This window comes from Ammospiza nelsoni, chromosome 28, assembly GCF_027579445.1.
Source record: "Ammospiza nelsoni isolate bAmmNel1 chromosome 28, bAmmNel1.pri, whole genome shotgun sequence".
Lineage (NCBI taxonomy): Eukaryota > Metazoa > Chordata > Aves > Passeriformes > Passerellidae > Ammospiza > Ammospiza nelsoni.
This window is the reverse complement of record NC_080660.1, coordinates 3,618,773-3,682,271: the sequence shown is the minus strand read 5'-3', so window position 1 is coordinate 3,682,271 and position 63,499 is coordinate 3,618,773. Positions and strand designations below refer to the sequence as shown.

The 63,499-nt window shown below is 63.0% G+C and overlaps 9 protein-coding genes across 18 annotated transcripts; 5 read left to right on the top strand and 4 right to left on the bottom strand.

The window, feature by feature from the left end:
* Positions 1 to 605: 605 nt before the first annotated feature.
* ZBTB7B (zinc finger and BTB domain containing 7B) lies at positions 606 to 5,337 on the bottom strand. The gene is made up of 2 exons (XM_059490252.1): positions 4,319 to 5,337; positions 606 to 1,973 (listed from the first exon to the last, which is right to left on the bottom strand). Exons 1-2 carry the CDS (start codon positions 5,320 to 5,322, stop codon positions 1,553 to 1,555), a joined length of 1,425 nt encoding a protein of 474 aa, XP_059346235.1. The 5' UTR covers positions 5,323 to 5,337; the 3' UTR covers positions 606 to 1,552.
* A 10,999-nt stretch (positions 5,338 to 16,336) lies between these two features.
* Positions 16,337 to 19,523, bottom strand: LOC132084908 (mothers against decapentaplegic homolog 6-like). Its single transcript, XM_059490189.1, has 4 exons — positions 19,461 to 19,523; positions 18,732 to 19,145; positions 18,490 to 18,588; positions 16,337 to 17,872 (listed from the first exon to the last, which is right to left on the bottom strand). The coding sequence occupies exons 2-4, from the start codon at positions 19,123 to 19,125 to the stop codon at positions 17,346 to 17,348; spliced, it is 1,020 nt and encodes a 339-aa protein (XP_059346172.1). The 5' UTR covers positions 19,126 to 19,145; positions 19,461 to 19,523; the 3' UTR covers positions 16,337 to 17,345.
* A 1,673-nt stretch (positions 19,524 to 21,196) lies between these two features.
* On the bottom strand, positions 21,197 to 24,292 carry FLAD1 (flavin adenine dinucleotide synthetase 1). The gene is made up of 7 exons (XM_059490417.1): positions 24,114 to 24,292; positions 23,259 to 24,018; positions 22,723 to 22,870; positions 22,432 to 22,530; positions 22,161 to 22,350; positions 21,693 to 21,766; positions 21,197 to 21,611 (listed from the first exon to the last, which is right to left on the bottom strand). The coding sequence occupies exons 1-7, from the start codon at positions 24,264 to 24,266 to the stop codon at positions 21,476 to 21,478; spliced, it is 1,560 nt and encodes a 519-aa protein (XP_059346400.1). The 5' UTR covers positions 24,267 to 24,292; the 3' UTR covers positions 21,197 to 21,475.
* A 271-nt stretch (positions 24,293 to 24,563) lies between these two features.
* CKS1B (CDC28 protein kinase regulatory subunit 1B) lies at positions 24,564 to 25,415 on the bottom strand. The gene is made up of 3 exons (XM_059490434.1): positions 25,311 to 25,415; positions 24,881 to 25,008; positions 24,564 to 24,814 (listed from the first exon to the last, which is right to left on the bottom strand). Exons 1-3 carry the CDS (start codon positions 25,367 to 25,369, stop codon positions 24,762 to 24,764), a joined length of 240 nt encoding a protein of 79 aa, XP_059346417.1. The 5' UTR covers positions 25,370 to 25,415; the 3' UTR covers positions 24,564 to 24,761.
* A 199-nt stretch (positions 25,416 to 25,614) lies between these two features.
* SHC1 (SHC adaptor protein 1) lies at positions 25,615 to 36,830 on the top strand. Of its 9 annotated transcripts, none has more exons than XM_059490440.1 (14): positions 25,671 to 25,715; positions 27,437 to 27,518; positions 31,707 to 31,868; positions 32,059 to 32,129; positions 32,418 to 32,481; positions 32,780 to 32,899; positions 33,313 to 33,366; positions 33,452 to 33,503; positions 33,684 to 33,810; positions 34,287 to 34,455; positions 34,640 to 34,697; positions 34,808 to 34,972; positions 35,498 to 35,760; positions 35,991 to 36,830. In XM_059490440.1, the coding sequence occupies exons 2-14, from the start codon at positions 27,507 to 27,509 to the stop codon at positions 36,117 to 36,119; spliced, it is 1,446 nt and encodes a 481-aa protein (XP_059346423.1). In that variant the 5' UTR covers positions 25,671 to 25,715; positions 27,437 to 27,506; the 3' UTR covers positions 36,120 to 36,830. The 9 variants fall into 9 exon arrangements, with proteins under 9 accessions (XP_059346425.1, XP_059346427.1, XP_059346424.1 ...); XM_059490439.1 differs by having other exon boundaries at positions 34,805 to 34,972; XM_059490435.1 differs by having other exon boundaries at positions 25,695 to 25,715; positions 27,437 to 27,786; positions 30,990 to 31,868; positions 34,805 to 34,972.
* Positions 36,831 to 37,082: 252 nt separating this feature from the next.
* PYGO2 (pygopus family PHD finger 2) lies at positions 37,083 to 38,971 on the top strand. Its single transcript, XM_059490250.1, has 3 exons — positions 37,083 to 37,241; positions 37,333 to 37,382; positions 37,458 to 38,971. The coding sequence occupies exons 1-3, from the start codon at positions 37,118 to 37,120 to the stop codon at positions 38,529 to 38,531; spliced, it is 1,248 nt and encodes a 415-aa protein (XP_059346233.1). The 5' UTR covers positions 37,083 to 37,117; the 3' UTR covers positions 38,532 to 38,971.
* Positions 38,972 to 39,140: 169 nt separating this feature from the next.
* On the top strand, positions 39,141 to 42,578 carry PBXIP1 (PBX homeobox interacting protein 1). Of its 2 annotated transcripts, none has more exons than XM_059490191.1 (11): positions 39,141 to 39,178; positions 39,682 to 39,760; positions 39,959 to 40,070; positions 40,150 to 40,217; positions 40,302 to 40,446; positions 40,538 to 40,750; positions 40,832 to 40,855; positions 40,937 to 41,010; positions 41,095 to 41,223; positions 41,307 to 42,271; positions 42,352 to 42,578. In XM_059490191.1, exons 2-11 carry the CDS (start codon positions 39,701 to 39,703, stop codon positions 42,407 to 42,409), a joined length of 1,848 nt encoding a protein of 615 aa, XP_059346174.1. In that variant the 5' UTR covers positions 39,141 to 39,178; positions 39,682 to 39,700; the 3' UTR covers positions 42,410 to 42,578. The 2 variants fall into 2 exon arrangements, with proteins under 2 accessions (XP_059346174.1, XP_059346173.1); XM_059490190.1 differs by having other exon boundaries at positions 40,287 to 40,446.
* A 944-nt stretch (positions 42,579 to 43,522) lies between these two features.
* On the top strand, positions 43,523 to 45,432 carry PMVK (phosphomevalonate kinase). Its single transcript, XM_059490450.1, has 5 exons — positions 43,523 to 43,651; positions 43,794 to 43,857; positions 44,388 to 44,540; positions 44,881 to 45,010; positions 45,185 to 45,432. The coding sequence occupies exons 1-5, from the start codon at positions 43,569 to 43,571 to the stop codon at positions 45,319 to 45,321; spliced, it is 567 nt and encodes a 188-aa protein (XP_059346433.1). The 5' UTR covers positions 43,523 to 43,568; the 3' UTR covers positions 45,322 to 45,432.
* Positions 45,433 to 46,272: 840 nt separating this feature from the next.
* On the top strand, positions 46,273 to 63,062 carry KCNN3 (potassium calcium-activated channel subfamily N member 3). The gene is made up of 8 exons (XM_059490228.1): positions 46,273 to 46,989; positions 49,983 to 50,078; positions 52,958 to 53,376; positions 58,776 to 58,917; positions 60,415 to 60,525; positions 61,859 to 61,986; positions 62,158 to 62,227; positions 62,766 to 63,062. Exons 1-8 carry the CDS (start codon positions 46,273 to 46,275, stop codon positions 63,060 to 63,062), a joined length of 1,980 nt encoding a protein of 659 aa, XP_059346211.1.
* Positions 63,063 to 63,499: the final 437 nt, after the last annotated feature.

Here is a 63,499-nt window from a genome sequence, read left to right as displayed (position 1 = left end):
GTGACAGCAGGACAGTGCCATGGGGCAGCAAAACCTCGGGTCCAGGTGCTGGGGTGTGCCTGGAGCCAGCCCCACCAGTGCAGCAGAAGCTGAGAGCCACTGGGTGGGGAAGGGCTGGTGAATAAACCACCTGGTCCTCAAGGCACCTGAATCCTGCTACTCTGAGCTGGTATCCACCATTCCATGATGTTCCTGACCTTGTGATATCCCCGCTCCTTGCTGTCCCGGCTCCATCCCTGCTGTCACCCCAGCCTCTCAATGCCCCCAGCCCCATCTCCACACCCACTGTGCCTGCAGCCCCTACACATCCCTGTCCCCAGCCTTTATGGTGTCCCCAATCCCACCCCTGTGGTGCCCCCAGCCCCATGTTGACCCCCACCCCTCGGTGTCCCCCTCCCCACACACGGTGCCCAATCCCCTCCCTGTCCCCAGCCCCACAGTGCCCCCAGCCCCGAGCTGTTCCAGGGCAGAGATGCAGAATATGCAGAATGGACAGACAGCTGGACGCGGGGGAAGTCCCTGCTTCTCCGTTTATTACCAAGCAGCCTTCGTTTAAAAAAAAAAAAAAAAAAAAAAAAAAAACAAAACAAAAACAAAACACAGACATACAGACAGGCAGAGGCGGCCCGGCGGGGCGGGGACCGCCCGCCCATGGTTTTTGTTTGGTTCCTGACACCAGAGAGGTTCAAGTAGCCGAAAAAGGTTCAAGTTCACCATAAGGCACTTTAAAGCCATGACGGGAGCAGAGCCCCCCCGGCCCCATCACCCCTGCGGGCACCCCATGGCACACGTGGGGGCCGGGCAGCGCTGGTGGTTGGCAGCGGAGGGGCTGTGGGGGGGAATATATTACATAATCTTTTTTTAAATATAGATAAAACTCTTATTTGTAGACAAATAGTGCCGGTCCCCTCCACCCCCGGGGAGGCTGCGCCCTGCGGGGGGCATGTGCAAAGGACAGAGGGGTGACCGTGGGGGCCCGGCCACCCCAGGGAAAGGGGGGGGGGTCCCACAGGGCCGGGGGGATTTCGGAAGGGGAAAAGGGTCCGGGGGGGGCCGGGGCTGCCCCACACCCGGGTGGGCTCACCCGAATAGTGCAACCAAGAGAAAGCAGCCGGGAGTGCAGGGGCGAGGGGGGCTCGCCGGGGGGGGGGGCTGCTCGGAGTGGGGAGGTGGGGACAAGCTATGCACAGCGTAGGGCAGTGCCCCCCTCTACTGGGGAGGATGGGGGGGGCTCTCCCCACCTGGGGGGGGGCCTTGGTCCATGGGTGCCCCTGCCCGGTCCTGGCACCCACGAGGGGTTTGGTGGGGGGGACATCCAAGTCCCGATCCCCCCATCATCACCCGCCCTGGGCATGACCAGGTGGGCCCGGGCACGGTGGTGGGGGGGGGGTGATAGGGGCCCCCCACCCCCTTGTGCAAATCGGCCGAGGGGATTTTCCCCCTTTGCATAACTAGGAATGAACCGTGACGGGAAAAACAGGAACAGAAACCCCAGTGGGCACGGCACAGCTCGGCATGGAACGCCACGACACCTGCCGCCGCCGCATCGCCCCTACGCCGTCTCCACCGGCACGGTGCCGTCCGGCTGCGGCCCTTCCTCACCCTCCTGCTCCTCCTCCTCCTCCTCGGGCTGCCCTGGAGCCCAGTAGCGGGCAATGGAGAGGCGCAGCCCCTCCAGGCGCCCGTTGGAGAGGTCGAGGCCTGCGGGCCCGGTGGGCGGCGGGGCCGGCTCGTCGCGGCGGCGGCGGCGCGTCCGCACCTCCAGGCAGTTCTGGCCCTTGAGGTGCCGCTGGAGGTGGTCGTCCTTGGCGAAGGCCTTGTGGCAGAGGTAGCACTCGTAGGGCCGGGCGCCCGTGTGCAGGTGCATGTGGTTCTTCAGGTCGTAGCTGTGCAGGAAGCGGGCGCTGCAGTGCTGGCAGGAGTAGGGCCGCTCACCCGTGTGCTTCCGCATGTGGATCTTCAGTTTGTCGTTCCTGGAGGTGGGACAGACAGGGAGACATTGGCGTTGAGGAGCCAACATGGCATCCAACCACCAGGGGGAGGGGAATGGTGCTGGAATCCCGAGAGCAGGGGTGCTCTGTGGGGCACAGGGCTCTGGGTGCTCTGCGGGGCACAGGGCTCTGGGTGTTCTGTGGGGCACAGGGCTCTGGGAATTCTGTGGGGCACAGGGCTCTGGGTGCTCTGTGGGGCACAGGGCTCTGGGTGCTCTGCGGGGCACAGGGCTCTGGGTGTTCTGTGGGGCACAGGGCTCTGGGAATTCTGTGGGGCACAGGGCTCTGGGTGCTCTGTGGGGCACAGGGCTCTGGGTGCTCTGCGGGGCACAGGGCTCTGGGTGCTCTGTGGGGCACAGGGCTCTGGGTGCTCTGCGGGGCACAGGGCTCTGGGTGCTCTGCGGGGCACAGGGCTCTGGATGCTATGAAGGGCACAGGGCTCTGGAGGCTCTGTGGGGCACAGGGCTCTGGGTGCTCTGTGGGGCAAAGGGCTCTGGGTGCTCTGCGGGGCACAGGGCTCTGGGTGTTCTGCGGGGCACAGGGCTCTGGATGCTCTGAAGGGCACAGGGCTCTGGAGGCTCTGTGGGGCACAGGGCTCTGGAAGCTCTGTGGGGCAAAGGGCTCTGGGTGCTCTGTGGGGCACAGGGCTCTGGGAATTCTGTGGGGCACAGGGCTCTGGGAATTCTGTGGGGCACAGGGCTCTGGGTGCTCTGTGGGGCACAGGGCTCTGGGTGCTCTGCGGGGCACAGGGCTCTGGGTGCTCTGTGGGGCACAGGGCTCTGGGTGCTCTGCGGGGCACAGGGCTCTGGGTGCTCTGCGGGGCACAGGGCTCTGGATGCTATGAAGGGCACAGGGCTCTGGAGGCTCTGTGGGGCACAGGGCTCTGGGTGCTCTGTGGGGCACAGGGCTCTGGGTGCTCTGTGGGGCACAGGGCTCTGGATGCTCTGTGGGGCAAAGGGCTCTGGAGGCTCTGTTGGGCACAGGGCTCTGGAGGCTCTGTGGGGCACAGGGCTTTGGGTGCTCTGTGGGGCACAGGGCTCTGGGCATTCTGTGGGGCACAGAGCTCTGGGTGCTCTGTGGGGCAAAGGGCTCTGGGTGCTCTGTGGGGCACAGGGCTCTGAGTGCTCTGTGGGGCACAGGGCTCTGGAGGCTCTGTTGGGCACAGGGCTCTGGGTGCTCTGTTGGGCACAGGGCTCTGGGTGCTCTGTGGGGCACAGGGCTCTGGATGCTCTGTGGGGCACAAGGACCATTGCCCAGCTGCATGGCTGAGATGCACCTGGCTGCTGGCAGGGGGGATGCTGTCCCAGGCTGCTCTGGCAGTGCTTACATAGAGCAGAAGACTCCCCTGGACCACAACCATGAAAGATGAGGTGCTATGGGTGCCATCAGGTATCAGGCCTTGTGTGATCTGGCAGCACTCACAGAGTGCAGAACACCCCATTGACCTGACTTCACCAGCAGCTACGGCAGAGGGACAGCAGCAGGGATGCTCCTGGGTACCTCAGGAGATGCAGCTGGCTGCTGGCAGGGAGATGCTGCTGGCTACCCCAGGCTGGTCTGGCAGTGCTTACGTAGTGCAGAAGACTCCCCTGGACCTGCACCACAATCATGTCAGGGCTGACAGATGAGGTGCAATGGGTGCCTTGGGTGATCTGGCAGCACTCACAGAGTGCAGAACACCCCACTGACCCGACTTCACCAGCAGCTACAGCAGAGGGACACCACCAGGGATGCTCCTGGGTACCTCAGGTCAGCCCAGCAGCACTCATGAGGTGCAGAAGACCCCACAACCCCACTGCACCACAACAGAACTGACAGGGGGTGCCATGGAGGATGCCACTGGGTACCTGTGTTGGTGTCCAGAGCACTCACGGGATGCAGAAGACACTCTGAATGTGCACCCCACTGGCAGCACTGGCAGAGGGGTGCTGTGCAGTGTGCCATCAGTTTGATCTGGCAGCACTCAGGGGATGCAGAAAACCCCATGAACCATGCCAGGCCTGTCGCCAATCTCTGGTAGGACTGGCACAGGGGGGTGGTGCCATAGGGGATGTCATTTGGCACAGGTCAGGCAGGGAAAGCCCATCCAGCAGCACTCAGGGGATGCAGAAAACCCCATTAACCCTGTGGCCAGGCCCTGGTAGGACTGGCACAGGGTGGGGGTGCCATAGGGAATGTCATTTGGCACATGTCAGATGGGGAGAGCCCGTCCAGCAGCACTCAGGAGATGTAGAAAACCCCTGGTAGGACTGGCACGGGATGGAGGTGCCATAGGAGATGCCCTTTGGCACACCTCAGGTGGGCAGAGCCCATCCAGGGGCACTCACCGTGTGAACCGGACCCCGCAGACCTGGCAGGCGAAGGGTTTCTCGCCCGTGTGCGTGCGCATGTGGCGGGGCAGCTTGCCAGCACCGTGGATGACCTTGTGGCACACGGGGCACTCCTGGGGCATCTGTGAGCGCCTCTTCCTCACCAGCTTGTCGGGGCTGTCCAGCCCGGGCGCCAGCGACTCGTGGTGCAGCGAGCTCAGGTACGCCATCAGGTCGGGGTCGATGGCATCGTCGTCAGAAGGTGCCTCCTCAGGGGACAAGGGGGGCTGGATGGGGAAGGGGAAGGAGTGTGGGGGCAGCTCCTCTTCCTCGGGCAGCTCAAAGCTGTCGTAGGGCAGGGAGAGCCCCTCGGGCAGAGGGGGTGAGGGCAGCTGGGAGGGCGGCGGGGGGCTGCCGGAGCCTTCGGCCTCAGCTGCGGGCGGCGGCTCCTCGGCGGCGTGGTTGTTGAGCTGGGCACCGCGGGCTTGCAGGAACTTGCGGGTCTTCTTGCTGCGGCGCGGGGTGGGGCGGGGGGGCGGCGGGGCAGGCACCTCACCCTCGGGGAGGCTGGAGAAAGCCTCCAGGTAGCGGCGGGCGCGTTCGCAGTCGCCGTCATCGGGGCCGGGCGCCTCCAGGCCGCTGCCCTGCAGGATCTCCACGCAGGCAGCGATGACACAGGGGATCTCCAGCAGCCGGGCAGCGCGCAGCACCTCGCCCATGTTGGCGCTGCTGATGGTCAGCGTGGCCGTGTACGCGAACTCCAGCAGCGCTCCCAGTGCCTCCGGCCCCACAAAGTCCAGCTCGCAGACCTCCTGGCCCGGCCCCGGCCCGGCAAAGAGCTTCTTGAAATAGCGGCTGGAGGCAGCCAGGACGGCACGGTGGGTGCGGTACTCCAGCCCCTGCGTCTTGATGGTGACATCGCAGAGCAGCCCCAGCTGCCGCTGCTCGTTCAGGCAGCTCAGCAGCTCGCTGCTGTGCTCAGGGAAGGGGATGCCGATGAGGTCGTCCTCTGGGCTGGCCATGGTCCTCACCTGCAGGAAGAACAGGATGCTGCTTGACTGACAGAGGAACAAGCTAGGAGAGAGCACTTGGAAGAAACACTGCAGCTGGAGCGTTGCTGCCATGAAGCCAGGGCACAAGGAACGCTGTCTGTACTGACAGAGGAACAAACTGGGAGAGAGCACTTGGAAGGAACTGCAGCTGGAGCGTTGCTGCCATGAAGCCAGGGCACAAGGAACGCTGTCTGTACACGCTGGGTGGCACTGGGGTTTCAGTGGGACACGAACTGGGGCAGGTTTGGGGCCCAGGGTCTGTGCTCAGTTCCCTCCATGCTGTGCAGAGGTTGGTGGGTGTGGGCCCCCTACCACAGGCCCCCCACCACAGGCCTCCACACTTCCTCCACTACCACCAGCACCCAGCCGCCCGCGCCGCCACAGCAAAGGGAGAAATCTCAGTGTGGTGCCTTTGAACAGCAGCGAGGTGCAGCGTTTCCTGTGCCAGCCCACCCACAATCCCCCCCAGCCCACCACCACGGCCCAGCACAGCCTCTGGCTCCCAGCAGCCCCGTCCTGGGAACACGGGCCTCGCTGGCAGAGGCATGGTGGGCGGGCGAGCGCTGGGAAGAGCAGCCCGAGGGCCAGGGGGCCGCCCCGTGGAGCCCAGCTGGGCTGGGAACAGGGGCCACACTTCCTGCCACGGCAGATTAGGATCAGCACCTGTGCCACCGGTTCCTGCCCCCGCTCCTGGTCGGGACTGGGCCCCCTCCCTCCCTTCCTCCCTCCCCCCTGTGCCCCAGCCCGGGGCCACTCCTCGCCCAGCCAAGCCCAGCCTGCACCAGTCAGGCCTTTCCCACGCTGCAGCTGGCAGAGCTTGGCCTCAGCGCTAAACCCAGCACGGCTCACACTCCCACTGTGGTGCCCGTGGTGCACCACCAGGGACACACGTGCTCCTGTGCAGCCAGCACAGGTGGGAAAGGGGAGCCCGTACCCTCACAACCTGCAGGCAGCAGCGGCAGCTCCAGGGCTGCAACCTGCCCTGTGACACCATGCCCAGCTATGGCCCTTGCAGCCAGCCAGGCAGTGCTGAGTGACAGCGGCATGTGGCACTGGGCATGGCCAAGCCATGCCAGGCAACGCCAAACCAAGTCAGGCCCATCTACCCCAAACCCACCAGGCCGTGCCAAACCACACTGTGCTGGCACTGCTGGGTGACAGTGGAATGGAAGCCCAGCAACTGCAGCCTGGCAGAAGCAGGTACCACCTCTCGAGCTGTGCCATGGTGGACAGCAGCATGTGGCACCGGCCATTGCCAGCCATGCCAAGCAACGCCGAGCCACCCCAAACCCACCGGGCCGTGCCAAACCACACTGTGCTGGCACTGCTGCGTGACAGTGGAACGGGAGCCCAGCAAGAGCCTGGGGGAGGCAGAGGCGGGTACCACCTCTTGAGTTGTGCCATGGTGGACAGCAGCATGTGGCACCGGCCATCGCCAGCCATGCCAGGCAACGCCGAGCCACACCAGGCCCACCGGGCCGTGCCAAACCACACTGTGCCGTCGGCAGGCAGGCGTGGGGGACGTGCCCCCTCTTGCCCATGGAGGGGCGGCGCGGGCGACGGCCCCCGGCGCAGGGGCCCATCCCCAAGCCGGCCGCTCCCTGCGCTTGGGCGGCCGCCAGCTGGGGCTGCCTCGGCAGGCAGCTGGGAACGGCCCCGGAGCAACCGGCTGCGGAGCCGCCCCAGCCGCTGCCGAGCAGGCCCGACCGGCAGGGCAGGCGGCAGCCGCCCCTGAAACCGGGAGCCAGCAGTGCCGACCGCCTGGGATGCTGGCGCCAGCAGCCACGGCCAAGCCCCCCTGGCTGGCAGGAGCCCATCCCGGCGCTGGTTGAGGTCCCCTCTGCCTGCCGAGGTGGGGGTGATCGGATTAGGGGTGATTAAACCATCAGGGCCCCCGGAGCCAACAGGCAGTGACAGCCCCCGGTGGGATTAGGCAGGATTAGCTGCAGGGGCAGGATTAAGCAGGGGGGTAAGTATCCCATGCCACAGCTTGGGCAGCTGGAGAGGGATGACAGGGATGGGACACCTGCCGTGGGTGGGCCAGAGCCCCACGGACCCCCAGAGCTGTCACAGGGAATAGTCACAGGATGGGGTGGCAGTGTGTCCTCCAACACTGCCTCCCCCAGAGATGGCACCAGGACAGCCTCCCTTCTGCCTTGGTCCCCACGAGAAACCTGGGCACAGGGCATTTACAAGACTGATGGCACCCACTGGAGGTGTCTGGGCACAGGACAGCAGCTGAGACCCCATCACATCCCAGCAGGTGGCACGGTGCTCTGAGGGACGGGCACTGCCCTCACCATGTCCCGGTGCAGATGGACACAGCCTCAGCGCTGCCAATGTCACAGAAATCACCAGCAGAGCTCTGATAAGGCAGCTGGGACCCCACGAGACTCGGTGCCACCAGACAGAGCTGCAGGGCTGTGGGGCAGGCTGGGGGCGAGGCGGCGGCGGGCGGGCAGGAGGGGGATTTTCCATGGCCCCAAACCGCCCCTTTACGGCTCCTTTGCTGACACCCCCACCCCCCCCCGCACATCCTCCTCACTGGAGCGAAGAAATCACATGCTGAGCGGCTGCTGCCGTCGAGGAGATCACCGCAGTGATAAGGAAATGGCAGAGGATGAGGTGTGAGGGGACAGGAGCCGCCCCCGGGCCCCCAGCATTCCCAGGCTGCTGCTGGAGGTGATGGCCGGGAGGACACAGGTGGTGATGCCCATGGCCTGGCCATGCCAGAGCTCCCTCGGTCACCTCAGCGCTGTGGCTGGGCGCATTTTGGCTGAACTGAGGAAAGGAAAGGGGGAGTTGCTCCCCGTGCTGAGCTGGCTGCCATGCAGGGCGGGTGGCAGCAGGAACAATGTCTGCCCAGGTCACCCTGACATCCCTGTGCCAGCCCAGACTGCCTGGGACAACCACGGCCAGGCTCCACCCACGTGCCAGCTCCTCTGTGAGAGGGTCCAGGCACCCAGGCAGGGCCATGGGCAGCGGGCTGGGGTCCCTGCAGTGCCCCTCCTGCTTGTGTGCCATGCCACCAAGCAGGGATGGCACCTGGGTGAGGGCACAGTGCACTGGGCCCGGCTTGGGGACGGTGGGACGTGGAAAGGGGTGTCCAGGGGGGATCTCCCGACATGGGGAAGGAGAAAAGGAGAGCAGAGGTCCCAGTGAGCACAGTCCCCACCCTGGACTGCTGCCAGGAGCCCCTGCTTTCGGTCCCAAGAGTCACAAATGCTGTCGAGGGACTTCACAGCCCCATGGGGAGAATGAGTCACCCCGGAAGGGGAGCGCAGCGCGGAGCTGCCCTGGCCCCTCACCCCGTGGGGCCCTTCACCCTTTGGGATCCAGGACGTGGACCCAGGGGTCTGGGCTGTGCAAGCCCCCCACCCTGCTGCTGCCTGGAGCCAGCTGGGAGCAGCAGTGGCCCTGGTGCTGATGGCCACGGTGTGGATGGAGGGTGGTGTAGGGCTGAGCAGCCCCTCTGTCTGCCCAGCAGGGAAGGTGGTGGCCGGGGTCTGGCTCAGCTGGTGACCCTGTAGCAGCACATGCTGAGGGTCCCAATGCTGGAGGAAGTGGGGAGAGCAGCAGTGCTCTTTGAAAGAAGAAAAGAACAAGTAGAGACAAAAGGAAATGGTTTGGAGATGAAAGAGGATAAACAGTCCCCCACCCCATAGCGCTGAGAGTGAGCCCCATGGCACTGCTGAGGCCCCCTGACACTGCCCAGCTCACCCAGAGCTCCCAGGGACAGCCACCAGCACTGAGAGGGGGCTGAGCACCCTGGCACAGGGCTGCCTCAGTGCCCAGCCAGCACTGCACCTGGGGCCAGTGCCAGCCTGGCACAACAGCTGCCACGGAGGCTGGGCACAGGGCATCCCTGCCACGGTGCAGCAGAACTGGTGGCGTTGCCAGAGCCGCTCCTGGCATTTGTAGCAGGGAAAGAGGAGCAAAGTCTCCATCTCACCCACCCAGCCTGCTGGCACTGTGCTGGCATCCTGGCCCCCTCCTGCCTCCAAAATCACCCCACTGCCACATCCAGCTGCCTGGCATTGCCACTCTAGGGTGTGGGCCCTGCTCTGCCAAACCAAAGTGACCCAGATCTCACCACTCGTCCCATCCCACCCCATCCCATCAGCAGTGAGGGCAGCGTAGGGCTCAGGCAACACCAACGTCCCACAGCCTGCTGGTATGAGGCACCTGGCCCAGATCTCCCAGTGCCACACTGGGTCCCCACCACCCTGGCATCCACCCCAGCAGCAGTGATGGCAGGGTGGGTGTGTGGCTCACCTGCCCCGTGTCCCGGCGCGGCTCCGCGCTCGTGGCGGCCCCGCTGGCGGCCCGCGAGTGGCAGGGAGGGGAAGGCAGGGTGCTGGTGCTGTGTGAACTTGGCCCCGCTCCCCGCTGCACTTGAGCTCAGGATCCCACCTCAAAAGGAGTCGACGCCCACACCCCGGGTCACGCACCTCCCAGCCCCGCTTCCCAGAACACACACGGCATTAACTCTTTGCGGCCGGCGCTGCTGCGCCGTGGGGCGCCAACCCGGAACGGGGCAGGGGGCATCCCCGGCCCACTCCCACGGGACAAAATCCCCAGCGCCTCTAGGACAGGCACCCATACCTTAAACACGCCTTCCCCACCTCTAACAAGGTCTCCGAGCCGTCTGCCCCTGCCCCCCCGTGCCGTGGCACATCAGCCAGGCCCTCCTCACCTCCTCGTGTGCCCCAAGGCAGGGCGCTGGGTGCTCGCCACTGGCCATGGCCAGCCCAGCCGGGCTGCCAGGGCGCCTGTGCTCGGCGGCAGCAGGGCAGGGCTGGGTGCAGCATGCTGCAGCCTGCCCGGCCAGCCCTGGAGCCACCCCCCGGCCCTATGGATTCCTGTCCTGCTCTCCCCTTGGAGCAGGTTCCCGAGATCCCCATGGGGAATGTGGGGAGCTGTGACGGCCCAGCTGGGCTATGCTGCCTGACCCCCTGCGCTCCCTGGGCAGGGGCACTCGTGGGCTCCCCAGGCCAGGCTGCACATTCATGCAATGCCCCCATAATTACACCCTCGGTGTCCCCAGCTAAACAGCAATTAGCAGCCCGGAGAGCTCGCCCCACACCCCACCACCAGCACCAGCACCCGCCCAGGCAACCCATGCCAGACCGGTCAGGGGCACCGGCACTGTGGCACCCTGGCATGGCCCAGCAGGCCCCAGAGCTGGGGATGTGTGCAGCAGGCCAGGCAGAAAGGGGAAGAGCCCCACAGCAAAGCAGTGGGACAGCAAAGGGCTCAGCCCCAGCAGTGCTGACGGAAGGAGCTGGGTTGTGCAAGAGCTCCTGGGCAGGCAGTAGAGACAGGCAGAGGGCATCAGCAGTGTGCCCTCCATGGTATCCCACTGTGCCATCCTTGTGCTGGGCAGGAGCCAGCTGTGGAGTGCAGGCAGCACACAGCCAGCACAGGGCTGTGGGCAGCACTGTCCTCTGCACTGCCACAACACTCCAGGCTGCTCCAGAGGGGGGCACAAAACAGGGCACAGCGTTCTTGAGAGGGAGGGAGGACAGGAGGGAAGGAGGAGGGCTGTGGCACCTGCTGCCAACCCTTCCCCTGCCCTTTGTTCCCCATAAAGGAGGGGAATGGCGCCAGTCCCCCCTGGCCCAGGTGTGCCAGGTGCTAAGGGCGGGAGATAAGGTGGGCGAGGCGGGCAGGGAGGGGCACGGCACAGCATGGGCACGCAGCCCTGAGTCAGGGTTCCTGCTGGTGGCCAGGATGGGGTGAGTCACCGTGGCCCCCCCACCCTGGGGGTGTTGCAACCACCCGGGCGCTGGCCACAAACTGCTGCTCGCCCTGGCTGGGGGGCATCGGGCTGGGGGGGCAGGTGGGGAGGTGCTGGCCTTTGGGGAAGATGGGCTAACCTCTGTGAGTCCGTCCATCCATCCCTTGCCCAGTGTCACCAGTGAGGGGACATGGCCTCATCCCAGCTCCTCTTCCAATGGCAGGATGGGCAACACCATCTCCTGCATCACATCCTCACACAGAGCAGCAGCACCCTGACCTGCCAGGACAGATGTGGCCAAGGGCGTGTGGCCTCTGGGTGTCACGTCTGAGGCACTGGTGGAAGGAAGGAAGGAAGGAAGGAAGGAAGGAAGGAAGGAAGGAAGGAAGGAAGGAAGGAAGGAAGGAAGGAAGGAAGGAAGGAAGGAAGGAAGGAAGGAAGGAAGGAAGGAAGGAAGGAAGGAAGGAAGGAAGGAAGGAAGGAAGGAAGGAAGGAAGGAAGGAAGGAAGGAAGGAAGGAAGGAAGGAAGGAAGGAAGGAAGGAAGGAAGGAAGGAAGGAAGGAAGGAAGGAAGGAAGGAAGGAAGGAAGGAAGGAAGGAAGGAAGGAAGGAAGGAAGGAAGGAAGGAAGGAAGGCTCTGCCAGCCACCAGCCTGGGACAGGCTCACCTACCAGTGGGCCTGCTGGCTGGCCCCAGGGTGAGCTGGCTCTGGAGCTGCTGGCCCCGCAGCACAGTCACGGGAAGCCCTTGGAGGGCAGCCAGACCCCCTGGGTCCCACTGTGCTGCACAGCCCCGAGGGGCCCCCCCAGCTGGTGGCACCTCCTACTCAACATGTAGGGTTCATGTCCTCACAGCACCCCGGGGACTGAGCATCCCCAGTGGCACAGGCTGTGCGCCCAGCGCTCCATGCTGGCACCAGGGTGGCGCTGCTCCCGGTGGGGTCACCTGGCAAGGACAGTGCCAGCCCACAGCCCCCCCTCCACACCCTCCAAAATAGCCCGGCTTCCGCCCCCACGGCAGCTGCCTGCTGCCAGCTCCCCGCTGCCCACGGCTGATCCCGGGGAGGGAAGGGGGGCAGGAGATCCTAATCCCCCCCAGCCCCCCCGAGCCCACAGAGCACCGACAGCCAGGCCGTGCCCGCCACAGCCCACAGAGTGGCACTGAGGAGACCCCACGCAGCCCTGCAGCAAGGGAGGGCAATGCCCCAGGGCTGCACAGGGCAGCCTCTGTGGAGCCCCAGGGCCTGCCGTGATGTCCACACCACACCAGCTGCCCTGTGCCACCCCAGCAGGGCACAAGGGTCTCCTCCCTTCACTTCCTTGGCCCTGCAGTGGGGCTGGCAATGCTCCTGTTACCTTTGCTATGGCTCCAAGCCCTGATGGTTGCCCAGGGGAGGGGAATCAAAGCAAAACTGCTGGGGTGTCTCTGTACCCAATGAATGTCAGCTAGCACAGCCACATTCTCCACCCTGCTGGCGTTCAGTGTCGGCAGTGCCTGGCACCCACCGTGCTCGGGACCCCGAGCCTGGCAGCAGGACCCCCTTACCCACTCCAGCTGCTGCCCACGGGGCCTGGGGACATGGCAGAGACAGCTGGGCAGAGAGGAGCACGCAGTGCAACCGAGGCTGCCGGGAGAGGCCAGAGCTCGCCTGACCTACTTCTCCTTCCGCATCACCTGCTTTCATTTTCCCTCACCCGGGCTGGTCCCCCTGCCTGCCCAGGGCTCCATCAAACCATGCCAGAAGCTCTGGGGATACAAATCACCGTGGCTCCCACCGCACCATCCTGCATGCCAACAGACCTGCCCAGCCCCGGGCACACGGCATGCCCGGGTGCACCGAAGGTCACCGGCCACAGCCCCGGCACCACCGCCTCCCTCCCCTGCCTGCATGGCTACCCAAGCGCCATCTTCCTGGCACGAAGCGAGTTTGACGGGTCTCAGCCCAGCCCCTCAGCGGGTCCTCTGACCGCCCTGGGGCTTTGCTGGGGTGTGGACATGCAGCTCTCGGGGCATGTCAGGGACGCCGGTGCTGCCACGGGGAGCCAGGCGGGCGCCAATCCTCCAGACGGGGCGGCCGCTCCCACCGGCACCCTGCCTGCTCCTGCCGTGGAGTTACCATGGGAAGGCAGCGCTGGTGGCGCAGGGGGAGCGCAGGCTCCCGGGGGCTCCCGCCAGCAGCCCACACTGCTGCCAGGAGAGATTTCTCCCTGGTTTCATCATCCGCCGCCTGCCCTGAAGAAGTTCCTGCTTCACGCACGGGGCAGCAGCCGCCCCTCGAGGGCTGGGGTGCAGCGGGGGCCGCGCTGGGGCCGCAGCCCCGCCGTGCCCCTCCCGCCCCCGTGTGCTCGGGCCTGTCCCGTTCGTGCCACGTGTGCACTGAGGGTGCACGGCAGCAGCTGGCAGAGCCGCGCTGCCACAGCCTCGGGCTCAGCCCCGCAGCGCTGGGGGCAGCCCGCGCCCAGCCAGGGGGGCTCGGGGGGTCCCCAGGACCCGACACGGATGTGCCCCCCGACACACAGCTGGCACCTCCGCACCCATGCCCGGCACAGACGCCCCTAGCCCCGCTGCCCCGCTCTCTCTGCTGCGCCAGTTTCCCCTTCTCCATGCGCCCACTTTTAAGTTGCCGAGCTCAGTCCCTCCCTCCCAGCACCAGCATCACCACCGAAGCCTTGAGCGGCGGCAGCTGCCACGTGCCCCCGGTAGTACCGGGGATACCAGGCTGACCCCGTTCCTGCCAGCCCGGCTGTGGTGGGGGAAACTGAGGCACGGTGCGACTCACCCCGCGACAAAACCGGCGCTGTGTCCCCTCGGCAAGTGAAGGCAGGCACGGATCGAGGGCGGCTGTGGCCCAAGACGTGGATCTGCTCCGGCGGGAGGGTAAATACCGCACCCCGCCCCGGGCAAACAGCGGCCGGGGGCAGCCAGCCAGGGGGACGAGGACAGGTACGGCAGGGCTGGGCGCACGGGGCAGAGTCCACCGGTGCTTGGCAGGTGCTACCATGACACCGATCCCGGGGGACCACTGCACAGCCGAGGAGAGGCACCCACTGCTGCTGCCAGTGCGCCAGGGCCGGGGCTCACCAGCGCGGCACAGCGTGCTGGGACACTGGGATACCTTCCAACTCTACCAGTATGGGTGCAGAAGGGACTCCTTGAGTTGCCTTCCTCCTGCAACGGTGCCGTCCCCACCCGGTGCGCCAGGCATGCCGCCAAGTTGCTCACCGGGTTGGGAAGGGGGGGTGGCAGCACCCGGTCACCCGTGGGAGACCTGCGGGGGACCCTGGCTGGATGGAGCAGCACCGCAACAGGAGCACAGCGGAGCCTTGGCAGCCGCCCCGGCACGCAGCGGGGACCTGCCGATGTCACCGATTTCCCGCAGCCCCGTGCGCAGGGACCGGGAACAGCCCACGAGTGACACCCCCCGCCCCATGGGCGACGTGTCCACCGGCTCCGGCGGCGGGTGGGGACACAGGGGCCGTGCGGCGATCGCGTGCCAACCGCGCCCACCCGCTGCCCGCAGCATCCCGAATCAGCGCGACTCACCGCAACCGGGCGGCAAAAAGCGGTCGCCGCGCCGGTCCCCGTCCCGATCCCGATCGCGCTGCCGGTGGGTCGGTACCTCCGCGCAACCCCCGCCGGTGGGTCCGTCCGCTCCCACCCAGTGCCGCTCACCTGCGCACCCCGCCCGAGCCACAGACCGGTCCCGGAGACCGGCCCCGCCTCCGCCTTCACCTGCCGCCGCCGCGCCCCGCCCGCCCCCCGGCCACTGCTGCCGCCGCCGCCGCCGCCGCCGCCGGGGCTCCAGGAAGCGCCCGCCCCCGCCTCCTCATTGGGCAGCGCGCCGGCGGTCACGCGTCCCATTGGTGGAACGCCCCGCCCATCAGCCCCGCCCCACCCCCCTCGGGAGGGCGGGGGTCTTGCGGGCCCGCGGGACCGGGGCGCGCGGGTGGGGGGCGGCTGAGTCAGAGGCGGTTAACGGGATCGGGCGGGGGTCGGGCCCCGGCCCGGGCAGGAGAGCACGGGACGGCCCCGCCGCGGCCCCCACCGGCGCCGAGTGCGGTGCCAGGCGCCGAGCGCGCCCCGCCCGCTGCGGCCGCCGAGTGCCGGGGCCGGCACGGCACTGCCCGCTCCGCCCCGCGGACACGGGGGGGGCGGGGAACCGGGCATGGAGGTGGATGGGGGGGGGGGGGGGGGGTAAGAACCGAGAAGTGCGCACCGAGGGAGAGTTTCGAGTGCCGGGCACGGGAAACCGTGCGTAGAGTGAGGTACGGGGGATGGAGAATCAAGCTCGGGAACCGGGCACCGAGGAGCGGACACCGGGGTACTGGAGTGCCGGGCACGGAGGGATGGAGAGGTGGACACGGAGAACGTGGCACGGCAGGGCGCGGCGCGGGGAGCAGTCCCCGGTTGTCGGCGGCGCTGGAGCGGGGCGCGGCGGCCCCCAGCGGGGTGGCTCCTCCGCAGGTGCCTGGGCGCGGGCCCCGCGCAACCTGTTTGGCCGCTGCCGGCTCACAGGGAGGCAGCGGCGGCCCCGGGGCTCACCTCGGCTCACCCCGGCCCCCCCGCGCCTGGCTCCGAGCGCGGCCACTGCCCGGCGCTAGCGGAAAGTGTGAGGAGCCACCGCCGCTCCGGGGCTGCCAAGGCAAACACGGCCCCGCGCAGACGTTATGTCAGTGGGCGGGGGGGCCGCGCCGGGGCACCGAGCCGGGGCCGAGAACGGGACCCCCACCCCCTCGCCAGGCCCCGGTACCGGGCACCTGCCGCCGCGCCTCGCCCAGCCACCCGCTTGGCTCTTCCCGGCTCCGTCCCTCTGACCGCGCACCTGCATCCCCGTCCGGGGTACCGGCCCGCCAGGCTCGGGACTGCCGCGGGGCGGAGAGGGGAACCCGCAGAACAACCTCACCCTCGGCGCGGCTGCCACCGACCCCCGGCTCCATCGCTCCCCGCCCGTCCCCTCGGGCCACGGTTCGCCATCGCCGCTGCTCTCCGCCGCTGCCCGCGGCTGTGCTCCCGGTGATTCTCTGTCCCCGCTTCCCCCGAGGCGATGCCGACGGTGCGGTCGCACTCACCTCTCTCGGCGGGGCCAGGAGCGGGGCCGGGCGGGGGCCGCGGGCTCAGCCGGGCCGGCGGCGTGGCAGGAAGGACCGGGTGGTCATCGCGGCCCGCGGCGGCCGCCTGCAGAGGGCACTGCTGGCTCCCGGAGCCGAGCCCCGTGGGCGGCACCGATACGCGGAGGGACACGGGGGTCTCTTGGTGCCCGTGGCACCGTTTATTTAGGATAAAAACAGCAGACACGACACGGGCAATCCGGGATCCCCTCGGCTGCGCTTGCTCGGGGCTCCCCGCATGCTGCCAGAACGGCTGAAGGAGCCCCCGGGCCTGGGACCTTGCTTAGGTAACCCTGAACCTGTCCCCACCCCAGGGGTGCTCACCTGTCCCCCCCATTGCACCTGCCCTGCACCTACCCAGATGTTCCAACCTTACCCCACACCTATCCGGATGTTCTAACCTATGCAATACCTATCCAGATGTTCCAACCTGCCCCGTACCTATCCAGATGTTCTAACCTGCCCCACACATATCCAGATGTTCCAACCTGCCCCGTACCTATCCAGATGTTTTAATCTGCCCCACACTTATCCAGATGTTCTAACCTACCCTGCACCTATCCAGATGTTCTGACCTGCCCTGCACCTATCCAGATGTTCTAACCCGTCCCTCACTCCAGCTGTGCTCACCTGCCCCACCTCCCCCCCCCAGCTGTACCAGTTCACTCCCGTTCCCCTTGTCTGCAGTTACACCTAGACCCACAGCTTCCCCTTCCTCCCCATTCCCTCTCACCTCCTTTCTCTCCTGCTCCCCCTGTCCCCACCAGCCCTAGCTGCCACCCCCCAGGCCTGGCCCTGACAATGGGGACTCCTGCCTCATGCTCTGCTTTTTTTACAAAAATAGATAAATTAATATAAACTTAAACATTAAAATAATAATAATAATAATAAAAAGATATTAAATAGTGTCCTGTGTCACTGAGAGCCCCATGGCTGGGGGAAGCAGGTGCTGGCAAGGTGGTGAACCCTGCAAGAGGGGCACTGCATCCAGTCAGCACTGAGGCACAGAGTCCCCAGAGCCAGGACAATCCTGCTGCAACACAGCCCTGGAAGACACAGGCTGAGGAACAGTAGAAGGGCCCCCAGCTTGTCAACCTGCTTTGGGAGACCTCCCTGGCACCCCCCCCCCCCCCACCAGCTCCACTCTCAGTGTGGCTGGTTCAGCAGGACCTCAAGCCAGCACGGGCAGGAGGTGATGAACTGCCGGGAGTAGCAGGGTCCCCAACCCTTGGCAAAGCTGATGCGGATACTGTGGGGGTCACAGGGCCCCTCCCCAGGCAGCTGCCAGCCCCCTGTGCCCCCTGCCCGCTCATAATCGAACACCTTTGCCGAGTAGCCGGGCAGCACCTTGAGGACAGGCAGCCCGGGGGGGCTCAGGGTGGGCGAGCTGACGAAGATGGGGTGCTCGCTGCGGTTGTAGGCCCACACTCCCCCCGGCTCCTGGCTCAGCCGCAGCCCCCGGCCGATCTTGCCCCGTGCCCGGCGCACGGCGCAGCTGCGGTAGGCGGCGGGCAGCTGTGCCAGGCAGAAGCCGCTGCCCCAGGGCAGCTCGCAGAAAACGTTCACCGACGCCTCGTGCACGGCGTACAGGCGGCCCACGCGCGTCCGGTACTCCCAGTAAGCCAGTTTGCACCAACAGCCGTCCGTGATGGTGCTCCATGAGAGACTGGTGTCTGGCAAGGGGAGAGCAGAGCTGTCACCAGCAGGATGTGACTGAGGCAGGCAGCTGGAAGGGCCAAGGGGAGTGGGCACAGAGGGCGTGCGAGGACAGATAGATGGACGTGGCGCACCAGGGATGCCTCAGCGCACAGTCCTGCGCTGGGTGTGAGCCTCTGGAGCTGTTCCCAGTCCCCCAGTGCCGTGGTCAAGGGCTGGGGGAGGGCTGTCAGGGGGGTTGGTCCCTGAGTGCAGGGGAAGGTGGGGCAGTGGCAGCTGGTGGCCTTGGTGGCCAGCAGCCAGGCGGGAGCTGGGGCTGTGTGCGTCAAGAAACATTGTGTGTGTCCCCATAGGCAGCGCTTCCTCCAGCAGGGAGCCTGGCGCTGCCAAAAATAACAGCAGCTTCAGTGACGGGGGGGCGTCTGGGCCAGAGCAGGAACCCCTCATCCCCTGTCGGAGTCTTTTCCTCCTGCTGGGAGTGACTGCTGGCTCCATTCCCTGATTTTCATGTTCTGTCCCCTCCAATCTCTGCTCCTGACTCAGGGGTTCAGCCCTGCCCAGTGCCCTCCTGCCTGCTGGGTGTGGCAGAGGGCTGTGCCCTGTGCGTCTCCCCAGTGTGCCGGGCCCAGCTTACCGCACCAGTCCCCACCGTCGTAGCTGAACTCCATGAGCTGGGGCTCCTCTGGCCAGGAGGGACCACAGGATGCCTTCAAGTACGGGGGTGGCGGGGTTTCTGCAGAGGAGAGAGAAGGAAATAGGAGGCTGGGAGTGCATCCTGCCCCCCTGGAGCCCACTGGAGCCCTGAGGCAGCCCCAGAGAGCAGGGGTCAGAGCCAAGCTGGGCGAGGCAGCCTCCAGCGTTGCCACCAGCACTCACCAGGTACAGCCAGGCGGCTGAAGTGATGGGGGTTGCAGCACAGCCCAGCCAAGTCCCCGCAGGCTCCCTGGCCCCCAGCACAGTAGCAGAGGTGCTTGAGCTCATGGGACTGGTGGAGGTCAGGCCAGCGGAACAGGCGACAGAGCAGGACTTGAGGGGGGAGCCCCTGCTTGACCCCTCGTGGGTCCCCCCGTGGTGCCAGAACGCAGCCGGACTCCCAGGCGCCCCGGCTCTCCACCACCTGCACCAGCAGCTCCAGCTCCTCATCCTTCAGCTTCTTGAAGAGAGCATGCACCGCTGGCTTGAGGGCAGCGGGGCCGTCCTCGGGGCTGGCTGCTGCACAGCGCTGCCGCCACAGCCTCCGCACCAGCCCGGCTCGGCGCGAACGGAACATGCCGTGGTCGTGGGGACCACCTGCAGGATGGAGACAGGCATCACCCCCCGTGCCCTCAGAGAGCTGTGGCTCCAATGGGGTCCCAGTGCATCTTTCTGTGTCCACCCAGATCCCTGGCAAGGCTGTTCTGCCTGGATTTGCTGCTGGCATCCCCACCACGAGGGCACGGTGCTGGCATCCCCAAGGTCACATCAGACACGAGCCCAAAACCAACCCTCACTGCTGGGGAACCTGCCTGTGCTCCTGCCCACAGCACCCACCCGCTCCCCTCTCACCCCCTGTCTGTCTGTATTTGGGCTGGGGAAGGGGTCTCTGCAGAAGAGGGGCTCACTCACGGTGGGCGGTGGAGGTGGGTGAGAGGCTCCAGGGCACTGCATGGGGCTGCGCTCTCGGGGCGGCCGGCACTGCTCTGCCCGTCACGCGTCACTGCCTGCACTTTTTCCTGTGCTCTCCCCTCCCCCGGACCTTCCCGTTTGGGGAATTCATTGATTTCCCTCATCCCAGCCAGCCCTGGGGCTGAGCCACCGCCAGGGCCAGCACATCAGGGCTACCACACCAGGACGTGGCACAAGATGCACGGGCTGCAGTGGTCAGGGATGCCCAGCACGGTGCTACCAAGGCAGCCAGGAGCCCAAAAAGCACCACAGACACCAGTGCACAACCACAGGGCAGGGTCCAGCTGAGAGCTGATCTGGGCAGGGGGACACCACAAGGCAGAGTCTTTGCAGACCCCATCCCTCCTCATGTCCTCACAGGGATCATTGCAAGGACCACCTAAGCCCCTCGTGGCATTTTGGACAAGGGTTTCTGTTGCCCCTCAGATCCTGACCTGGCCGGGGGCCCCCCCGCGGGCAGTGGGTGAGGGTGGGAGCCTGCTCCACAACAAAGGAGCTAATGTAAACGGGACCCTTATCCCGCGCCGGGCCAGGCTTCCTGCTCCTGACTTCCCGCCGAGATAAGGGAGGCCACGCTGGCGCCAGCGCTGCTGCCGAGGACGGGGCATGCAGAGCTTCCCCTGTGCTGGGGCCAGGCAGCAGCACAGGCAGCAGTGGGGCAGGGTGGGCTCACAGACCCACAGCCATGACCTTTGCTGCAGCTCACAGCCAGGCTGGGCTCATTGGAGATATTGTGCTCTAGGTGCTTCCCACAGAGTGAAACAGGAAACAGGCAGGAGTGGGGGAGCAGGCAGGAGATGCAGGCAGCCCCCCACTCTTGCCCCTTGGCCCCAAGGGATGTGGGGACACTCAGTCCTGGACAGGGGCAAGGGGTGTGCTGGAGTGCCTGAGTGCTACCCGGGGCTGGGATCAGGAGGTTTGGGGACACACACAGAGTCACACAGACATTGCCAGAGCTCTGCCCAAACAGATGCAGCCAGTCAGGCACTGCTCAGGTTTATTGGGGTCTCTGATCAGGGGGAGCACAGGCTGGAGCAGAGTCTCAGCGCCAGAAGTCCATCAGCTCCATCAGCACAGGGCAACAGGACAGTCCTGGGGAGGGGAGAGAGGCACAGGGGGTAACAATGCACTGACCAGTACCAAGGCCACACCCTCTCAACGCCCAGAACTGCCACAGCCAGGCTGCCTCCCCTCAGACACCACAGCCAGGCCCTTCTCACTCCAGGAGCACCATGGCTGGTTTCTGTCACCCCCAAACACCACAGCCAGGCCCCTGTCACCTTCCAAGCACCACGGCTGGTTTCTGTCACCCCCAAACACCACAGCCAGGCCCCTATGACATTCCAAGCACCATGCCAAGTCAAGCTGCAGGCAGGTCACTCACCCACAGCACCAGGGCAGGCAGGGGCTGACGGGGTCCTGGGACACTGGGAGGCTCCTTCCCTAGTCCAGCAGCTCACGGATGCACCAGCTGCAGAGAAGGAAGTAGAAGCATTTCCACAGAAGCCGCAGCAACCAGGAGCCCAGGTGCAGCCCCAGGGAGGTGGCAGTGGGTGCTGGCAGTGGCAGGGCCTGTACCCGTGCCACCTGCTGGGGGGCACCCCGCAGACAGGCTGCCATGCTCCAGAGGAGGCGCATGGCCCATGAGGAACCAGCAGGATCTGACACAGTGGGAGAGGCAGCAGTGCTGATGTGTGGGGCCCTGGCAAGCACTGGAACCTGCTACATTCTCTGCATTTCCAAAACTCCCACAATAGTGGGTGCAGGGACAGGGCACAACCTGGGGACCCTTTTGTTCCTCCCACTCCTGCCCCATGGAGCCCTCAGGGCTCAACAAGACCACGTGCCAGCGCAGTGCAGACTGCAGCAGGTTTATTTAGTGCTGACAGGCAGCAGCTTTATTCAGTGTCACTCTCAGCAGCATTCCAGGGGAGGAGGCTCCCAGAACGTGGCCTTCACTGGCGGGAGGTGCGCTCCTCTTCCTCGTTTTCCAGCTCATAGGCAGGCCTGTAGCTCTCCCGGCCCTGAGCATCGGTGCAGCGTAGGGCTGGGTTCTTCTTTGTGTTGGTCATGCTCCCCAGGGATGTGTAGCTGTGGAGGGAAGAAGCAGCTGCAGGACTGCAGCCAGGGCCACTGGCTGTGCATGTGAGAAGGGCAGCACCGGGCACTCACCCCCTGTCATAGAGGATACAGTAAGGGACAAAGAGCTTGCGCAGGAACTCCCAGATGTCCCGGTAGGTCCAGTCCTGCAGGCAGAATTGGGCAGGGATTGAGGCAGAGGCAAAATGCTGCTCTCTTGAATCCCAGGGTAGCAAACCAGACCTTCCTAGAGAGCACCTGGGAGAGCCAGGTGGTCATGGGAGCACCACCAGCCCTCCCAGCACCTCCCCAAACACAGGGCAACCCCCCCAGCAGGCAAGAACGAGCCCTGCCCAACAGCACCCAGCAGCATCACTGCAGCAAGGGGCACCCACAGCTGCACAGAGGGGCAGCAAATACTCTGGGGGAGTGAGAATTGTGAGAGAAGCTGTCCAGGATGGGGGTGGATCACTGCTGGTTCCCAGCCCCATCAGATCCCCCTGCCAGGCCCTGTGGCGACAGCTCCAGCCCCACAGCAGGGTGGGCTCACAGACCACGTACCAGCAAGGGGTTCACCCGCATGTAAGGGGGCCAGTCGGGGTCTGTGGCACACATGGGGGTCAGGGTGCGTGAGTAGGGGTCCGTGCGCCGCGTTCCCATCAGGACAGCCTCCAGCTGGGGCTGCTGCTCCTTCAGCTGGACCAGGGCCTCCCGGATGGAGCCCTCCACAGTGCAGAGCTGCACCCCGTACCTGCACAGGCAGGGTGGGCAGCTGGCTGCAGGCTGCACTGCACAGCCCCTGGGCAGCTGCCCACCCCGCTGCGCCTCCTACCTCTGCACTGTTGCCTGAATGAACTGCTCCATTTCAGGGAAGGGGGACACAATGCGGATGTAGAGCACCTGCAGCTTCTCCTTCCTTGCTGGGAACCGCCTGCAGAGAGACCCAGTGCAGCTGGACTCTGACCCATGGCAACTGGAAGCAAGGCAGCGTCCAGATCCGACCAGCTAGAGCCCAGGAATCTGCTCATCCCCCAGGGTGGAGCAAGCAAGAGCCCCAGAGCCCTGGCCAGGGTCTGCAGGACCCCTGGGCCTTGCCCCAGCCTGGAGCCCCATGCGTGGGTACCTCTGCACTGCAGCATGGACGAGGTGCAGCAGGGCTGTGCAGTCCTTGCCCCCGTTGAAGCCCACGCAGAGCTGGACCAGGCTGTACTGGTCCAAAGCCTCCTCGATGGTTCTCAGGGCTGCTGCCACCTTCTGCCCCAGGGCCGAGCCTGCCAGGACAGGACAGTTGGTGCCTGCCCAGCTCATGTTCCCTTAGCACGGCCCCAGGGCACTTCACCCTCTGGTACCACAGCCAAGAGCTTGTTCAGCCCAGGGACGTGGGCCACGATATGACAGGGATCATGAGGGCACTGAGGAACTGTGGCACTGCAGCTACTGCTGCACACTGTGCTCTCAGAGCCTGCCACCACCAGCTCTGAGGTTACAGGTCCCATTCCCACCTGTATGGGATGAAGCCCACTGCAGCTGCAGCATGCCTCAAGTGTCCCAGCACACAACAGGCAAGCTTTGCTGCCAGGCTGGTGTTCCCACTGCCCCGGCCCTGCTAGGCTGCACAGGAGAAGCACAGAGCTGTGCTGCAGCACCTCTTCCCAGTACCTGACTCAGCCAGGCCATAAACCTCCACAGCTGCTGGAGAGACACAGTCTGTCACCAATGGCACAGCAACACCCGCTGGCAGCTCCCTCATCAAGAAGCCATACGCTTCCTCCAGGTCCTGCTCTGACTCTGAGTCCAGGGTCAGCTTCACACGGTAGTAATTGCTGGTCCAGTCTGGGTACGAGCCCAAGCTGACACGGCCCCGGAAGGCGGCATCAGCCCTATCCAGCACCGGCGTGATGAGCATCTCATCAGACGCCACATAGACGGTGCGGGAGTGGAAATGGGTCTGCTTGCTGCGGAAAAGGTGAGCGAGGCCATCCAGGGCCCGCTCCATCAGCGCCGGGATGCCGGGGAAGATGTACACATTGCGCACACTGACCAGCGGGTACTTGAAGGCGCTGCCCGTGTGCCCGTCCGTGCCGTAGTTGAGGCGGGAGGACTCGGGGATGCGAGCCAGCTTCATCTCAGGGCACTGCTCCTCCGTCTTGCCGAAGAACTTGTGCACCAGCGCCACCAGCTCGGGATGGAGGACGACCCTCTCCCCAAAGGCTTTAGCCACGGCCTCGAAGGTCACATCGTCGTGCGTGGGGCCGATGCCGCCCGAGGTCAGCACGTAGGTGAAGCGAGCAGCAAAGGCGGCCACCTCGCTGGCGATGGCCTCCACATCATCGGGCACCACGGAGATGCGGGCGACGCTCACGCCAAGAGCCCGCAGCCGCCGGCACATGAAGGAGGAGTTCGTGTCCTGCGTGTAGCCCTGAGGGGACCGCAGACGCCCATGACAGCGGAGCGCCGCAACCCCACACCCCAGCCCGCCCCATACCCGCAGCCCAGGCCCGTCCCCGGCCGCACCTTGAGAATCTCATCGCCGATGATGATGATGCCGGCGGTGCTGGCGGATCCCTGGGTCACCGCTGCTGCCGGGCTCGAAGCGGCCATGAGGCGGCAGGCGGCAGCGTGCAAAGGCCCGCGCACCCTCCCCGCAGCGCGCAGCACCCCCCACATGGAGCCGCCCGGGCACCTTCGCACACCGCGACACCGCCCCGCGCGCTCATAGGCCGGCCCGCACGTCAGTCACACGGCCCCGCCAGATCCCATTGGCAGAGAGGCGGGACCTGCGGGGACGGAACCATCGCAGGGGCCGGGAGAGGGGGGTATCGGTGTAGCTCCATCCACGGCCGTGCCCTCTCCCGTGAGCCCGGGAGGCTCCCCCAGACCCCGGGCAGCCTCCTCGGGAACCCCCGCGGGACCGGACCCCTTCGCCCTCCAGCCCAGCTGCCCCCAGTACTGCAGACAGACAGCTCCCAAACATCACTTTATTGAAGCTTTGGAGGCATCGCAACGGGAAGGGCCCTCGGAACCGGTACTGAGCCGACAAAAAGACGCTCAGGCAGCGTCGAGGATCAGGGGGTGAAGCCCCCGAGAAATGCCGAGAAGAAGGAGGAGAAAGGTGTTTTCTCAGAGTGGAAGGACTGAGAGCTTCGGCAGACCAGGGGCCACTCACTTTTCTGGCTTCTTGGGCAATGGCCGTCGGAAGAGCAGGATGTGGGGCTCTGCGGGGCAAAAGAGGGGGTCAGGCCGGGCCGCCTGGGCGCCACCCGCTCCCCCGCGGGGCTCACCTGGCTCGTGGATCATGTAGTGCACCCAGCCCTGGCTCTGCTGCACGCCCAGGTTCCGCCACTCCGACTCCGACAGCAGGTGGGTCTTGGGCACCAGCTTGGCGATGTCCTTGGGCAGCATCACGTGCCTGCAGCCCCGCACCTCTCAGTCAACACCGGGGCACCCCGAACACCTCCTCATTCTCTACCGGAGAGCTGTTACCGGCACCAGCGCCGCGATCCCATACAGAACCCTCACGGGGACCCCCTGAGTTACCAGGATAATTCCCCTCTTGCCTCACCAGCGACTCACCCCCCGCTCCCCTCCCACTCGCGAGCCGTTAATCCTACACTACCGAAGCATTTCCCTCCCTCACCGCAGCAAACCGTAACCGAGACCCCCGCATCCTTATCAAGCGGGTGTTACCGGCACCCCTTCCCCGCTCCTTACCGGTACTCAAACTCCTCATCATCGTACTTGTCCGAGTAGTAGATCTGTTTGTGCGCCATGACGGGACAGGCCCGCCGTGCCCTCCCTCGGCGGCCGTTGGCGCCCCCCGCCCCCCCGCGGCGCTTTCAAACACCGCCGCCTCGCGCTCCCATTGGCCAGCGCCGCGCCGGGGGCGGGGCGGAACGGCTGCCCATTGGCCAGCACGCGCGCGAGGCGGCGGGGCCGCCGCGCCGCTTCCCGCGGGCCGGGTGCGGCCGGTGATTGGCTGTCGTGGGGGTCACGTGGCGCGGGCGCGGCGGGGCCCACGCCGGAGGGGCGCGGGCCGGAAGTGAGTGGCGGTGAGGGCGGCGGGAGGGGGGGGGGGAGCGGCGGAGAGCGAGGCCCGCGCGTGACCGATGGTGCCCGGTGAGCGCGCGCCGGCCGGGGCGGTGAGGGAGCGCGGACGGAGGAAGGGGTGGGGGGGACCCGCGTTAAAGGCCCGGGACTCCGGGCCAGGCCCCGCCGTGCCCCTCCCCGCGGCCGCTGTGTCGCCGGACTGAGGCCGCACCGCTCGCCGCCGCTTCGCCGCCGCCGCTTTCCGCGGAACGAGTTCTGCGGGGTTCTACCGCCGCCGCCGCTGCCCGTGCTGTGAGGGCCGAGCCGCCCTTCGCAGCTGCCTCGTTCGCCCGGTGTGGGGCAGGCCCGGACCAGGGGGCGGAGGAGCCGGTGCCGCGCCGTGCTGAGACCGGGGGTGACCCACCCGGTGTGGCGGCTGCTGCCTGTGCCTCGGTGCGGGAAGGACACCGGCTGTGGAGGCGCTGCACGGTCTGGGGACAACCCCGAGCCTGGCACGACCTCCGGCTGGGGTTGGAGGGTTCCTCGTTCTTGCGGTGCTGGGTGCTGCCCTCCCGCCCTCTGTGCCTCAGAGTAAGGCAGCAGCGAGCACCTGGAGCGTACCCAGCTGCTGTGTAGCTGCTCCCCCTTGGAGATGTGTGTGTCTGCTCTCCAGCAGCGTGTTGTGCCCGTCTGTTCTTGCTTCTCCCCTTGAATCTCTTAGATGGGGTCACCCGCACAGAGTGTAGACCACGGACACGGCTTCCAAGGAGAGCTGACCTGGGCCCTGCTTGCCACGTTGGCGCTGCAGAAGTCTGTGAGCAAAGGGCATTTCTTTTCCATGCTTGCCAGCCTGTGCCAGAGGGGCTGAAGATGCCATCTCCTCTCAGCCAAGCAGAGCTTGAGGATCCACCCACTGTCCTTTGGTGGGGGAATCCCCTCTGGAGCTGTGCAAAGCAGTGTTCCATCCTCGGGAGGGACACAGATGGCCTTTGGTAAGGCTGAGCCCCCTGGCTCTGGGTCCAGGTGCTCCTTCCCTGCCACCAGCCTCGGTGTCCTGGTCACCACCTCTGCTTGGCAATGGTGTGGTGCTGCACGGGTCAATCTGCACAGCCATGGCCAAGCACAGCCCTTCTTATCTCACTGCTTTCCGAGCTGCTGGTGACAGCTGGCACAGACAGATAAAGGTACAAGTGCTGCCAGGCAGTAAATCATGGCTGCTGCCCTGCCCTGCTCCACCAGGCTCGGCTGGGCAGTGGCAGTGAGAGGAGTGGGAAAAGAGCTTTCCTTGCCTTGTCTTCCCCTCACAGAGCTTCCTGCCTCTGCCAGCTCACCCCTTGTAGACTCTTTCCATGACTTTTGTCTTCACTGGTCCCCTGGGAGGAAGGGACACAGCCCTGGGGGCTCTATGTATAGTTTTGCATCAGGGTGGCAGCTGAAGGGGTGCAGGAGGGGGCAGCTCTGCCCCCCTGGTTGCCTTTGCTCTTCCTCCTTGTGTGTGGCTTTCCTGTACTGGTTTTTGGGCTAGACAGGGTCACAGAGTGACTCTAGGCCCCCCATACCATCGGAACCAAGCAGTGCCAGGCTCAGCCTGGTGCTCCTGTCCCAGCACATCCCATCTCCATCTTCTTTCCAATGGCAAGAAGGCAACTTCCAGGTTTCTCCTACTCTTTGTGCCAGCAGCGTGGCATGGCAACCGCAACCCCAACCACCTGTGGACAGCATGGAGGAGCAGGGTCTGCCTCTTGGCACCATGGCCACCTCAGCAGGCTGGGACAGGGCTGCCTAACTCCCTGTTTGTCCCTGAACCACAGGTTGGAGTGCCAGACGAGAGGGGCTCTGTGTCTGCTCCCCGCCCGGGGCCTGCCCTGCCCTCCGCCGCCGATGGAGTATGTGGTAAGGACCTCGGTGGAGGGCTCAGTGGCTTCGGTGGTGGATCCTGCCTGCCTCCTCTGCCTTCTGGGAGGTCTCCAGCCTCTTCCCCACATCTGCACTGGGATCTCCTAACCCCCTCTTCAGAGTGAAGGAGAGTAAATGTTGTTCGATGCTGCTGTGATGAGTGGGGGAAAAATCAGCTGTTGGCTGGATTTGAGTGTTTTCCTTTGCTTCTCCCCTGCCTCAGAGGTTCAGCATTGGACAGAGGGGGTCTCCTGCCCAGTGTGAGGTTTGTATGTGTGGCCGCCTGCACCTTGCTGTGATTTCTTGCCAAACCACTGCTGTGTTCCAGGCCTCTGACTTGGCTCCCAGTTTTTTCCCAGGGAGGATGTTGGTAGCAGAGCCCTGAGCATCCCCACTCTGCTTCTCTTCCTTGCCCCGCTGCTGTGTGAATTCCCAGTCTCAGGTGCCTGAAAGTGGTCCACATCCCTCTGTTCCTCATGATCCAGATCTTTTTGTGGTGGCAGGGCACATGGAGCAGGACATGTCCCCAGAGCTCCTTGGGGGCAGTTGTTCCAGCTGCTCTGCTGCAGGGGCAGGAGCTCCTGGCATCTGCCTGGCAAGGGGCAGGGCTGCAGCATGGGGATGGGGTTTGGGACTGCCTGTTGAGGCAGGGCTGGTGTTCTGTGCCTTTGCACATCTCCAGGTTTGCCTTGTGCACTCAGAGCCCGCTGAGGGGCAGCTCTGATGTAATATAGCTCTGATGGGGCTGGGGGGCTGTGATGGCAGCACCTCTGGTGTCCAAGAGCTGCCATGCATCTTGTAATAGGCTGTTACAGACTGGCTTTGAAGGTTCTGACAAAATCAGGAATTACTCTAGCTAATAAAAGCAGAGATGTGTCTGTGGCGGTGTTCACAGGGGTTTTTGGATTGGGGAAGAGACAAGCATCTGACTCCATGTTTCAGAAGGCTTGATTTGTTATTTTATTATATATATTACATTAAAACTATACTAAAAGAATAGAAGAAAAGGTTTCATCAGAAGGCTGGCTAAGAATAGAATAGGAAAGAAAATGATAACAAAGGTTTGTGGCTCAGCTCTGTCCAAACCAGCTGGGCTGTGAATGGCCATTAATTACAATCTAAGATGGGCTAATCAAAGATCTACCTGTTGCATTCCACAGCAGCAGATAACCATTGTTTACATTTTGTTCCTGAGGCCTCTCAGCTTCTCAGGAGGAAAAATCCTAAGGATTTTTCATAAAAGATGGCTGCAACAATGTGTCTGAGCAGGAGCTTCAGCTGGGAGGCTCATGAGCCCTTTGCTGCCTGGAGGTGATGGCAAAGGGGCCAAGGAGACCCTCCTGCCCCCTTGCAATTCCCTCCTGCTCTCATCCTGGGGAAGCATCAGGGCTCACAGAGCTGCCGTGCCAGGCAAGCCCAGGCCCACATCAACCATTCTGTCCATCATGGGCAAACCCCAGTGCTCTGCGGCCGCTTGGTGCTGCCCAGGCAGGCTCCCCTGGCAGCAGGGCTGCACTGGCCCCTCACCGGGCCAGCAGCTTCCTGCCTCCGGGCTTCCTGCTTTTCTTCAGAGGAGTGCTGCTGCGGCCACAGGAAGGTCACAGCTCTGACTGAGCAGCCAGGGGCCCCTGGAGGGGACAGGCAGTGAGGAACAGCCAGCACGGGCTCCCTGTGCCTGTGGCACCAGGTGGCTGAGCTGGGGGGGCTTGGCCAAGGAGCTGCTTCAGTGACGGCCCCACTCGTGTGTGCCACAGCCTCTCACATCACAGAAGTGGCAATTTCCAGCCCTGTGGTGGCTTTCTCTGTCCCCATGGCAGTGTGTCAGGCTTTCTGTGCCTGTGGGACCACCGTGGCTGAGCTGGGGGGGCTTGGCCAAGGAGCTGCTTCAGTGACGGCCCCACTCATGTGTGCTACAGGCCCTCACATCATAGAGGTGGCAATTTCCAGCCCTGTGGTGGCTTTCCCTGTCCCCATGGCAGTGTGTCAGGCTCTCTGTGCCTGTGGGACCAGGTGGCTGAGGTGGGTGGGCTTGGCCAAGGAGCTGCTTCAGTGATGGCCCCACTCGTGTGTGCCACAGCCCCTCAGGTCAAGGAGGTGGCAATTTCCAGCCCTGTGGTGGCTGTCCCTGTCCCCATGGCAGTGTGCCAGGCTCTCTGTGCCTGTAGGACCACCGTGGCTGAGCTGGGGGGCATGGCCAAGGAGATGCTTCAATTACAGGCTCACATGGTGCCACAGCCCCTCGAATCACATGGGGCAATTTCCAGCCCTGTGGTGGCTGTCCCTGTCCCCATGGCAGTGGGGCAGGCAGCTGCCGGTGCCAAGCAGTGCTGGGGAAAGGCTCCAAGCAGGGAGAGCCTTTTCCTTGGCCTGGGTTTACCCAGTTTTGGTTTGTGGACAGAGCACCTGGTGGTTCGTAAGGATCTGGCTTGTGATCCTGGGTTCTGTCTGAACTCCTTGCCCCATCCTAGAGGGGATGGGGGGAACTCTCATCCCTCAGTGGGGCCGGGGCTGTGGAGGGCAGCACAGTCGGGCTGGCCCAAGTTCCTGCTGCATGCAAGTGCGCCGAAGGTATGACAACAGGGGAGAGCTGCCCCTGAGCCCCCTGATCCACAGGTGGGAGTTTCACCCAGCTCCCCGACGCTGAAGGGGCCAACTTTTCCTCCCCCCCGGCACGTTCCTGCCGCCCTCTCCCGCTAGCTCCGCCTGTGACCTTGATTTTTCTGCTCCAGATAAGCGCGGCGTCCCCACCCCTCGCCGGGAGCCCCTCCTGCGCTGCCGCCCCAGCCCCAGCGCAGCCGGGCAGAGCCTGCCCCGCCGCCCGTGAGTCAGCACAGCTCTTCCGATCAGCCGCAGCCCCTCCGTCTCTGCTCCCGGCAGGAGCAGCCGGCATGCGGGAAGCAGCAGCGATTCGCTGCAGCCTCTCCCACGGGCTCCCCGCCGCGGCTGGGGCTTTGTGCTGAGCCCTGCCTTACCTGTGTCCTGCTCCTGGCCGTCCTCTGTTCTCCCAGCAGCCCTCCAGGCAAGATCTGTGCTGTCAAAGGACTGCATGTCCCCGTATTGCAGGAAGCTGCGAGCGCCGCTGTCATCTCAGCATCGCTGCTGCTCCCCCCGGCAGAGCCCGGCAAGCCAACAGCAGCTGCTCGCCGCCGGCACGTGGGTTGGGTGGCGCTGGCTGCCACACAAGGACCTCGTTCCCTCCTGGACAGTGCTCGGAGCAGGGCTGGGATGGGCTTGGATGCTCTCTGTGTCTGCCTCATCTCCGGGCTTTAAATATTCATGCTTTTGATTTCCTCTTAGCGGGCAGCGGCGCAGGGGCTGGAGCGAGCTGAGGGGAGGAGGAGGGTGGCCGTGCCGAGCCCAGCAGCAGGGCAGAGGGAGCTGGAGCTGGATGAAGACAATGGGTTTTGTTGCTTGAGGACCTCCAGGCTGAGCCCAGAGCGTTCTGAGCTCCCCTCCCTGTGCCAGCAGCTCCGCGGCCCCGTTTCCTCCTGGCTGTGGCGCATTGCTCTCAGTCTGAACGGATCTGCACATCCTTCTGCTGCTGATCACGACTGATCAGCTGTGCCAGGCAGCCCCTGGACCCGCTGCCCGGCGTGCCAGGCCCAGCTCTCCCTGCCAGCCATGTGGGGCTGGCGTGGATCTGGCACAGAGTTCAGCCAAGGCTTCTGCTTGGGGGCAGCTTCCCGGCGGCTGCAGGCACTTGGACTCTCTGTGGGGCCCCTGTGAGGCCCAGCTGGCTGCATCCACCCTACTGCCACAGGGACAGGGCGCCTGTGGCCCTTCTCACCTGCCTCCAGCATGGATCTCCTGCAAAAGAGCAAATACAGCCACCTGAGGAACGAGTCTGTCTCCTCTCCGGAGGAGGCCGTGCCAGGCCTGCTGCCCTCCCCAGTGGAGTCCCTTGCAAGCATGCAGTCTCTGCCTGATTCCCTGTCCTCCTCCCTCAGCCACGCTGCACCTCTCGTGGAGCTCTCACCTGACTTGGAGGAGAGCCCTACCACCCTCTGCTCCTTCTTCCCCAAAATGGCCAACCTGAAGCTCTCCAATCCCGCCAATTTGCTCAGCTTGCGGGGCTCTGCAGCCAGCAGCAGCCCAGGGGAACCTGGTGCCCCTGGGATGGCAGCACTAGTGCCAGGGGGTGGTGCCAGCTCCGGCTCAGGGAGACCTGTCACTGTCTGTTCCCAGGATATGAACAAGCTGAGCTGTGGGAAGAAGACGCGGGTGGAAGGCGGCCAGCTGGGGGGTGATGAGTGGACCCGCCACGGCAGCTTTGTCAACAAACCCACCCGTGGCTGGCTGCACCCAGATGACAAAGTCATGGGCTCTGGGGTCTCCTACCATGTGCGGGTGAGTGCTGGGGACACTGGGAAGGGGCACTGTGGGGATTTGGGGACCTCCTGGTGGGAGGATGCACCAAGATCTTTGGGAAGGGTGGGGGACAGGGCAGTGGGATTCCTGGGGAAGTTACTGCTGTGAGCTGGGGTGCTCGGGGGACAAACTCCATGGCTGGCCAAGCTCACCTCGCTCTCTTGCACAGTACATGGGCTGTGTGGAAGTGCTCCAGTCCATGAGGGCTCTGGATTTCAACACCAGGACACAGGTGACCAGGTGAGCTCTGCCTCTCCCCCAGGGGCTGCTCATTTTGGGGAGGGGTGAGGAAGTTGTCTGGGCCTTTCAGTGGGGGCCAGGGGCTGCTGCAGCCCATCAAACACTAATTCCAGTGCACTTTGCCCACCCAAAGAAACTCTCACTTCGCCTGAGAGTTTCCACTTTGTCACCCTGTCTCTCCTGTGCTGATCCCTGTGTCCCCACTGTCCCGAGTGCTGTGTTTGTTTGGGGGGCTCTTGGGGCAAGGCAGGCACTGTGGGGGCTGACATTTCACTGCATTCCCTGCAGGGAGGCCATTGGGCTGGTATGTGAAGCTGTGCCTGGTGCCAAGGGAGCCGTGAGGAGGAGGAAGGTGAGGCCTGGCTGGGAAGCTGCTGGGGGGGTGTTTGTGGCTGGTTTGGGCACAGAGCCAAGGACCAGATCCCAGCCCAGCTGGCAGTGCTGTGCTGTGCTGTGCTGTGCTGTGCTGTGCTGTGCTGTGCTGTGCTGCTCAGCCCAGGGCTCTGATCTCCCAGCTGAGGCTTGGGGCAGAGCCACTGGTGAGGACAAGGTGCCCGTCTCTGCTGGCAGCAGTGGGATGTGCCCTGTCCTCCTGCTGCTGGGCTCTCTGGTCTGGGGAGCCCTTTCTCTATGCCACCATTTGCCCCTAGCCCTGCAGCCGCTCCCTGAACTCCATCCTGGGCAAGAGCAACCTGAAGTTTGCAGGCATGCCCATCACCCTGACCATCTCCACCAGCAGCCTCAACCTCATGGCCTCAGACTGCAAGCAGGTGAGAATGGGGAGGGGTTGATTTGGTTTGGACAAGCAGGAATCCTCATGTAGCTCAGATCTTGCTGGGGCAGGGGGTGCCCCCAGCCTCCCCAGGGAATGTCTGCATGGGCTGTGAGATGACTGCTCACCTCCCCACAGTCCCTGGGGCTGAAGAGGTGGGAGGAATATCCCATGTGCTTTGTGGGATCTCTCCTGGAGACCGTGAGACCCAAATCCCCTTGATCTCCTGGTTTTGACCCCAGTCCTTGTGATGTCCCAGTCCTTTTCCTGGTGGTGTGTGGCTCATAACCAGGGCTCTGGAGGATTTTGAGCCCCCATAGCAAGTCAGCCCTGGGAAGGAGCAGGATGTGCCATCCCTGGGTAGGTGACAAGGCATTCCTGGCTATGTCCAACAAGCTCTCCACCTTGCAGATCATCGCCAACCACCACATGCAGTCGATTTCCTTCGCATCAGGGGGAGACCCGGTGAGTACCTGCAGGATCCCCATCCGTGCCCTCTGCCCAGTGCTCCCCAGCTGCCCCAGCCTCACTGCTGCTGTCTCACCCACAGGACACAGCTGAATACGTTGCCTACGTTGCCAAAGACCCCGTCAATCAGAGAGGTGAGGGTGCTGCGGGGATCCTCGATGCCAGAGCCCCACTTTGGAGGTGTTCAGGATCAGCTCAACGTAGGGGGGAGCTGGGTGACCCCTAAAAAAGCTCTGGGGTGTATAGGGCAGGCTCAGGGGTGGAGAACCTTGGTGCTGGAGTTGCACAATCCCAGCCCTGTGTTTCCTACCCAGCCTGCCATATCCTGGAGTGTCCTGAGGGCTTGGCCCAGGATGTGATCAGCACCATCGGGCAGGCCTTCGAGCTGCGCTTCAAGCAGTACCTGAAGAACCCTCCAAAGCTGGTGACCCCCCATGACAGGTCAGTGTGACAGTGTTCTCAGGGGCTCTTGGAACAGGGAAGAGACAAGGATCTGACTCCATGTTTCAGAAGGCTTGATTTATTATTTTATTATATATATTATATTAAAACAATACTAAAAGAATAGAAGAAAAGGTTTCATCAGAAGGCTGGCTAAGAATAGAATAGCAAAAAATGATAACAAAGGTTTGTGGTTCAGGCTCTCTGTCCGAGCCAGCTGGGCTGTGATTTGCCATTAATTACAAACATCCAAGATGGGCCAGTCACAGATCCACCTGTTGCATTCCACAGCAGCAGATAATCATTGTTTACATTTTGTTCCTGAGGCCTCTCAGCTTCTCAGGAGGAAAAATCCTAAGGAAAGGATTTTTCATAAAAGATGTCTGTGACAGGTCAGAGCAGGGTGATGTGACTAGGAGGAAGGTGGTTCTGGAGAGGGGATGCAGCCCTGGCTTATCTGTGCTGTGCTCCCCCAGGATGGCAGGGTTTGATGGCTCTGCCTGGGATGAAGAAGAGGAGGAACCAGCCCCAGATCACCAGTACTACAACGACTTCCCTGGCAAGGAGCCTCCCATTGGGGGGGTCGTGGACATGCGGCTGCAGGATGGGGCAGCTCAGACCCCAAATCACTTGGGTGCCACACTGGTGAGGCTCTGGGCACGTCCTCTTGGGGAGGCACCATCTGATAAGGGAGGTGTAGGGACCCTGAGTGGGCCATGGGCTCTGCTGAAGGTTGTTTGTGTCTCCCTGGTGTCTCTGGGGTGTGGGGAGCAGGAAGGGGGGTGAGCGGGAAAAGGGGATGGGGGCTCATCTCTGCCTCTCCCTGCAGCCTGTTGGCCAATCCGGTGGGGAGTTTGACCCGCAGAAGCAGCACACTCCTGCCCAAGGTAATGTGATGGGTGTCTCCATCCTCTCCCATGGACCCCCAGTGCTCTGATGGGGGGGGGCCAAGGTGGGCTGAAGCCCACCCTGCTGACCACAGTGCTCCTGCTAGCAGGGAGAGAGAAGTACCCAGCTCCAGCAGGCACAGCTGGGCGCCCAGACCTCTTTGATGACCCGTCCTACGTCAACGTGCAGAACATAGACAAGACAAGACAAGCTCCAGCTGCCAGCACCCCTGCCACAGCCAACGGCAGCACTCAGAGGGACCTCTTTGACATGAGTGAGTGAACAGCCAGGGCTGTGTAGTGGTGGCTCTGGGATTGGTCATGGTCCCCCTGCTCTGAATTAGGAATCTCCTCGAGCTAGGTCTCATAAGCTCTTGGAGATTTATATCACACCCAAGATAGCTCAGCTACCTTAGAAGGCATAAAAACAGCAGGATGGCTTCTGTGGTAGTGCTGGAAACAAAATGTTTCAATAAAAGGCCAAATAACAAACTCTTTACAGAGAAAAACCAATCCAAGTACAAGAAGTCCTCCTGCCCCTAGTAAAACAAAAGCCCCTCACAAAAGCAATTAATTTCTTTATTCTCTTCTTTTTCTAGTAAATTGCCCAAGCAAGACTTTTTAGCTCGTGTCCAGTTAGCTATCCTTAAGTTTGAAGTGAAGTTCTCCAAGTCCTATGAGATGCCTTTTAATCAAAAAGAGAAACTTCTGGGCTTATTTTCTTTTTAAAGGGACAAAGGATAATTTTGTCACTCCCTCAACAAGAGGCACATTCCTACAAAGCTCCTCTGTCGTTGCAGAGCCCTTTGAAGATGCCCTGCGTGTGCCCCCCTCTGTGCCTGTGGGGCTGCCCCCTGCCCAGGTTGTGGCCTCCATGGAGGAGCAGCTGAGGAGGGAGCCCTGGTACCACGGCAAAATGAGCCGCAAGGAGGCCGAGAAGCTGCTCAAGGTCAACGGGGACTTCCTGGTGAGGGAGAGCACCACCACCCCGGGCCAGTATGTGCTGACTGGCCTGCAGGGTGGGCAGCCCAAGCATCTGCTGCTCGTGGATCCCGAGGGAGTGGTGAGTCCATGTAGGGGATGGAGATTGGGGCAGCACGGGGTGTCCTTGGGGTTACAAGAGCCACCAGAGCATTGGGGTTCTGCACTGCTGGACTGGCTTTGGGGATGGGCAGAGCATGGGTTGGAGCCTGCAGTGCCAGCTCTGTGCCCAGCCCGTGCCATGCAGGGTGGTAGCTGTGGCCTCACGTGGGCACTGACAGCAGCCTGAGCACCCATTTTCTGTCCCCTCAGGTGAGGACAAAAGATCATCGCTTTGAGAGCGTCAGCCACCTCATCAGCTACCACATGGACAATCACCTGCCCATCATCTCAGCCGGCAGTGAGATGTGCCTGCAGCAGCCCGTGGAGAGGAGACTGTGAGCGCCCAGGGCACCCCAACGCACAGCCTGCGCCCTGTTCCGTGCCCCAGGGAGCCCTCAGACTCTCCAGGTGCTCCACCAGGACTGAGCATGGACTTGCCTGAGGACAGGGCCTCTCTCCTTTCACCACGTGGAGCTGGTGGCCATGGGGGGCTCAGGCTGTGAGTGCTTGCAGGGTAGGGAATTGTTCCAGCCTTTGCAGAGCAGCTCAGCTCCTACCAAAACCCAGCCCGTTCTTGTGCTCACCAGCACGGGCTCAGGACTGGCAGGGCTGAGCCCCCCTGAGCCAGAGGCAGCCTGTCCTTATCTCTGGCCCCTGGGCCAAGGAGGGGGCCCGTGGGGGGCTCTGCTCCCCCAAGCACGAGGCCCTCGACTGTACCGGATCACTTTACGTGTTAACTCTGTGCCTTGACCCCGCAGGTCCCACACTCTTATGCAAGGGCAGGGGCTGGTTACAGAGCCTCCCCCGTGCTCCCAGCACCCTGTACCCCCTCCGTGACATGCTTGTGCTCCAGGACACGTTGCCACCATGTCCCCTTCCCTCCCTGCCCATGCCGGCTGGGCAAGGGCAGCTCCGGGCAGCCCCGGGGGGTTGGCGGGAGGACCCCCCTGCATGCACAGTGTAACTCCCCCAAGCCAAAGCGCAGCCTCGCAGCCCCTGCCCCGCTATACCAAAGGAACTGGCGGTTGTATTAAAGTTGGTATTTCTCTAGGTCCTGCCTGGTGTGAGCTGGGAGGGGTCGCGGTGTGAGCTGGGCGGGTGGTTCTCCCCCCCCCGAGACCTCGTTCGTGGTTTGTCCCGTCTGGTCATTTCCCCCCCCCCCCCAGCCCCCCCATCGCGCTGCATTTGGTTTGGTCCGACTGGCGGGTGGGGCGGGAGCCTACGGTGATTGACACGTCTCGCGCACGTCGCTCCGCCCCTCGCGCGCTGTGTGATTGGCCCCGCGCGGGTTCCGGTTCCGCTCGGGCCATGGCGGCGACGCGCGCGCTGTGAGGGCTATGGCGGCCCCTCACGCAGAGAAGCTGGAGGGAGCGGTCCCGGCCCCGCCGGCCCCGCCGGGGCCCCCGCACCCCGCGGGCAGCGCTGCCGCCGGCGGGCCCGGCCGGAAGCAGGGCAAGGCAGGTGAGCGCAGGGGGGACCGGGAGCGGAACCGGGAGCGGGGTGGGTGAGGGTCTCCCCGGCTCCGCTGACGCGGCCTCGCTTGTCCCCGCAGGGCTGCAGATGAAGAGCCCCGAGAAGAAGCGGCGCAAATCCAACACGCAGGTAGGGCCGGGCTCGGGGCGGCGCGGGGGCCGGGGACGAGCCGCAGCAACCCTGACCGCCACCTTCTCCCCGCAGGGCCCTGCCTACTCGCACCTCTCGGAGTTCGCCCCGCCGCCCACCCCCATGGTGGATCACCTGGTGGCTTCCAACCCCTTCGAGGATGATTTCGGGGCCCCCAAGGTTGGGGCGGCGCCCGCCCCGTTCCTGGGCAGCCCGGTCCCGTTCGGCGGTTTCCGCATGCAGGGGGGGATGTCGCCGCAGGTGCCCCCCGGTTACGGCGGGGGTCCCCAGCCCCTGCGGAGGCAGCCGCCGCCGTTCGCCCCCGGGCAGATGGGCCCGGCCTTTAGCATGCCCCCCCAGAATCCAAACTACGTGCAGCCGGGGGGCTTGAGCTTCGGCGGGCAGCCCTTCAGCCAGCCCCTCGGACAGAACTTCAGCCCCCCTATGGGGCAGCTCATGCAGGGGCCCGTCGGGGGCTTCGGGCCCATGATGTCCCCCACTATGGGGCAGCCCCCGCGGGGGGAAATGGGACCGGGGCCAGCCCTCAACCCCCCCGGGGGACCAGCGGTGCCTCAGCGCTTCAGCCAGCCCAGCAACCTCTTTGGACAGTCGCCCATGCAGCGCCCCGGGCAGAACATGCCCCCGCTGCCTCCCACGGCCAGTCCCTTCCCGGGGGCGGATCCCGGCTTCCCCGCCAGCAGCGAGGAGGGCGGCAAGAACCCTCCCCCCAGCACCTTCACCCCGGAGCAGCACTCGGGCTCGCCCGCCACCGTTAACGGGGCACAGCCCGGCTTCGCCCCCAACAGCGGCGGCCGCGGCGCCGGCACCCCCGAGAGCAACAGCCTCCCCCTGCCGGCCCCCGGCAAGGCCGGCAGCGCCTCGGGCCACCAGCCGCCCCCGGGGCTCGTCTACCCCTGCGGGGCCTGCCGCAACGAGGTGAACGACGACCAGGACGCCATCCTGTGCGAGGCCTCCTGCCAGAAGTGGTTCCACCGGGAGTGCACGGGCATGACCGAGAACGCCTACGGGCTGCTCACCACCGAGGCCTCCGCCGTCTGGGCCTGCGATTTCTGCCTCAAGACGAAGGAGATCCAGTCGGTCTACATCCGGGAGGGCATGGGACAGCTGGTGACCGCCAACGACGGCTGAGCCGCCCTTCAGCCGCCATGTACAGCTTTCCCCACACTGATTTAGGACCAAACACCCGTTTTTTGTAGCTGTCGCCCCTCCCTGCCAGCCAGAGAGCCGCTGCTATGCGCTGGCTGTGGCTGCTCACCGGGCACTGCCTGGCACCGGGACATTCCAGGGGACCGGGGACGGTGCTGGCCGTGCCGGTGTCAGCCCTCTGCTGTGGCCCCGGTGTACCGGCTCATTGAGGGCTGGGGCTTCCTGGTGCTCCACAGTGCTGCCCCCATTTGGGTCTTTACCCTTGCGGGGGGCATCTCCCGGGATGTGCAGCGCTCCTGGTGCCCCCTTCCACATTCACGGGACAGTCCCGGTGTCCCCTGCTCCGGTGCTCGGGATGCTCCCGGTACCCGCTCCCCAACCCCAGCTCCGTCCGTTTTAGCCAACCGTTAATGGAAATTTTTGTACCGTCGTTATAAAACTCTGAAACGCGCGTGTCGGTGTCTGTCCGGTACCGGGTTTGGGGGGGGGCGGTGTTCAGTGGCGGCCGCTGGCCCCGCCCCCGCCTCGCGACGCTGCGCCGCGGGCTGTGATTGGCTGCCGCTGTCACGTGCGCGGGGGCGGTGGCGGCGGCCCCGGGGAAAGTTCCCGGCAGGACGCGGCGGGCGCAGGTACCGGGAGCGGCGGGAGCGCTGCCCCTGCCGCGCCCAACCGGGGCCGAAACGGGGCTGAGGGCGCGGGCACAGCTCGGAGAGGCCGTGGGGAGCGGAGAGGAGGGGGTTGTCAGCTACCGGGCCGGTTCTGAGTCCCGGACGGGGAACCGGGAGGGGAAGAGAGGGGCGGGAGCTGCTCGAGACCCCCGTCCGGTGCTGCCGGTTTGCTGTGGGGCGGTGGGATCCCGACCGGGGCCCCTGGTTCCCCCACTCCGGGCCCTGAGGCTCCCGTCCACCTGCTGGGTCGCATCACCGGCTAAAAATACCCCGCGGCGGCAGCTGGTGGCGGGGGGGAGCAGCCCAGAGCCGGTGCACCGGGACGGCTCCCAGAAAGCCTCCTAGCTACAGGCCGGAGGGACGGGCTGGCACCGGCACCGTGGCTCTCCTGGTCACATCCAACCCGTCCTGGGAGCTGAGTTGTGTCCCGCTGTCTGTGTGTCCGCCCGTCTGTCCCCTTGCAGGTAGCGCTGCACTGTCCCTATGGCGGAGAAATTGGATTCCCGAGATTCAGAGAGCAGCTGGGTGCTGGCAGGCAGTGAGGTGAGGGCTTGTAACCCCCAGAGCAGACCCCCACTGCTTGAGATCTCCAGGGCTACATCCTGACCCAGTGCCTTGGGGGCAGCCCCCCAGAGCTGGAGACCCCCGGGCACACCCCACTGTGCCCACCTGGGGCTGCAGGCAGAGTGGGCACATGGAGGTCAGGGCTAAAGGTGTCTCCCTATGTACCCCCTCCCCCAGGGTCTGCCCATTGACACGGTGGGTCCAGAGCAGGACTCAGCCTCCCACGGGTCTGACGATGAGGAACCGGAGGAGGAGGAGGAGGATGAAGGCACCCAGGACACAGTCACAGGCAGGCAGCCACCAGGGGTATGGGGCAAGCCTGGTGTCATCTTCCTGGTGTCTCATGACCTTGCTCTGCCTCTCCCCAGCTGTGACTGCCAATGGTGCCACCACCGTCCCCAGCCAGAGCTTGTGCCATGAGGGCAGCGAGCAGGGGGTGAGTCAGACCGGAGGGCTGGGGGTGAGCTGGAGCTGCTGGGCTGCTCCCCACACAGGGATACCCCAGTGCCTGTGTCTGCAGGAGCCAGAGCAATGTGAGGACTCCAAGGCACGGGCAGAGCCTGCCCTGGATGGCTCTGCAGAGCCCAGCGTGTTGGAGGACAATGAGCAGGAGGAGCTGAAGGCTGAGGCTGAGCCACAAGCCCGCCCTGACACCCCCCCAGCAGGTCAGGCCTTGCAGGGGGCTGGCCTGGGGGAATCTCTGCTGGCAGTGTTTAGGTGTAGACCCTCCCTGGAGATTCCCCCATCTCCCTCTAGGGCCAACAACAGAGGACATGTCCTGCACCAGCAGTGACGACAACACGGAGGGGCTGCGGTGGCGGCCGGGCCACAAGCCCCGTCCTGAGCCCGCCACTGTCACACCTGCCCCACAACGGGGGACACCACACACTGGTGATGATGGGCTCAGTATGAGCACGTACCTGCTGGGGGCCTTGGCCGTGGTTGTTGTGGGGCTGCTGATCATCACTGGTAAGTGGGGTCCCAGTGGCCAAGGCCCCAAGGGACAGGACGGGGTCCAGATGTCCCCTCATTGTCCCCTCCTCTCCCCAGGTGGTATCTACGACGTGGCTGACGGTGAGTAGAGGTGACAGCCCACCTGGGCAGGGGGACATCACACAGCAGCCTGGACATTCAGACCCGTGTCCTTCTCTGCAGGCCCTGTGGAGAGTATGGGGAGCTGGGACGTGGCTGCTGGGGAGCAGGAGTCACTGCTGTCCATAGACAGCAATGTAAGGAGGGGTCTTGAGCAGGGCTGAGTGTGGGCAGAGGGTGTCCCCAACGCCCCCAGGGCTCCCAACCTTCCTGTCCTCCAGGACTCCCAGCAGCAGCAGCCCCCTGTGCCCGATGATGGGGGCACGCAGAGCATGCAGTCCATGAGCCAGCTCCTGGACAGGCTGGCCAAAGAGAACCAGGAGATCCGGCTCATGCAGGCAGAGCTACAGGTTGGTGCCCAGCACATCTCTGTGCTGCATCCCAGTGCTGCTCTCCTGCTGCCACCTCTCACAGCCTCCCACCCCTGCCCCAGGCCCACAAGGAGGATCTGCAGGCACTGCTGCACAAGAGCGAGGGCGAGGCGGCGGCGGCCGGGGCGCAGCAGCAGAGCCTGGCCACGGAGAACGCGCGGCTGCGCGCGGCGCTGGAGCGGGAGGTGACGGCGCTGCGCCAGGCCCAGGCTGAGCTGCGGCGCCTGCAGGCCACGGGGAGCCCTGGCAGCCCCAGGGAGCCACGGGCAGAGCAGCGAAGTGCCACGGGTGTGCCAGGGCACGGCAAAGCCGCGGCACGGCGGCACAGCAGCCTGGACTCGCTGCGGCAGGAGCTGGCGGACACCCTGGACCGTGTGCGGGGCTCTGGGGATCTCAAGGGGCTCGTGGAGGAGCTGAGCGCCCTGGAGCAGCACCTGGCCCAGGTGCTGGAGGCAGACAGGTCCTTCTCCACACCCTGGAAGAAGCCATCCAAGGTGGAGAAGGAGAGCAAGTGGCACAAGCAGCATGGTGCCAGGGGATCTCCCCACGAGCAGGAGAGGAGAGAGCAGGGCAAGCCCCACAAGAAGGAGCCCCGAGCCCCCCGTGAGCACAAGCCAGGCAAAGCCTGGGGGAAGCCATCTCACAGCCACCCCCGGCACGATTCCCATGAGCTGCCCTGGCTCAAGCGGTACCGGGCACCCCAGGGCTGCTCTGGGGTGACTGACTGTGCCCACAAGGAGGGCCGGGAAGTGCTGGGGGTTGCCCTGGAGCCGGTGCAGAAGGTGCAGTTCCTGCAACTGCTGGAGAGCTTCATGGGGCAGCTGGGCTTGGGGAGACAATTTGGGAGGCTGGCACCGCAGCTCGATGGCGCCTTCAGGGCTGACGGTGTCTTTGCCCACGACCGCCTGCGGTTCGTGGATTTTGTGGATGATGTGGAGGATCTGCTGGAGGATGTGGCGTGGCAGGAGCAGGGTGACAAGAAGGCAGCTGACGGCTTTGAGGAGTTCATGCTGCAGCACTACAGGGGGTGAGCTGGGGTGGGCAGTGCCAGGGGTCCCCAGGGATTCCCTCCCACTGCTGCCCATCACATTTTCCCTTCTCTTGCAGCACCTCCGGGAACGTGTGGAGCCAGAGAGCCCCAAGGCAGCATGGCACGCGTGGGTAGAGCCAGGGGGGCCTTTGTGTGCCAGCCCCCCCCCCACAAGGGCTCCCCACATGCTGTTTATGGGGTCTAGGGGTGCCCCACACCCTGTAGGGCCAAGTAGGGCCACATCCCTAACCAAATGCACTGTGTGACGCTGCACTGCCACCTTGAATAAAGTCACTGCTGGGCAGAGCTGTGTAGATGTGGGGAAAATGGGGCTGGGGGAAAGGGAGGTGCTGAGAGAAGAGAGCTGGAGAAATGGGGGTTCTGAGGCGGAATAGGGCGTGTAAGGGGAGAGCAGAGGGGACTCAAGTGCTGTGAGCAAGGAAGGTGCTGTGGGAGGGGAGGAACGAGTGCAGGGAGGAGGAAGGGCTGCTGTGGGAGAGGGGGTGCTGATGAAAAGGCAAGGCAGAGAGGAATGTGGTGTGTTGGAGGGGAAGGGGGTTCCTGGGCGAGAAGAATGGGTATTGGGGGCACTGGGGGAAATTTATTTAGAGAAGGAACAGTGAAGAGGAGAGGGGAGTGCTGGAGTAAGTGAGGAACAGTTGAAAAAGTGGGGTGCAGAGGGGACATAAGGATGTTGAGGAGGAAGGGTGCTCGGAGGGAAAAGAGGCTGCTGGGGGAAATAGATTCTGGCAGAAAGCGGGGTGCAGAAGAGCAGTAGGGATTGTGGGGGGAAGAGTGCTGGGGAAATGCAGATGCTGGGAGGAGCAGGAGGAAAGGGAGCATCAGAGGAGAATGAAGGGTGTGAGGAGGAAGTGAGGGCGCTGCGGGCAGAGGGGCAGAGAAGTGCCCGGGGTGCGGGATACCGGAGGCAGGGGAGGGCAGGGGGCAGAGGGGTGCGGGATGCAGGGGGCAGAGGGATGAGGGGTGCCAGGGTGCGGGATCCCGGGGACAGAGGGGCAGAGGGGTGCGGGATCCCGGGGACAGAGGGAGAGAGGTGCCGGGGTGCGGGATACGGAGGGCAGAGGGGTGCCGGGGTGCGGGATACCGGGGGCAGGGAGGGCAGAGAAGTGCCGGGTGCGCAGTACCGGGGGCAGGACCCGCCGTGTCCCCGGGGCAGCCTCGCTGCGGTGCGGGCTCTGCCCGGCAGGGGGCGCCATGAGACGGGCGGGATGCCGGGGGCGGGGCCAGCAGGGGCGTGGCCGGGGGCGTGGTCGGGGGCGGGGCGGAGGCGCCGATGGCGGCGCCGCGCTCGGTGCTGCTGCTGAGCGGGAAGAGGAAATCGGGGAAGGATTTCGTGGCCGAGGAGCTGCGGAACCGGTACCGGGCCGGGCGGGACTGGGGCCGGGCGTGTGGGCGGGGAAGGCGCGGCGGGCGGGGATGGTACCGGAGCACGGGGAGGCCGGGACTTGGCCGAGTGGAGCCGGTGCCAGTGCCCGTCCCGCTCACTCCTCTCCCGCAGGCTGGGCCCTGATGTCTGCACCATTCTGCGCCTCTCCGGGCCCCTCAAGGAGCAGTACGCCAAGGTACCGAGCCGTGTCACACCCGCCGAGCTGTGCCGGGACATTGCCGTGCTGTGCCATCCCACGCTCGTACTGTGACACACAGTGCCACACCATGCCCGAGCTATGCCAGGACACTGCCGTGCTGTGCTGTGCCATGCTCACACCGTGCCACACAGTGCCACACCGTCCCGAGCTGTGCCGGACACTGCCGTGTTCTACCACGTGCTGTGCCGTCCCACGCTCACACCGTAGCACACCGAGCCGTGCCGTGCCACACTGAGTTGTGCCAGGGCATGTGCTTGGCTGTTCTCTGCCTTCCCTGCTGCTCCGTGCTGTGCCATCTGATGCTGTGCCATGCTATGCCATGCTGCACCACACCACGCCATGTCAGGACATGTTGTGCCATCCCACGGTCACGCTGTACCACGCCGTGCCAAGCTGTGCTGTGTTGTGCCATCCCATCCCTGTGCTGTGGCGTGTCACGGCAGCCGTGCCATGCCATGCCATGCTGTTTGCCCAGGCCGTGCCCACTGATCCCTCCTTCCCCGCAGGAGCACGGGCTGGACTTTGAGCGCCTCCTGGATGCCAGCGCCTACAAGGAGAAGTTCCGCCAGGACATGATCCGCTGGGGCGAGGAGAAGCGGCGCGCCGACCCCGGCTTCTTCTGCCGGGCCGCGGTGCAGGGGGCGCTGCAGCCGGTGTGGGTGAGCACCGGGAGGGCACGGGGGCCCGTGCTGGTGTGGGTGAGCACCAGGAGGGCACCGGGGGCTCCGTGCTGGTGTGGGTGAGCACCGGGAGGGCACGGGGGCCCGTGCTGGTGTGGGTGAGCACCGGGAGGGCACCGGGGGCTCTGTGCCATTGTGGGTGAGCTCCAGGAGGGCACGGGGACCCTGCAGCCGGTGTGGGCGAGCTCTGGGGGTGCTGCAGTCGTTGTGGGTGAGCTCTGGGGGTTCCCTGATGCCCTGTGCCGCTGTGGGTGAGCTCTGGGGGTGCAGGGGCTCCCCAGGGGCACAGGCCAGGTGCTGATGATGGAGCCCTGTGCAGGTGGTGAGCGACACACGGCGCCTCTCAGACGTGGAGTGGTTCCGGGCCACCTACGGGGATGTGGTGCAGACCGTGAGGGTGGTGGCTACTGAGGAGACAAGGAAGAGGAGGAACTGGGTGTTTGTCACTGGTGAGCGAGTGCCTGGTGTGACACCGAACCTGGGGCTGCTGCCTCCACTGCCCTTCCTTGGGAGCAGGAGGCTGGGGATCAAGGCTCCCACCTCTGGGGTGTGAGGCTGTGGTGGGGGTGCAGACAGACACATCCTGACCATCCCTGGGGCCTCCCTGGGCTCTGTGCTACCAGGGGTGGACGACGCCGAATCTGAGTGCGGCCTGGACCAGGGAGTGGCCTTTGACTGGGTGATCACCAATGACGGGGATGAGGTGGCCCTGGGCGAGCAGCTGGAGGAGCTGGTGCAGTCTGTCCACAGGAGCCTATAGCTCCATGTCTCTCCACTGGGGCTTGGGGGCTGCATCAGCCCCCCAGCCCCTCATCTCCACCTCCTGCTGATGTTTCCTGTTCTGGAATAAAGCTCTGACACTGAGAACCACTGCCACGCTGGGCCTGTGTCTCATTTCTGGGGAAGGGACACACAGGTGATCCTGCCCCACGGTCACCATGGGTTTCCCAGCTTTCAGGGGTCAGAACTTCTGTCCTGCAGTTCTGTCCAAGCTGGGGTCACCAGCTGGATGTTCCGTGGTGTCTTTTAATAAGGTTTCTAGCAGCCAATTCCCTACAGATTATCTGCTTCCCAAACTCCTACACTCACATCTGCTCCTCTCCTGCAACAGCTGGGCACGGCAGGGGCTGGGGGTATCTGGGTGGGCTGGGGGTTTTGAGGGGGGATTGGGGCCCTATATAGATCTGTGTGTATATATCCCATACTCTGGCTCTACCCCGACCTTGGGGACACCGTGGGACACACACACCGTGCCCCCCGTCCATGGGGTGACCCACCCCGGGATGGGAACACCTGCTCCGGCTGCTGCTGGTAATCCCCGGCCTCTAAACGGATTAAAGGGATCATATCAGAGGAGGGGGGATGCCCGTGGGGGAACCCAATGGTTTAAACAGATTTGGGGTCGTTCGGGACTCGCCCATCGGTGCAGCCCGGTGCACTACAAGTCCCGAACACCCCGCAGAGATGCAGGAGCCGGGGGTGTGATCTGGGGGGGGAGATCCAAAGCGGGGAGCGGGCGGGGATGATGTCAGCCTGCGGGGAGCCCCGGCGTGGCCAATGGCGCTGCGGGGCCGGGCCAGCGGCAGCGGCGGGGGCGGTGGCGGCGGCGATAGCGGCGAGAGCAACGGAGCCCATTCATGATCCAGCGAACGGCGCCGGTGGCGAGTAAAGCGGAACCGGTGCCCCGCAAAGCGGCGCCGGTCCCGCCGTCATGGAGACATCGGGGCATCTCCACGATTCGGGCGTGGGGGACTTGGAGGAGGACGGTCGGTGTCCCTGCCCGTTACCGGGGGATGAACGGTCACCGCCGCCGCCCTCCGCGCTGCCGCCGCTCCAGCACAGCCTGTTGCACTCCTCGCCCGGGTCGCTACGGGCCCCTCCTCCTCCTCCCGCCGCCCCCGCCGCCCTCCACCCTTCCTCCCGCCACGGCAGCCAGCTCAACCTCGGCGACCACCCCGCGGGCTCCGGGGTGCCGAGCGGCAAGCACCGGCAGCCCAGCCCTCTGGTTCACCGGCGGGACAGCAACCCCTTCACCGAGATCGCCATGAGCTCCTGCAAGTACAGCGGCGGCGTGATGAAGCCCCTCAGCCGGCTCAGCGCATCCCGACGGAACCTCATCGAGGCCGAGCCGGAGGCGCAGCCCCTGCAGCTCTTCGGTGCCGGTGAACCCCCCGAAATTGTCGTCTCACGAGAGGACAACCATGCGCCCACCGCCCACCGTCCCAGCCGCCCGCCCGCCCGGCCGGCCCCCAGCACCTTTGCCAAGGGGCCCAAGCGCAAGGCACAGAACATTGGGTACCGCCTTGGGCACCGCCGGGCACTGTTCGAGAAGAGGAAGCGCCTCAGTGACTACGCGCTCATCTTCGGCATGTTTGGCATTGTCGTCATGGTCATTGAGACCGAGCTCTCCTGGGGGCTCTACTCCAAGGTACCGGCGGGGCCGGGGGTGTGCGCGGGGCTGGCGGGGTGAACGTGGAGCCATTTGCCCCATCTGTGCCCCGGGGTAAATATGGAGCTCCTCTGGAGCGGAGCGGGGGCTGCCTGGGGACTGGAGGGATGTTCCCAGAGCTTTCTGTAGTGGATGCCGCAGCCACAGGTGTTGGGCAGGGTGAGCACCCGGCTGGACGTGCAGGAGCTCTGTGTTGGTGGCTCCAGCAGCAGCAGGCACGGACCCACTGAGGTTTGTGTGCCTGTTGCTGGCATGGCACTGCACTCCTCACAAGCACTGTGCCCCCGGCCGTGCAGCGAAGCACCCCCTCCCTCCTCCTCCTCCTCCTCCTCCTCCACACCCCTTCCTGCCTTTTTAAATTTTTTTTCGCCTTTTTTTTTTTTTTTTTTTTTTTTGCAGGACAGTGTCTTTTATTTATAATTCTCCCCCCCGTCCCCCCCCACGTCCCTTCCAGCAGCTCCTGCTCCCAGGGCTGCGCTGGTTGGCAGCGATATGAATAACTCTTTGTATAGACATCTGTCATGTTATTTATACTTATCCAGAGAAGGGGGGAAGGCATCGGCACCCCCACCAGCACCCATGGGCGTCAGCGGGGCCGGCGCTGCTGCCGAGGGGGCTGGGGGGCAGCCAGGGGGGTCCCGGTGCTGCCCGGGGAGGGGAAGGAGCGGTGGGAAGGGGAAGGAGCGGTGGGAAGGGGCTGCTCCCCCTTCCTGCCATGATCCATGGGCACTGTCAGCACGGCAGGTGGAGGAGGGAATGCATGCAATCGGGGGTCCCTGTGGTTTTGGGGACCCCGCTGCCTCCCCAGTCTGGTTTGGGGGGGTCCCGAGCCCCATCTTTGCACGGGTCAGTGGGCATAGGCGGGTGCAGGCAGCAGGTCCGCTGCTCTGTCTGAGGCAGGGGCATGCCAAGCTGGCATCCTCGCCGAGAAAGAAAGATGCTCCAAAGCCAGAGCCTTTTCCTGGTGGTTCCCGCTCCCCCTTTGGCAGGAGCAAAGCCAAACCACCGTCCCCCAGCTGCATCTGGTACCTGTTGAGCCGCAGCCGCCCCGGCAGGCTCCGTGTGGCGCCAGGGGGATTGTCCAGGCTCACCAGCAGAGCGCTGCCATGCTCAATGGCCCCAGCACGCCGAGCTGCTGTGTCAGCTGGGGAAGACCCCGTGAGTCAGCGCTGCTGCCATGCAGCAGCTGTGACACGCTGCTGCCCCTCTGTCACACCAACAATCGCGCTGACAGCCACGGGCAGGCTGCAGGGGAGTCCCTGGCTCTGGCCTCCGCAGGCCCCTGGGCCGGGTTTGCAGCAGCTGTGTGAAAATCCCCCGGTGGGAAAGCAGAACTCGGTGGCAGGGCCGTGATCGCGGGTGTGGGAGTGCCTGTGGTGCAGATGGGGTGCAGGGGTGCAGCTCCGGCCCTGCCCCATGGCCCCAGCCGTGCCACCACGTGCTGCCAGGCACGGGGTGCCGGGGCTGGGCTGGGCAGCAAGGGCACAGTGATCAGGGTGTGCCCGTCAGTTGGCTGTGGGCAGCACGGGGCCTCTCAATTCTGCTGCTCCCACCACCCGTGTGCAGCATCCTGCCATCACCTGGTGCAGCAGGACGTGTGCCAGGGGTGCCAAGGTCCTTCCCCACTTCAGCCCAGACCCCACGGTGTGTGCTGTGAGCATGGGATCCAGGAATGGCCTTTCCTGACAGCTCTCCTCATGCAGGAGGCATTGGTGCACAATTGTGACACTTACCAGGTGCCCCACGCAGGGTTTGTGCCCCTGAGGAGGGTCTGGCCAGAGCCACCTTGGCACAAGGCTGCCCTTGGAGCTTGCCTGTTAATAGTAGTGTTTAGTCACAGCACTTTTCTTAGCACCAGCCATTATATCCACACAATTGCACAGCCAGAGCCAAGTCGTTAACAATGCGGTGCCGCCTCCACAGCAAATAGTCCCTTCTCTGCGTGCAAACAGCCTGTGGGGATGAGGAGCAGGGGGAACGGGGAGCCAAGGCAGGCCAGAAACAGCCCAGAGCCAGGCCAGAGCCAGCCCAGCACGCTGGGGTGCCAAGGGTTGGGTGCCATGGGCCAGCTGGGCCTTGGCAGGCCGGCTGTGCCAGGCCTCAGCACGCTGGGGGTGGCACTGGGGTGTGGCACGGGGGCTGAGGGGGGCTTGGTTTGGGGGTATCATCCCGGTGAGGGGCTGCCAATGCTCCCCATCAGTGGGGCTGGCACACTCATGGGTTAACCAGCATCCAAAGGGAACACTGAATCCTGATTTTCACAGCCAGTTCAGCCATCAGGGAATCAGGGGCTGGGTTAATTTACATAAGATTAATTAGCTTCAGGGTCTGGTTGGATTTTCTGTGTAGATACCACAACACTGGGCTCGGGCTGGATGGGGCTGGGGCACTGGAATCTCAGAGGGGAGGTTGGGAACTGCACTCAGCAGAGCAGAAAACAGAATTAAAAAAGAGTTTTTGTTTATTTTTGCTGGTGGTACCAGTGGTGGCAGTGATGCTGATGCTCTGGTGGTGCCCTTACTACTGTGCCAGGCTGCTCAGGGGGAAGCTGAAGCAGCACAAGAGCTGTTGAGGATGGAATAACGGGGAATCGGGGGCTGGGTTAATTTACATATAATTAGCTGGAGGGTCTGGTTGGATTTTCTGTGTGGATGCCACAACACTGGGCTCAGGCCGGATGGGGCTGGGGCACTGGTGTTGCACATCTCAGAGCGGAGGCTGGGAACTGCGGAACAGAATTAAAAAAGAGGTTTTGTTTATTTTTGCTCGTGGTACCAGTGGTGCTGATGGCTCTGATGGTGCCCTTGCTACTGTGTCAGGCTGCTCAGGGGGAAGCTGAAGCAGCACAAGTGCTGTTGAGGATGGGATAGCAGGTTTTGGGGGTCAGTATTTCCTTTGGGGTGTGGAGCCCAGTGCCAGCAGACTCCCACAGCTGTGTGCCCCTTAATGCCCTCCCTGCTTTCCCCCTGCAGGACTCCATGTTCTCCCTGGCCCTGAAATGCCTTATAAGCCTCTCCACCGTCATCCTGCTGGGCCTCATCATCGCCTACCACACCCGGGAGGTGCAGGTAGGTGCTGGCATCACCACTGAGGGGCTGTGGGGTTTGCCAACCGCCTGTGAGTGGGGCACAGCACCTGAGCTCACATCCTGGAGCATCCTTCCTCTTTGTCAGGGTCCTGGGGGGCAGTTCTTGGTCTGTCTGGGCCACAGGTGCTGGGCAGATATGCTGGAGGAGACCACAGCCAGGAAGGGCTCAAGGCAGTCAAAGTGCCAAGGAAAGCCGAGAAATCCTTTCCTAATCAGGGCTGCACACTCTCTTCCTCCCTGGGAAGTTGAAGGGCTCCCAGTTTGTTCCAGGAAGGCTCTGCTTCCCTGTGCCTCGGCACAGTGCCAGCCCATCAGGGCCTGGGAGGAATGAATCACCAGGCAGGAGAAGGAGCATCCTGGGCAGGGATGTCAAACCCCCAGCCCTGAGAGCACCAAAACCCCACCTTGTCCCTCCTGGGGCTGGGGGGCTTTGCCATGGAGGGGTTGGCAGCAGCATCCCACTCCCTGTCTGCCCCCGTGGGGACCAAGCCTGGGGGGTTGAGTTGCTCAATGCAAATATTTGAGAGCTCTGCTTGTTGCTGCAATAATATTTACCCCAGGATGACGGTAGCTGGGGTCAACAGGGCGAGCTGTGCCCTCCCTGCTCGCTGTTTCCTCTCTGCTTGTTGTTGCTGGCAGGGATTTGGGCAAACACAGCATCCACCCAGGCAGCACACAGGTCATCCCACATCTCCTGCCCTGACCAAAGTGCCACTGCTGTCCCCCTGCACCTCACCACGATCCCAGTGCTCTGCCAGGCCACTCACACTGGGAGACAGGGAATGAGATAAGTGTGACTTGATCTGCTCCAAACAAAGTGGTGCTGGCTGCTCATTGCCCTGAGTGTTATAAAGTGTTATAAAGAAATTGCTGATAACCCAACAGAAATCGAATGGGGCTGCCAGAGCTGTAAACCCTCAACTTCTTGTACCTCTTGTACCTAGCCATGGCACTTGTCAGTGATTTTCCTCTGGGAAACAATCAGCCTCTTCCCTCAGGATTCCCTCTTCCTCTCTTGCCCAGAGGAGCTGCCTCATCACTGGAGGTGTTCAAGGCCAGGCTGAAAGGAGTTTGGAGCAGCCTGGGGTAGTGGAAGGTGTCCCTGCCCATGAAAATGGGTGGAATGAGATGAGCTTTAAGGTCCTGTTCGACCCAAACCAGCCTGTGATTCTATCATCCTACTAATTGTGTTAATTAGTCCTTTGAAGGCCTTCCTGTGCCTCAGTTTCTCTGGGGCTGAGGCATCACTCAACCCCACGTTATATCACAGCAGGTGAAGGAGAGCAGTGCTGGCAATGCTGCCAGCTCCTGCCAGGGTGTTCTGGAGGGGCAGAGACTCCTCATCCCTGTGCTTTGAGTGCCTGGAGCTGCTCAGGCTCTTGGTGAAACTTTAATCCTCATGAGGTGTCCTGGTAGCTTTTCTTGGCCTTTGTTTTCCTGGAGATGTGGTGGCTCTTGCTCCCTCCCCTGCTGGAGCCAGGGATGCTGCATGTGTTGGGAAATGCCCCCCTGGGTACCACTGAACCACTCTAGGTTTCCATGGAAACCCACTTTGATGCTTTACAGGTACAGAACAGAGAGGGGCTGGCTCAGGCTCGGGGGAATCCTGCCCAGACCTTGTTCCTTCCCCTCCCTGGCCTGTGGCAGTTCCCCATCACACAGGCAAAAGGCTCCTGCCTTTTCCGCTTGCTAATTTGTTTATTTTAACACCCTTTTCCAGGAAGGAATAGGCTGTCAGCTTGCTAAATGCCTGAGGATCTCCCTTGACAGCTTGGAGCATTTTTGTAAACAATTTCTCAAACAAAGCAGCTAAAAGGAGCAGAGTTTTCCCTACAGAAAGGGAGGTGGCTGGGACAGCCACACCGTGAGTCAGCCCCGGTGGCTCCTGCCATCCCCAGGGACAGCCCCAGATGCCAGGCTGGGCTGGCACAGGTGCACTGGGGCCTCTGGAGGGTCGTTCCTGGGCTCACGGCCAGCTGGGGTTGAGCTCCCCACTCACCCCTCACCCTCTGCCCAGCCCTGGCTCTGTGAGCGAGCCAGCATCGCTCTGTGAGTGAAGGATTGAGGACACGGACAATGGCACCGCTGCCACATCCCCCCCTTGGATCCCTTCCTGGTGGTTCCTTTGGCAAGTGCTGCTGGCAGAGAGGCCCCGAGCAGGTCCCTCCTGCTGGGTGTCCCTGTCACACCAGGGAGGAGCCAATGGCAGCCTCAGCACTGCCCCTGCCCAGTCACCTGCCTGGGTGACTCCCAGGGCTCTGGTGGCATCCCAGAGAGGCCAGCTGAGCTGTCACCTCCCCAGCTCCTGCAGAGACCCCAACTCCATCCCTGAGGATGGGAGAGGAGCTGCTGTACCCAGGATGAACCGTCAGTTGCCATGACAACTGGATCCCATCTCCGCCAGCAGCTGGATGCTCCGACTGTGCTGTTCACTGCCCAGATACTGCCCTGGCACTCAGGGTGTGCCCACTGTCAGCGAAATCAGTGCAACCCCAGGAGCAGAGGGACTGGGGTGACTCATGCTGGTGCTCTGTGGCACCATGGCTTGCCCATTTCTGTGGCCTGGATGAGGGGGACGTTTTGGGAGGTGGGCTCCTGCCAGCCAGATTTTGAGCCTGGGTGCTCAAGGCCGGGCACCTTAAAGTTTTGGTGGCCATCCCTGGCACACACCAGCAGGGCGGCACAGAGCTTGGTGGTGATTCATTCCCATGTTTTTCCTCCCCATCCATCCCCAACACTTCTGGCTGAGCCACACGCAGCTCCCCTGAGCTCTGACCCCCAGATCCTGTGGAGGGAGGGTCAGGGATGGCAGTGGGCAGGCTGTGGGGCCTGTGTGGTGACTGTTTTACATCCTGGCAGCTCTTTGTGATCGACAACGGAGCTGACGACTGGCGGATAGCGATGACGTACGAGCGCATCCTCTACATCAGCCTGGAGATGCTGGTCTGTGCCATCCACCCCATCCCCGGGGAGTACAAATTTTTCTGGACAGCTCGCCTGGCCTTCTCCTACACCCCATCCCGGGCAGAGGCCGATGTGGACATCATCCTGTCCATCCCCATGTTCCTGCGCCTCTACCTGATCGCCCGGGTGATGCTGCTGCACAGCAAGCTCTTCACCGACGCCTCCTCGCGCAGCATCGGGGCGCTCAACAAGATCAACTTCAACACCCGCTTTGTCATGAAGACTCTCATGACCATCTGCCCTGGGACAGTGCTGCTGGTCTTCAGCATTTCCCTCTGGATCATCGCTGCGTGGACAGTCCGTGTGTGTGAGAGGTGAGGGGCTTTGGGGTGCTCTGGGGTTCGGGGTGTTTGCAATGAGCTGGGGTTGGGGGTTTGTGGCAGCTCAGGTGCTCAGGGCTTGGGAATGCCTGGTGGTTTGGGGTGCTCAGCTGTTAAGGATGCACAGAGGTTTGGGATGCAGGGAGGTTCAGGATGCAGGGAGGTTTGGGATTCAGGAAAGTTTGGGATGCTCAGTAGTTCAGGACACGAGCATGACAAACAGCAGTGTAGAGGTTTGGAAAGCTCCACGGTTCAGGATGTGCAGCAGTTCAGAAATGCACAGAGGTTTGGGATGCAGGGAGGTTTGGGATGCTCAGTAGTTCAGGACACGAGCATGACAAACAGTTTGGGATGTGTGGAGGTTTGGAAAGCTCCACAGTTCAGGATGTGTTGCAGTTCAGGATGTGCAGCAGTTCAGGAATGCACAGAGGTTCAGGATGCAGGGAGGTTTGGGATGCAGGGAGGTTTGGGATGCTCAGGACAGGAGCGTGACAAACAGCAGTGTGGAGGTTTGGAATGCTCCACAGTTCAGGATGTGCAGCAGTTCAAGATGCAGGGAGGTTCAGGATGCAGGGAGGTTTGGGATGCAGGGTGATTTGGGATGCTCAGTAGTTCAGGACACGAGCATGACAAACAGTTTGGGATGTGTGGAGGTTTGGAAATCCCCGTGGTTCAGGATGTGCAGCAGTTCAGGAATGCACAGAGGTTCAGGATGCACGGAGGTTCAGGATGCAGGGAGGTTTGGGATGCTCATCTGTTAAGGATGCAGGGAGGTTTGGGGTGCATGGAGGTTTGGGATGCTCAGTAGCTCAGGACACGAGTAGTTCAGGACAAACAGCAGTTTGGGATGTGTGAAGGTTTGGAAAGCTCCACAGTTCAGGATGTGCAGCAGTTCAGGAATGCACAGACGTTGAGGATGAATGGAGGTTTGGGATGCAGGGTGATTTGGGATGCTCAGTAGCTCAGGACACGAGCATGACAAACAGTTTGGGATGTGTGGAGGTTTGGAAAGCTCCACGGTTCAGGATGTGCAGCAGCTCAGGATGTGCAGCAGCTCAGGAATGCATGATGATGTGCAGTGGCTCTGGAAGCTCAGCACTTTGTGGTTTGGGATTCACGGCAGTTTGGAATTCTCAATGGAGATGTGATGTCCCAACAGCCTGGAGGAGGGGGGTGTTGGGGCCTCAGTGGCTCCCTGCACTGAGCCCTGCTGTTACAGATGATAAATGGCACAGGCAGGAAGCAGAGCAGGCTCAGCCCTGTCCTCACAGGTCCTTGTGCAAGAGAACATCTGTGAGAAGCCCCAGGAGCATGAGAGGGGGACAAGGTGGGGGCTGCGTATGGGGAGGGCCCAGAGGTGCTGATGGGGAGTGACAGGGCCTGGCTCAGGCTCCAGCATCGCTGCAAGTGACTGCCATGACAACACTGTGGTGACATACCCACAGCTCGATGGCATCGCGCCAGCACCAGCGTGCTCAGCACCGGGGTTGCTGTGGCGACCAGCCTGGTGGGTATCACTGCACCTCCATCTCCCAGGGACCTGCCACCACTCTTTGTCTGCTGAGGGAGCCAGGGGGCTGTGCTGGTGGCAGCCCAGGGCTGGGCCAGGAGGTTTTCTCCACAGGCTGCCAGCAGCACCTGGGAAGGGAGGGCAGGTCCTTCACGAGCTGCCCTGCTGTGGCAGCTTTGTGTCATCCTTGGAGCTGAGGTGTGAAGGATCACAGCAACTGGCACCCCAGGGTTACCTGGGACACCCAGGTTGCTTTCAAAGTGAGAGGAAGGCCACCTCCCTCCTCCTCAGGGTGGGACCCGTTGCTGTGGTCACGCTGCAAAGGGGCATTAGGGCAGCTGGAAATGCTGTGGCAGTGGCGTGGGACGGCACGCTGAGATTTTATGAGCTTTTACTGCCTGCATTTGCCTTCCTGCCTCCCTTAATGATGCTCTCCTTATGAGCTGGAAGCTCAGGCACTGCCTAATTGTGTTTGAGAAATTGTGGTTTGTGCCTCCTCAGCAGGGAGCAGGAGGACAGGCACCCAGGACACACACAGGAGGGTAACCCAACCCCTGCCAAGGCTCAGGCTGCAAGATGCAATGAAGAACTCTCAGGAACAAAAACTCCCCAGAAATTATGCAGACGAGGCACTGCAGATCATTGGCAGTTGCCATCACCTCCCTCAATGTACAGAGAGAGGCAGAAGAGAACCCAGGTGGGCTGGAGATGCGTCAGTCCTGGGGGATGCAGGACTGGGGGAACGCAGAACCCCTGGGACACGCTGTGTGTGTGAGGGATGCCACATCCCTGGGGGATGCACCAGCCCTGGGGGCGTCACACAGCTCCCACAGGGGCTACCCAGGACGTGTCCCCCTGCCCACACTGCCCACTGGCACTGGAAAACAGTTTGCTGTGGTTTGCAGCACCATTCCCTGGGCAGTTTAGAGGTGGTGGTGCCTCTCCAAGACGTGGTCCTGGGGCTGGGCTGCCACATTTTATTGGAATATTTACCAATCTAGCCAGACAGGACGTGCCTGAGCTTGTCTGGCCCTTGGTGCTGAACCAAAAAGCAGCAACTGTGGTGTTTCACCCCACAGACACTTTTGGCTGGCTAGATGTTGCAGTTGGGTGCATGGAACCAAGTCCAAGGCCTGCAGGAGCTCTGGTGGTGCTGGGATGGAGCTTCCCCCCATAACAGGGGCTGCTCCTCAGGTTTCCCTCTGTGGAGAAGCTTTAAGGTGATGGTGAAGGAAAGGAGTCGGTTCTGATGGAGGGTTTGGATCCAGAGCTTTATTCTCTGAATGCAGCACCAGCTCCAACAGAACTCCCTGAGCCCGTGGTTGCTGCTCCTTTGAACCCCAGGGAAGCCACCAAGCAGGGACAAAGGGACAAAGGACACCTGGATGGCCCAGTGCCCCCCCAGGGGTTTGAATGTGCCAATCCTTCGGGAATTCCAGGACTGACAGACAGTGCTGGGAGGGGAAAGCAGAGGTGACTGACACACCTGGGAGGGAATTATCAGTGAGGAACCCGAGGTTCTGAGCTAAACCCTACAATCACAACGCAACAACGGCACCAAGCCGTGCTCTCCGTGGCTGTGGGGGCAGCAGCAGCATCCTCAGCATCCTCAGCATCCTCAGCATCCCCAGCATCCCCAGCATCCCCAGCATCCCCAGCATCCCCAGCATCCTCAGCATCCTCAGCATCCTCAGCATCCCCAGCATCCCCAGCATCCCCAGCATCCTCAGCATCCTCAGCATCCTCAGCATCCTCCCGTGCGCCGCGGGGCCGCTCCTCTCGCTGCTAGGCAACCTCGCCCGCCGCTCCGGTGTGCCCGCCCGGCCCCACGGAGCGCACGTGTGCCCCAGCGTGTGCCTGGAGCTGCCCGGAGCCCCGATGTGTGCCCGGAGCTGCCCGGAGCCCCAGCGTGTGCCCGGAGCTGCCCGGAGCCCCAGTGTGTGCCCGGAGCCCCGATGTGTGCCCGGAGCTGCCTGGAGCCCCGATGTGTGCCCAGAGCCCCAGCGTGTGCCCGGAGCAGTGCCCAGAGCTGCCCGGAGCCCCAGCGTGTGCCCAGAGCAGTGCCCGGAGCTGCCCGGAGCCCCGATGTGTGCCCGGAGCTCCAGCGTGTGCCCGGAGCCCCGATGTGTGCCTGGAGCTGCCCGGAGCCCCGATGTGTGCCCGGAGCCCCAGCGTGTGCCCGGAGCAGTGCCCGGAGCAGTGCCCGGAGCTGTCACACACAAGGCAGGTGCTGTGGGTGATGCTCAGGGCTCCAGAGAGGTGAGGGTGGCTGTGTGCAGGTCAGGGGATGACACAAAGTGCCTCAGACCCTCTGTTCTGCAGCCCAGAAAGTGGTGCTGGTGTCTGAGCAGGTGGCCCCTCTTTCTGCCCAAGAATTGATAGACCAGAGCCAAACTCTCTGGTTTATCAATCTTGCTCAAAGTGCTGCTCAGTGGAGAAAATGTCCCTCTGTCCAGCAGGCCTGGAACCCCCCTGTCCAGCATGATGCTCTTGGGGTTGTTCCCTCAGGACATTCCAGCCTGTGGGATGAGGCGGGCTCAGCTCTCCTCAGGACACTGGATGGGAGAATTGTGTGTGCCCCACTGCTGGCACTGGAATTTTGGGGAGTTTATGGGCCCTAACTCCCATAGAGCCCATAACCTATCTAACTCTGGAGTAATTGTGTGATAATTCCACTGCTGGCGCTGGAATTTTGGGGATTGCCACTGAGGTTATGGGTGCTAACTCCCATAGAGCCCATAACCTATTTAATTCTGGGATAATTGTGTGTGCCCCACTGCTGGCACTGGAATTTTGGGGATTGCCACTGTGCTTATGGGTGCTAACTCCCATAGAGCCCCATAGCCTATCTAACTCTGGAGTAATTGTGTGATAATTCCACTGCTGGCACTGGAATTTTGGGGAGGTTATGGGCTCTAGCTCCCCTGGCCAACCCACCCTCACCATGGCTGAAGGTGCTTTCTCCTGCACCAGGACCTCATTTGAGTCTCCAGCTGAGGGAAAAACATTTCAGAAGAGGAGAAAACCCAACTGCTCTGCGAGCAACGCTCTTGGAGCTGGGATTGCCAAAAGCTCCATCTGTTTTCCCTCTCCAGATCCTGTGAAGAGGCTGGGAGAAGCCTGCCAGGGAGAGGCAGGAGAACAACCATCCTGTTCATGGTGGGGTGAAGGCACTGCCTGGCCCTGCCAGCTCAGGGCTGAGTTTGGCTGCCAGGGCTCAGCACCACATCCCTGGGAGCTGTACCTGCCTGGCTTGGCTGTGCCTGCCCAGCCCTGGGAGCTGGAGGCAGCTGGGGCTCCTCTTTGTGATTTCTGGAAGAGCCACAGCCAGTCTGGGACAGCCAGAGTGGTCATCACTGACCTCACATCCCCAGCAGCAGGGACCTGGAAAATCTGCAGCATTCCCAAAGCTGCAGCCACTCCACATGTGCTGTGTCTGGAGTGTGTGGGAGCTGTTCCTGTGTTCCTGGAAGCCAAGGCTGTGCCAGAGGCTCCACAGGACCCATCCCCAGCAGTTCTGCTGGCAGCTCTGCCCTCTGGAGTGCCACAGCACCACAGGGATGCAGGGGGGATGCCAAGGGTGAGCTGCTGTGGTCAGGGCCTTTGCAGAGCCACAGCTCTTTGTCCCATCAGCACCACATGGCACAGGGGACACACAACAGCACTGGGGTGTGGTGACAGCTCTGACTGAAAGCAGAAGCCCTTTCCACCGAGTTTGTGCTCTCATTTTGTCCATGTGGGTTTTCCAGTGCCAGAAATTGTGCAACCACTGCAACTGTGGCACATCCCACTGTGCTGTTAATCCTGTGCCCAGGTGCCCCCATTCCTGCCCCATCCACCCCTGTCCCCTGCTGTGACACTCATGTCCCCATCTCCCTGGCAGGTACCACGACCAGCAGGATGTAACCAGCAACTTCCTGGGTGCTATGTGGCTCATCTCCATCACCTTCCTCTCCATCGGCTACGGGGACATGGTCCCACACACCTACTGTGGCAAGGGAGTCTGCCTGCTCACTGGCATCATGGTAAGGGTCATGCTGAGCTGGTTTCCCTCCTGTGGGCTCTGTCTGTCTCCATTTCAGGAGGAGAGGCCACTGGAATTTACCAGGGGCTGTTTCTCAACTGTTTTGTCAATGTGCAAGGCCCAATGACTTCAGCTCTGAGGTCTCACAGCCTGGGAGGTGATGGAGCTGTCTCAGCTGATGGATTTGGGCCCACACTCAGTAAGGGTGGAGTCAGGGAGCAGAAGGGCACCTGGGCATCCCTTGGCCATCCTGGTCCACACCATCTGGTTTCCACTGCTCATCTGCCAGGGGTTCCTTTCCTTCTTAGCCAAAAGGCCACCATTCTCCAGTGCCCCCAGAGTACCTGCCCCCATGAGCCCACCACGAGATCTCCTGGCTTGTGGGGCTTTCCTTTCCAGCCAGGGCTGCTGAAGGAGCAGCTGGGGGCTCCTCACAGATGTTCCCCAGCCATCAGCTCTGCCCACCTCAGCTCCAGGCCCTGGGGATGGAGCCATCCCTCCTCCCAGCTAGGGCAGACCCCATGCCATCAGCTGGGGGGGCTCCACCAAGAGGAATTCATCCTGTATTTTCTGCAGATCTTTGATGTGTCTTGGATGAGGCCAGATGCAGCAAGGCTGGTGTTGCTGGTGGGAGAAAATCCCTGTGGATGAGGGTGATGCAGCAATTGCCAGCAGAGGAGGAGCTGCTGGCTCAGCTGAGGGGGTTCCAGGCTCCCAAAACTCTTCCCCAGCCAGTGGTGACTTTGAAGTGAGGCCCAGTACAGCCCCCCACCCCTGGGAATGGAGACCCCCACGCCCTCTGGGGTTGGAGGCTTTGCTGGGCACTCAGCACCAGGGGTAATCACCCATCCAGGAGCAGAGAGGTGGTGGCAGCCAGAGAGTGCAACAGGACCTTTGAGGACACTGAAGGATTCAGGCCACCAGGTTAATTAATGACTCTTTGAGGACAGAGAGCTTGCCAGGCTGGCAGCACTCTGCCAGAGCTCTGGGGGCAGGCAGGGACCCAGCTGGAACGAGCAGAGCTCGGCAGGGCGGCTCTGGCAAGGACAGCTCAGCAGAGATGTGCACTGGGAATGCACATCTGGCCCTGATTGCTGGCATAAGGGAGCTCCAGCTGCACCAGTTTGATTTAGGGTCCTGATTTGGGGCCCTTTCTCTGCTCTCACTGGTGTTGCCTGGTGTTTCCCCACTGCTCTCCCAGCCCAGACCTCTCTTGGGAATGGAGGGCTCTCCATCCCACAGGGCTCTGGCACAGGGCAGATCTCTGGCACAGGCTCCTCACCAACCACTGCTGACCTTGCCAATAGCCCTGGCCTCTCCCATTAATTACAGAGCCCTTCACCAGCCACCCAAGGACACCCAGGCTCTGTAGGATCTTGTCAGGATAACAGGGAGGACATGTAGCTTTAGTAATCTGCAGATTTCAAGGGTGAGGGTGGGAGTGCTGGTGTTACAAACCAGAGACAAACTGTGTTCCCCAACTGATGTCCCTGCACAGGGTGCTGGATGCACAGCACTGGTGGTGGCTGTGGTGGCCAGGAAGCTGGAGCTCACCAAAGCTGAGAAGCACGTCCACAACTTCATGATGGACACACAGCTGACCAAGAGGGTAAGGTGACATGGGGGCATTGCTGTGTGCCAGGAGCTGGGGGTTTGGGCCACCATGGCAGGAGAGAGGTGTCAGCACCTCTGGATCTGTGGGAACCACAGTGGGAGAAGGTGCCAGCATCTCTGAGTGAAGCTACAACAGGAGAGGAAGGTGTTGGCACCTTTGGGGGTAAATCCTGTGGGTACCACTGCTGAGGAAGTTTTCCAGATGCTGTGGATATTGCACAGGCAGCAGTGTTACACTGAGACAAAGAACAGCAGCTGTCTTCCAGGGATTGAGGTGATTTTGGGAGCACACTCCCTCCTCTTCCAGAGCATGATCTCACTCCTCTTGCTGTCAGGAAGACAAGTGGATTTCAGTGATTCAGTGTCCACCACGGATAAGAACCATACTGTGAGGCTCCTCTGAGGAGAGCCTGCAGCAGGGTGTTCGTGGGGTCACCAGAACTGGTGTCACATCCCTGGGAGCATGGAGGAGCTGCAGGAGGTCGCTGGTGTTGGCAGCCTCACCATGGCAAAGCATCAACAAGCCAACAGTGGCCTGTCACATAATGGGCTCTGCTCTGTTTTAGAGGGGATGGTGGCAAAACAAGCATCAGTGCAGCCCTTGGAAAGGCAGCTACTGGTGGGCTGCAAGCAGGGCACGCACTTCACCCCAGAGAGCAGAGCCCCAGCCAAAGCCCTGACACCCCAGGAATAGTCAGGACCTTGGTGTGACCAGGCTGGGAGAGCAAAACAGCTGCTGAGCCCCTCTGCAGTGCCATTGATAGGGATCTGCAGGCTCCAGGCCAGGCACAGAGCAGCCAATTGCTCCTGGAGGGAGCAGCTGAGCCGTGGTTCAGGCACAGAGCTGCAGAAATCACATCCCAGCACCAGCAGCACAACTGGGACCTGCTGGCCTGGGACCTGCCAGGATTCACAGATGGGTGCCCCCCTGTCCATCCTGCCCAGCAGAAGCTCCTGCTGATCTCTCTCAGGAGGTTCCCAGCAAAGCAGTGGAGAATATGTTAGAAATTCTGAGAAAGAGCCTGAAATGCAGCATTTTCCCTGGCCTGCAGGCAGCTGGTGCAGAAAAAACTTCGGGTATTTTTTTCTTGAGGCTTATGGTACAACTTTGTGTGTGGGCAAAGAGCCAGGACTGGGATGTGGGTGCAGCAGGGGCCAACAGCTCTGCCCTCTCTTGCTGCTTGAAGTGCTCAGCATCCCCTGGAACAGCCCAGGAGAGTTTGTGGGTGCAGAGCCTCTCTCCAGCTGGGGCAGGGGATGTGCAGCACTGGTTCAGTGTCTCTGAGGTCCCACATGCCTGGGGACCTGCAGCCACTCTTCCTTTTCAGATCAAGAACGCTGCAGCCAACGTCCTGAGGGAAACGTGGCTGATCTACAAACACACCAAGCTGCTGAAGAAGATCGACCACGCCAAAGTCAGGAAGCACCAGAGGAAGTTCCTACAAGCCATCCACCAGTAAGAGGCTGTGCAGGGGGCTGGGGGCAGGCTGAGCTCCAGATAAAGCTGGATGCTGTCCCTGGCAGGGCTGTGGGGGCAGTTTTGCCTTGCCCCAGATGCAGGCAGGTGTCCAGATGCAGTTTGGAAGAGGGGAGGGAGTACAGCCACGTGCTCTTTCCTTCCCCCCAGGTTACGGAGCGTGAAGATGGAGCAGAGGAAGCTGAGTGACCAAGCCAACACCCTTGTCGACCTCTCAAAGGCAAGTCCCACAGGAACCCTGTGGCTTGGCCAGACTCGGTGTTTCTCTTCACTCGGAATAACTAAAGCAGACTTGGCTGACCGCAAAATGCTCCGGCTCTGTAAATGTCAGCAAGGAATAGCTGCTGTGGGATGGCTGCCCTTGCAAAGCAGGAGATACACATTCATGAGCCAGAGGTTCCCTGCAACCCTCTTTGCAACGGGTACCACTGCTCAGCAGCACAGATTCAGCAGAGTTTCCTTGCTTTGATGGCCAGGGATGAGCCAAACTGCAGTGGCAGAACCCTTGGAGAAGCTGGGGTGGGCTGAGATGGGGAGCTGAGCCAAACTGCAGTGGCAGAAGCCTTGGAGAACATGGGTGGGAAGAGATGGGGCAGCTCTCAGGGATAAAGGGGTGAACTGAGCCAAACTGCAGTGGCAGAACCTTGGAGAAGCTGGGGCGGGCTGAGATGGGGCAGCTCTCAGGGGTAAAATGGTGAGTTCTGTGGCACTTACCCCTCCAGCCAAGGTACTAACTGTCCCCTGTGTCCCCTCCCCAGATGCAGAACGTGATGTACGACCTCATCACAGAGCTAAACGACCGCAGCGAGGACCTGGAGAAGCAGATCAGCGGCCTGGAATCCAAGCTGGAGCAGCTCAGTGCCAGCTTCAACTCCCTGCCCCTGCTGATGGCTGACATGCTGCGGCAGCAGCAGCAGCGCCTGCTCAGCGCCGTGCTGGAGGCCAGAGGGGTTGCTGTGCCCGTGGGCACCCCCCAGACACCCCTCTCTGAGAGCCCCATTGGGGTCAGCTCCACCTCCTTCCCCACCCCTTACACGAGCTCGAGCAGCTGCTAAAACACAGCCCCTGAGCCCTGCTGTGGACAGGGGAAGCGTTTCCACACGGATCTGTGAACTTTCCTCTGGCCCTTGAGCCGCTGCAGGAGCCTTCAGCTGGAGCCAGTAGTGGGACCAGCAGTGCCCGAGCGCCGCTCGGAGCTTTGCCAACGCCTTGGTTTGGGGAATTGCATCCCTCTTCAGGTGCCTCTACACGTGGTGAAGGAAGGGGACGGAAGGTGATGCCTTGGGCCAGCCTGTGCCGCGGCGTCCGGTGGCAGACGGGAAAAACCCACGCTCAATCTCAGGTCTTCACGTTTGAAAACAAAACAAAACAAAACAAACAAAACAAAGCAAAACAAACAAAACACCGAGTCAGAAGCACTGAAGCAACGGAGACACCGGAGGGAGAGGTTTTTTCTCCCTGGGCCCCCTGCTCCTCTCAAGATTGCCAAACC

Excerpts from the sequence above, each read along its gene's own strand:
- ZBTB7B (XM_059490252.1), bottom strand. The coding sequence starts at position 5,322 with ATGGCCAGCCCAGAGGACGACCTCATCGGCATCCCCTTCCCTGAGCAC. Across the intron at positions 1,974-4,318 it reads TGCGGGGTCCGGTTCACACG|GAACGACAAACTGAAGATCC; the intron begins GTGAGTGCCCCT and ends TCCCACCTCCAG.
- LOC132084908 (XM_059490189.1), bottom strand. The coding sequence starts at position 19,125 with ATGTTCCGTTCGCGCCGAGCCGGGCTGGTGCGGAGGCTGTGGCGGCAG. Across the intron at positions 18,589-18,731 it reads CAGCCGCCTGGCTGTACCTG|AAACCCCGCCACCCCCGTAC; the intron begins GTGAGTGCTGGT and ends TCTCCTCTGCAG. Across the intron at positions 17,873-18,489 it reads CGACGGTGGGGACTGGTGCG|ACACCAGTCTCTCATGGAGC; the intron begins GTAAGCTGGGCC and ends TCCCCTTGCCAG.
- FLAD1 (XM_059490417.1), bottom strand. The coding sequence starts at position 24,266 with ATGTGGGGGGTGCTGCGCGCTGCGGGGAGGGTGCGCGGGCCTTTGCAC. Across the intron at positions 22,871-23,258 it reads TTATGGCCTGGCTGAGTCAG|GCTCGGCCCTGGGGCAGAAG; the intron begins GTACTGGGAAGA and ends CTGTCCTGGCAG. Across the intron at positions 22,531-22,722 it reads GTCCATGCTGCAGTGCAGAG|GCGGTTCCCAGCAAGGAAGG; the intron begins GTACCCACGCAT and ends GTCTCTCTGCAG.
- CKS1B (XM_059490434.1), bottom strand. The coding sequence starts at position 25,369 with ATGGCGCACAAACAGATCTACTACTCGGACAAGTACGATGATGAGGAG. Across the intron at positions 25,009-25,310 it reads GATGAGGAGTTTGAGTACCG|GCACGTGATGCTGCCCAAGG; the intron begins GTAAGGAGCGGG and ends GCGGGGCTGCAG. Across the intron at positions 24,815-24,880 it reads CTACATGATCCACGAGCCAG|AGCCCCACATCCTGCTCTTC; the intron begins GTGAGCCCCGCG and ends TTTGCCCCGCAG.
- SHC1 (XM_059490435.1), top strand. The coding sequence starts at position 31,320 with ATGGATCTCCTGCAAAAGAGCAAATACAGCCACCTGAGGAACGAGTCT. Across the intron at positions 32,900-33,312 it reads TGGCCTCAGACTGCAAGCAG|ATCATCGCCAACCACCACAT; the intron begins GTGAGAATGGGG and ends TCCACCTTGCAG. Across the intron at positions 33,504-33,683 it reads AGACCCCGTCAATCAGAGAG|CCTGCCATATCCTGGAGTGT; the intron begins GTGAGGGTGCTG and ends TTTCCTACCCAG.
- PYGO2 (XM_059490250.1), top strand. The coding sequence starts at position 37,118 with ATGGCGGCCCCTCACGCAGAGAAGCTGGAGGGAGCGGTCCCGGCCCCG. Across the intron at positions 37,242-37,332 it reads CCGGAAGCAGGGCAAGGCAG|GGCTGCAGATGAAGAGCCCC; the intron begins GTGAGCGCAGGG and ends TTGTCCCCGCAG. Across the intron at positions 37,383-37,457 it reads GGCGCAAATCCAACACGCAG|GGCCCTGCCTACTCGCACCT; the intron begins GTAGGGCCGGGC and ends TTCTCCCCGCAG.
- PBXIP1 (XM_059490190.1), top strand. The coding sequence starts at position 39,701 with ATGGCGGAGAAATTGGATTCCCGAGATTCAGAGAGCAGCTGGGTGCTG. Across the intron at positions 40,751-40,831 it reads GGGGCTGCTGATCATCACTG|GTGGTATCTACGACGTGGCT; the intron begins GTAAGTGGGGTC and ends TCCTCTCCCCAG. Across the intron at positions 41,011-41,094 it reads TGCTGTCCATAGACAGCAAT|GACTCCCAGCAGCAGCAGCC; the intron begins GTAAGGAGGGGT and ends CCTGTCCTCCAG.
- PMVK (XM_059490450.1), top strand. The coding sequence starts at position 43,569 with ATGGCGGCGCCGCGCTCGGTGCTGCTGCTGAGCGGGAAGAGGAAATCG. Across the intron at positions 43,652-43,793 it reads GCCGAGGAGCTGCGGAACCG|GCTGGGCCCTGATGTCTGCA; the intron begins GTACCGGGCCGG and ends CCTCTCCCGCAG. Across the intron at positions 43,858-44,387 it reads TCAAGGAGCAGTACGCCAAG|GAGCACGGGCTGGACTTTGA; the intron begins GTACCGAGCCGT and ends CCTTCCCCGCAG.
- KCNN3 (XM_059490228.1), top strand. The coding sequence starts at position 46,273 with ATGGAGACATCGGGGCATCTCCACGATTCGGGCGTGGGGGACTTGGAG. Across the intron at positions 60,526-61,858 it reads ACACACAGCTGACCAAGAGG|ATCAAGAACGCTGCAGCCAA; the intron begins GTAAGGTGACAT and ends CTTCCTTTTCAG. Across the intron at positions 61,987-62,157 it reads TTCCTACAAGCCATCCACCA|GTTACGGAGCGTGAAGATGG; the intron begins GTAAGAGGCTGT and ends CCTTCCCCCCAG.